This window comes from Oxyura jamaicensis, chromosome 28, assembly GCF_011077185.1.
Source record: "Oxyura jamaicensis isolate SHBP4307 breed ruddy duck chromosome 28, BPBGC_Ojam_1.0, whole genome shotgun sequence".
NCBI classification, from domain to species: domain Eukaryota; kingdom Metazoa; phylum Chordata; class Aves; order Anseriformes; family Anatidae; genus Oxyura; species Oxyura jamaicensis.
This window is the reverse complement of record NC_048920.1, coordinates 4,055,931-4,127,141: the sequence shown is the minus strand read 5'-3', so window position 1 is coordinate 4,127,141 and position 71,211 is coordinate 4,055,931. Positions and strand designations below refer to the sequence as shown.

Genomic DNA, 71,211 nt, shown 5'->3' with positions numbered 1-71,211 from the left:
AGTACAGTACTGTGGCCACAGCTCCTTTGGTGCTGAACCAGCAACACCAGAGGCAAGCACATCCACTGAGGCACCATTTCAATGCACCAGGTGTTCCTTCCATGGCATAAAATCAGGCTGCAGATTAGAGTAAAAAGGCTTGAGAACTGAACAAAGTTAACCAGCACCAAGAACAAACCTGGACAAGCTGAGAAAAGAGCACTGCTTCAGAAAAAGGGGAGCTGAGTACAAGATCTGGATAGAGAGGCTGCTCTACTGCATTTTGTATTGGAACATCATGCTCTTATTAAAATTCAAGGTAGCTGCTTCTGTAGATGAGAAGGACCTACTTAGCAATAAGTCTTCTGAAGTCCAGAAGTGAGAAGTGCTTCTTCAAGCAGCATGCAGTTAACCTACAAAATTTGCTGCCACAGGAGGTCAGAAAGCTAGGTGTGGAATCAGATAATTCAGCCAATAGTAACTTTGTATTTCAGCAAATACAACTAAATGTAATTACTTTCAACTGTCAAATATCACCGCTGAAGCCAAGACTAAACCCTCCCCTCACACCATGACCACCAAATGATTAAGCTAAAGTCTGTGTGACTTCAAGCTTGTCCTAAAGCTTCCAGTATCATTGCTGGAAGCAAGGCACCTGATGTGATGCCTCATTAAGGCTGAATGACTTATATTTTAAAATGCTTGATGTAAGAATCCCTGCTGTATTCTTTCCTAGGGGGTAAATTTTAAACATTACTTCCTGTACAGTCATTGTAATTTATTTTATTATTTCATATTTCATCAATATTAAGGGAAAATGTTTGTTGGAAAAGAAGGCTTCAGAACACACTCTCTCTTCACCTCCAATTTCCTGCATCAACTGCTTTCAAGTTTACTTTACAGATTTCTAGCAATCCTGACTTAAATCTGAAAAGCTGAGTGAAACTTCATTAAAAAATTAGGTATTTTTATCCATTTGTTTTCTGAAGAATTCAGTAGATTTGTAAAATATGGAAAAATTAAGTCAAAGATAAGCATCTAAAAAAAAAACAGATGCTCTTCTCTTAGACAAATTTGACACATACCATGCTTTGAGAAAACTGCATTTATCATCAAAATATTTACATTTTATCTGGAGACGAAAGCTTTTATCAGCACTAAAATAAATATGAGAAGAAGAAAATAAGGATTAGCAAAATTAAGCCAGTTTTTAGCACTTATTGCTTCCTCAACAAGATAATGTTACCCAACAATTTCAGATATGAATATACTGCTCACTATTTTAAGTTTCTAAATATATAAATATTTCCAGGAGCTCGAGGAATATGTTTTACAGGCTCACAAACAGTTTACCTATTCCACCCCCACCAAACAAAAAAGAAATCAATGATGAAGTCACCCATTGAAAAGGTGAAATACTGATTCTTGGTAGTTTCCTTTTGATTTCTCACATGCAACGCTGTAAAAATATCACTTTATCTAGCATAGTTTCAAGGAATTCATGAAGAGTGTTTATAGTCTACAGTTCATATCATCATGCTTTCTCAACAGCTAAACAAATATTAATTACGCATTCAAGCTACTTTGAATTTTGTCTGGAGACATAATTGCAAAGTAGCATGTTATGTTTTCTGCTTATAAAGACACAAAAGAGGGAAGTGAAAATAATTTCTCCAATTTCTTATTTTCTTTGTTTCAGATTGCATTAAAAATAACCTGTTTAGGAGAACTGAGCACCTGGTATGAAACAGGTATTTGAGCTAAAAGAGACAATTCATAGTAACCACTTAAGACTGAAGAAACTATTCTATTTCTCTCAATTGAGAGAGAGACTTCTCCAAAAAGAGCAGGAGGCTCATCTCCTCCTGCAGCTACAAGTAGTGGCCTCAGTTGTTTTTTGTTTGTTTAACTGTTGTATTTGAGAACCAATTCTAAATCTACCTATACTACAAGAATGTTAAAACCAAACATACATACAGAAGACACGACTGCTGGATTCCAGAAGCACTCACTTGGTGGGAAGTATGAATCGCTGGCAGGATGTTGCAGCTGAACAGGCAGGTGCTGGGTGGTAGTACTGCTTGCTCTCACAGTTGCTTGCAGATGTTTGTTGTTCATAACGGTAATTATAATGCATATGGAATTCCAACAGAGCAAAAAGATTAAGAAAACACTGTGGTAAAAAGTCATTAATAAATGACTGACTTGACAGACAGCAGACAATTCACATATTTGATTTCTTAATAGTAGATAATGAGGTTATTTATAGAAAAAAACATTTAAGGGCATTTTGGTGGTATTGGCAGGGAATGATGTGGGAGCAGGAAGCAGGCTAATTGTGCTTTCTCTAGGAGAGCTCAGCTGGAGGTGCAGGGGAAACAGCAGGAATCACTGACAGTAACTCACAACAAGAAAGCAGTTTTAATTCACTCCTTTGAGAGGTTTCATTCCAATTACACACGGTGCTCACTTTGAGTCACCCCAAGATTACGGTATGCTGCAAATTTCTAAAGCATGATACAAGACCTCATTAAAAAAATACAAAATCCCATGTTCTTGTGAGTATGACAGATACACATTCAAGCTGTATATTCATGCAATGGGGAAGAAAACAGTAAGATTTAATTACTTTGACACTCTAGAAATACCTAGAAAATTGATAAATAAGAAACATCTCTTACCATTCAAAAGGAGCAGATGACATGCTAAAGTCTAGAAGCATTTATCTGAAAATCACCAGAAAGTCAAAGCTGGTTCATTAATAGCAGATGTCCCTTGTTAAGGACTAGGACACGTTGTGTAGGGGAAAAAATCATGTCCCTCAAGAAATAAGTCTTAGGTCAGTACAATGTGCAATAACTTATTTAGTCATCCATTTACCCTGACAGATGCCTGGGGTCTGCAGGCTTCCCACCAGTGGCAGGTCAAAACAAAATCCCTGGTACTGTGACTGTCTGTTGGCCACCATCCAGAGGACATGCAAGCTATCAAGCCTCTGTTCTCACTGGTCAAAGAGAAACAGGCACCTTCAAAAGGTAACTCGTCACAGCTATTGCTTTCTGTTGCCTACAGAGGGAGTCTAGACCAGCTTACACAGAAGGCAGAACTTCTGCAAAATGAAGCCCATACAGAAAAGAAAATCATGCAAGTGATAAAGCAGCTGTGTTAAATCTATCAGAAAGGTACTATCTGGCAATAAGACCATTCAGCATTATATAGTGCATTATCCTGTCTCCAGTGGTGTCTACAAGCAAATGTCAAGGGAGAGGTAGTACAGAATACTCCCTGGCAACTCTTTCTGCTTCAATTATCAGCTCCATGAATATCCCAAGGCTGACATAACTTGTCCATTGGTTACTCTAAAAACACCTTTCAAATATTTGCTCAGTCTCCTTTTTTCCCGCCGTTATCTTTTTGCAGACACAACATCCTTGAGCAAGAACTTCCCCTGACCTAACATCCACTGCAAGAACCATCACCTCCTTTTGTTTGCTTTGAAGCTAACTCCTAACAGCTTCAGTTGTAAACCTGAGCTTGCATAGTACTGGAAGAGACAGTGAACAGTCAGCTCCTATCCAGCTGCTTCTTGCCACTTCAGATCCAGTAAACATCTAGTATCCGCTTTAAATCATCTCTCCCAGGCTGAGGAGTCCCAGCTCACTCAGTCATTCTTGCTATGGAAGCTATGCTATGCTTTAGATCACCTCTGTCACTAGCCTCAGGCCCTTTCCAAGTCCTACCATATCCTTTCCAAGACAATAGGAACGGAGAATTGCATACAAGCAGTATCCAAGCAAAGGGCAAAGCCACTGCCATTATTCGAAACAGGAGTATAAAGTTGTCTTCTGTTTGCTATTTTTGTTCTTACTCTTTAATATTTAATAAACTTCTGCTGAACACTATAAAACTCCAAATTTTTGCTCCTGAGTAGCCGTCACAGTCTACTACATTGTAGAAAGGCCAGAATAATTTACAAAAGTAAAAACTGAGGGAAAATTAGCTATTCAGTCATGCACTGGGGCTTCCTATAATTCCTCATTGTTCTGCCCCACCTAACTTAAATCCTACCCAACCTTTTGGGGTGCCTCAGGCCTGGCACTGCCAGCTGGGCAAGGGAAGGGATTGTCCTACACTGCTCTGCCTGCTGTGGCCTCGCCTCGAGCACCACGTCCAGGTTTGGCCACCACAGTATAAGAAGGATATAAAGCTATTAGAGAGCCTCTGAAGGAGGGCTATGAAGATGGTGAAGGGTTTGGAGGGCAAGATGTGTGGGGCAAGACGTATGAGGAGCGGATGAGGTCCCTTGGTGTGTTCAGCCCAGAACAGAGCAGGCCAAGGGGAGGCCTCATGGCGGCCTGCAGCTCCCTCACAGGGAGTGGAGGGGCAGGCGCTGAGCTCTGCTCTCTGGGAACAGTGACAGGACCCGAGGGAACAGCATGGAGCTGGGACAGAGGAGGGTCAGGCTGGTGATTAGGAAAAGGTTCTGCACCAAGTGCAGAACCCCTCGCTACAAGAAGGACATGGAGGTGCTTGAGTGAGTCCAGAGAAGGGCTACGAAGCTGGAGAACAAGTCTTACGAGGAGTGGCTGAGGGAGCTGGGCTTGTTCAGCGTGGAGAAAAGGAGGCTCAGGGGTGACCTTATCGCTCTCTACAGGTACCTCAAGGGAGGCTGTAGCGAAGTGGGGGTTGGTCTGTTCTCCCACGTGCCTGGTGACAGGATGAGGGGGAATGGGCTTAAGTTGCGCCAGGGGAGTTTTAGGTTGGATGTTAGGAAGAACTTCTTTACTGAAAGGGTTGTTAGACACTGGAACGGGCTGCCCAGGGAAGTGGTGGAGTCACCATCCCTGGAGGTCTTTAAAAGACGTTTAGATGTAGAGCTTAGGGATATGGTTTAGTGGGGACTGTTAGTGTTAGGTCAGAGGTTGGACTTGATGATCTTGAGGTCTCTTCCAACCTAGAAAATTCTGTGATTCTGTGAAGTGGGTGGTCGGGCACTGAACAGGCTCCCCAGAGCCTGCTGGAGTTCAGGAAGTGTTTGGACTATTCTCTCAGACACATGGTCTGATTTTTAGGTGGTTCTGTGTAAAGTCAGGAGATGGTCTCAAGGATCCTTGTGGATTCCTTCCAACTCTGGATATTCAATGCTTCTTTTTCAGGCAATTAATGACTATACTGACCCATGCTTCACTCTGCAAAGATTAAAGTACCAGTGTGATTATCACTGCACTATACGGCTAGTATCAAAGAATCACAGAATAATATAGTAGTATAGTAGCACTAGATCCCAGCACCTTCTATAGCCAGGAAATTGAAATTATTATCATACTTATTAACCGTGATACAGGTATTATGAGAAAAAAGATACATACAATTTTGTTTTCCTATTGGTCCATGGAAACTCTGGGAGTTCACAGCCTTCAGCACCAGAAGGGATTTCTTCCTGTATAAACCACGTGGTTTATTCCAAAAGCTAATCTGGAAACCGCCGTAATTCTCACTGTCATCTGTATGACAGCAGGGATATCCAACACTTCAAAAAATTTAGTCGCATCACTAATAATTTAAAAGTTGTTTGAGCATCTTGTTCTGAAGTAAAAGGAAAAAAAGGCAGTTGCTTCTTTCCTTCAGGTCACCAGGTCTTTAGACTTACTATTGCTGCTATTAAACATTGACCAGCAGAAGAGCTGCCACTGTAGGTAATGAAGGCTTGTAACTTAGAAATTGTTCAATAGTGGAGGTACACAGATGCCCTGTTCTATGCGCTCTGCAGAATGGCTGGCTCTTCTTTTACCATGCAGCAAGCATCTAGCAAGAATTATCAGTATTTTCCACCCAAGTACAAGTGTGTCTACACACAGCGCTACTCTGCAGTTCAGAGTCCTTTCACCTGTTATTTGCAGATTCTGTTCCTCCTTCAAACATCATATCCAACGCTTGGCAGTAGTTTGATACTTGCTGCTACAAATACATCCGTTGGGTCAGGAGAGATGCCTAAACTTAGTTTTCCTTTTATTCTACTTGTTATAACTCTGCTTTGCCTTCCTCACAGCAAGAGTTGAACTAGGTGATAAGTATTTCAAATGCTAATGATAGAATGGGTTGGAGATGTTAACACATGGTCTGCATTGATGCTCAGCCTAGGAAGTTTGCTATACTCTCAAAGCTTCAGAAGTTGACCTTTTTCTTCAAGATGCCCTGTCTACTACTCCATCAGAGCAACCAACCTGCATCCAGTGCAGGGAACTCTTTTTCAGGAGGAAAATAGAACCATTGACATATGTATGTAGATTAAAAGGTGCTGACGAATCTATTCTTCCTAGATGCCAAAGCAGTATACCTATAAAAATAAATCACCAAAACCTCCTGTGAGCTCCACTGTCTGCTGAAGTGTTCTCAGTATATAGATTAAAAAAATAAATCAAAGCAACCCTCTGGTTAAGCAAACTCTCAACCAGCCTACTAGTTCAAAGCCACCAGTCTGAACAAAAGATCTGTTTTTTTCTCAGAAAGCATTAGAGATATATGTCTATAACAAATCACATGAGATGTAAAGACAATGACTCACTTCATTATCTTTAAAGCATGAGAACAGAATACTCTAGTGAGACAAAAGTCCCTAGGAAATGCTGATATCAGCTGCACTTTGCTCTCTGGTAGCAGTCTCAGCAAGGTAGGAGCAATAAAAAGATTCTGACAAACTACTGCAGAAACCGTACTGCAGAGGAGATTATACGATTTCAGACTGAATTTCTATATTATACATGCTCACTTTATGGTTACAAAAAAGCTCCCTTTAAGAAGCAGGTCTGCAAATTCAGCCTAAGTCTCAAAATTAAATGCGGTACAGAGTCAAGGAACAAATATGCCAGTGAAACAAGTTCTGAGTGCCAAAAAGACAAAAGTAACCTCTTGGAATGTAGTAATAATTTCTGCTGATAAATCATAGCGGTTAGATTTCAATACATTCCAAAACTGACACTTTACTATGAGTAAGAAAAGAAGTTTTAAGATCTTAATATGTTGATGCTGTGCCAAACAGAAAATTCCTATTTTAGTTCCCCTGGAGCACTCACTGCCTACAGGCCACCTCAGAGATACGAGGGCACATCCCTTTTTTCCTGATTGCGAACAGGTACGTTTTATCTGCTCTATCTTGCCGACTGATAGCCACCGATGACTGCAACCAACCCCTCCCAAAAGGATCAAAAATCCTGACTTGAATCCAGGAAATAAATGTAGGTGATGAAAGCTCAGAAACACTTCCATAATTTGGTATGCACACACACCGTGCAGTCACTGCCCGAGATCCAGTGCTGCTGGCAAGACTTACTTGAGAATTATTTGCATGAGCATAGACCCGAAGCTCAGCTTTATTAGTCCTGATGCACTGCCTCGTACTACTTCCAGTTACCTGAGGAGGAATATTCAGAGGTAAAATTAGAGTTCCATTAAACTGCTGTGTGGCAGAGGATGCTCAAGAACTGGGTTTTCTTTTCATTACTCTGTTACCTGAAATCAATATTTAAGTGCTGAAACAAAGTGCGTGGGCATGAAGAAAACTGAAGGTAGTGACGACCAAGTCTTTTTGATTAGAGACTTGACACACGGAGGATAAAGAATCTTAAACATCACTGTCTGAACTGTGCAATTTCAATAAACAAATCCTGTGAATACAGGTTGCCAACTAAAAACTCCCAGGAATTAAACCATGGCCCCTTCCTGAAAGTTTGTGTTTTGACATGGTTGGGAAATGATTTTCTCCTAAGCACATCCTCAACTATAGTCCTGCCCTGACTGTGTCTGACAGAGTCCAGAGGCAAAGGCTGTAAGTGGCCTGACAGTCTGTGCTATGAGAGATGCCAATGCAGGACTTCGCGGCACGCTATAGCTCACTGCACTGGCCGCGTGTGATGAAAGCGTGGCTGGCTGTGCACTGTAAAACAACAAAACCCCAAAAGTTTTATTTAGCAGACCCAGCTTCCATGCACAGAATCGACTGATACCACATTTAAATACCACCCTGCAGGCCAGTCAGCTTATGAAGACTGAGTAATGTGGCACTTCAGGTCTGCGTTATAAAATTAAGGCCATGACTGATTAGAAACAGAGCGAAGATACATGAAAACCGTGAATATGCCAATCAGTAAACAAATAGCTGTTGACTTCATAGTAACTAAGGATTAATGTCACTCAAAACTGCCAAAGGGCTTCTGCTCAGTAAGACAAGCCCAACACTATTTTATTAGTTAACAAGTCAATGCGGAATTTCTGTAGGTATTCCCTGAATCACAATAAAGCTGCTCCTTTCCTTTGTCTATGTGGACAAAGCAGCAGTAGCTCAGGCCCCAGGAGTTACCACAGCGGATGCTGTTCTCTCATGAAAAATACAACTCTTCAACATCTACCTTGCAAGCTTTATTTTAAACTTGATTTCAAAAGTAATTATCTTTTTGTATGTCCTTTAGTGGGTTACCCTGTTTCTGTATTCATAAGCTTTAGTTTGCTACAAGATGTAGACTGAAGCATGAGCCACACCATGCAGCGTTGTGCATACAATTCTGTATGTTCGTTTATCGCAGCGGGGAAGCTTAGGCCATAGAGATATAAAAGTGAAGAGAGGAAGAAGTTCATTTGGCTCATTTGTCGTAACAGCTAACAGAACAAGTTACTTGAAGGGACACTGTTCAATTGCATGAGGAAACTGGACGTAAGAACTTGCTGTTAAAGCCTTTTCAGAACATACACTGTATCTCCTTGCCAAGGAAGGCAGAAAACTAAAAGCTCGTCTCTTCTCTTGCTGTACCTACGTTACACTGCAGGTGCACGTATTATTCTGAAGCCGTGGTTCACTTCAATATCCAAATAGAGATTTTATTTTTAGAAAGTCAAAAATTGCAAAGATTATGATTTATCATGCCAGTTGTTTCCATGCTTAGGTATTTAACTTCACAGGTGAAGTTAGGGTAACAAATTTATTTACTTTTTCTAACTCCATGAACTATGACAATGGAAAGTCATGGGTAAGGGTTTCCATTTAAACTGCAGACATTTTAAACTTGGATACTAGTCATTACTAGAATAATTACAAGCATTCGTCTCTGTTCAGCAAAAAGAGCTTTGAAGACAGAAACTAGAATCATCAGCCTTTGTAAAGAGACGTCAGGAGATACTGAATAACATGGGAGGGAAAGAGAAAAACAAAAGAATTCATATGCTTATTTCTGTAAACTCAAAGGCATCATGCCTAAGTCTTAAAAGCCTAACAGCTTCTCATCCTCACCAGAATTAGTATCTGTCATTAAAAAAAAAAGAGCTGGATCTACCTCATGGCCTTTATTTCAGTTTATTATCAGACTGAGCTCTTGAAACAAGCTAAAACATTGAAGTGGAGGCATCTTCTAGGCTACAGGTGAACACTTCAAAGTTAAAAAAAAAAAAATGAAGTAATGCATAGGTGAACATCTGGTAACTTTTATCAAACAAATTATTTAGTCACAGAGATTTTGCTATACAGCACTGTTCATAGGAGATATTTTAAAACATTACCTTAGAGGTAGTTAACTAGCAAATCTAAAAAGCACTGAATACACAATCTTAACCTGTAAAGTACGGAAAACATTTGTTACTGCGATCAGATCCTAAAACAGTATTTCACAGAAGAGAGGCCTTTCTGCGGGAGCTTACCGCTCACTCAGTTTAAACTGTAGTGTGGGAAAAGATCCAGTATCATACAGACAGTAGACGTGGCACCTACAGCTATTGCTGAACTTTGATTAAAACATGAGAGGTCGTGCTAGAACAGAGCAGACTGTAGCACAGGACAATTAACTTCTAACTCACAAAACAGCTTAAACATCTGCATGCTGCAGTGAACTCAGCAGGGTTGGCTAAGGAGGACAGGGCAGACACTTCAGCCTCCATTCTGGGCTGTAACGACGCTGTCTGATATGCCTGAGGCCGTTTTGAATTGTTTTTGGTCATACCTAAGTGCTCGTGCATGCCTGAACCGAAACCGCCTATGAATTTTCCGCAGGTCAGTTTTGACTCCAGTACTTTTCATCATCTTTAAGATGTTCTTGGGAGAAATTTTTGAAAGACAGGGCTTGGGTTGTTACTATGCTAACGATACATGTCATACCAGAAAACAAATAAACAACAACTGTCAGACACACACTGGATAGCCACACATCTGCTGGCACTTTGATCAGTTAACTGACCGACAGTCTCCACAGACAGTTATTTCACGTCACTGTACAAGGGATTAAGTGAAAGGATTATCTAAAGCACTTATCTCCTTTTGCATTTTCAAGATATGTTTGGGGATAAAAGCCGATCGAGACTACAGGTTGCTTTGCCAAGTATTTGTCACAAACTGGTATGCTTAGCTCAACAACTACATTGCTCTTCCTAACTAGGATTCTGATCTAATTTGTTGCTTAAGCTTCCTCCAAACTTGGTCCCTGTAGCAACTCATGTTACTACCACACCAGATCCCGCCAGGCTTTTATGTTTCAAACTTTCACTTACAAGAACGGGTAAGTGAAACGCCTTCCTCCATAAAACCCTGTCTCTTTACAGTCTCTCTGAGAATTTTGAAATATATCCTTGAAGTACAAAGACACTCAAAGTCTGATAACACAGTAATTCTGTAGTGCTTTATTGCTTCCATGGTGGTGATAAGAGACAGTGCCATAAATGTTCAAGCCAACCAATTACTTCAGGAAACCTGGGAGATGCCTTAGCCATTATGGTGTTCATATCACCACGTTTTCCATATTAAGACCATCAGGAATACATGCTCTGGAATTTATAAACTTCTGTCAGCGAAGGGAAACATCCATGTCAAACATTAAAAGCACAGCATGCTATGTTATTATTGTTGGTGCTAGTCCAAATAGTTTTAGTTTGGCAGCGGTATCAATGGGCTTTCCATTGCTGAGGTATGCAAACCAAACTTCGGGTTTCAGTAAGGCAGTTATATCACTGTACACATCTCAACGATGTAAGAACAGGCCAGTACATCTATTCCTATGTATGCGTTTTTGTGGCAACAAATACTGAATCTCAGGAATAAGAAGCTATTCTCAAACAGCCATTCTTAAAGCACCTATTGATCTCTTCATAACTCCCTACTACAAGTTCACACACGGCCACTTGAGCAGTATGGTTTGCCAAAAGCTCCAAAATACACTAAAAATGGGTGTTTTCCCCCAAGTCTTTGGGGAAACAAAACCAATGTAAACAGAATGTTTGCTGTGCATTTTATTATTGCTTAACGCCATCATGAAGTTTCAAGGACTGGAATTTAAGAAACGTAGTTAATATTGTCTTAATGACAAATTTAAAGTCTTTTTCACACCAGCTGAACTACAGAATTTGGTTGGTAAACTCAGCCTACCTTTCTAAGCTAAACAAGATTACAGGATGCAATGAGGTCAGGTACAGGCCATGGCTAGTAAGCAATATGTAGTAGTGATATATTCTACTGCAAAAACCATTTCATCCTATACACCAGAGATTGAGCACATGAAAGCATGCTACCAGCTTGCTATCAGCAAGTTACTGTGATTTACGAAGGGATCTGAAGTGCCAAAATTTAAACACATAAACAGATTTGTCAAAAACTATTCCACGTACTTCCCAGACACAAGCTTCTCTGTTTAGTCTGATACATGCAGCATGATTAATAAAAACTGTTATACTTTTAGATTTGAATTGCAATAGAAAATTAACAGATCATTACACAAACAGAACTATGCTACGAATAAGCACTGCATCAGCTTAAATAATTTCAGTAGATACTATTCACAACCAGTATGAAGCTATACGCAACCACAAGCTTCATAAATAATGAGCATGGAATAAAGATGATTACTGTCAGCCAGAAAGTTGACATTTAGCTTCCCTCCACTTTATTTCACTGTGGAAGGATCTTATTGTCTACTAAACTTTATAGGACAAGACTTCAAAAGATAGGCTAATAAATATTGTGACTACTGCTCAACAAATGGGGGGGGCTTACAAAGGCTATTCATGCATACATGAAAACTAAATTGGCAGAGAAAAATTAGCTTCATTAAGAGCTTATAACTGCATTCATTTTAAGTTATATTGTAACTTATCTAAATCTGTCCGTAAGTGATTAAAGCATGGTTTAATTGGAGAAGCCCAGCACATGGAAACGTGAACGAGTGCACCACGGCGTGCTGTTTGAAGCTCAGTGCAGCGCATTCGGTGCAGACCCAAGAAGGCCACCAAGTTCTCCCACAGCTCACTGAAAGCTTACAAGGGAGCAATCTTACAGCAGTGCAAGGCAGAGCCAAACGTACCCCAGGTGACATAACTCACAAGGCAACACAGGCAGAACAAAATGAGACATCACAATTAACAGCAACGAAGGTAACTGCTGTGGGAGCGAAACATTGGATACAACTCCATCCTTCTGCAGGCGACCAGCAAAAGGAGCTTCCGAAGAGGATGAAGCACTATGAACAACTGATGTAATTAGGCCAGATCCCTGGGGAGGAAATTCAAGAGCAAAGTTGAAAGCACGGAGTTCATCAGAGTCACAGCATACCAGAAACAGTGAGCACAGAGAAACTCCACAAACAAACAAACAAACAAACAAAAACAACAGAAAGTATTCCTGGGAGGGGTGCTGACAGCAGAGCAAACAGGAGCCCTCAAGCGTGGCTAATGAGATCACCACGATGGACCACAAATCAGGAGTGTAAAGCAGGGTATTAGGTAAGCAACACCTTGGGGCAATACCAGGACATTTGTTGGAAGGGGCAGTGGGGAGCCAGAGATAACACAAGGCTGGTGGCTGAGACCTGAGGAGAGAAAGCAACAGGAAAGAGCAAAGAAGGCAGTGTGAACAGCAAGCCGAAATCAGAAAGCAACGCGACACCCTACGGGAAGGGAAGAAACACGAAAAACGCAGACACAAGGAAGGAGCGCACCAAGACACCTTTCAGCTCGACACCACTTCACAAGGGAAGGGCAGAAACCCAGGGCAGCAGGAGCACCCCGGGCGGGCACAGCCCTGAGGCCGCAGCGCCGAGGCCAGAGGAGGAGCAGCAGCAGCAGCAGCAGCAGCAGCAGCAGCAGCAGCAGCAGCAGCAGCAGCAGCAGCAGCAGGAGGCACTCAGCCCCCTACGGGCCGCCCAGCCCCGGGCCGCGCCGCCGCCATTTTACCCACCCCGAGGGCCGGGCCGGGGGCGCCGCGGCCGGGCGGGGCCGGCCCCGGAGGCGGAGAGGGGAGGGCGGCAGCAGCGGCGCGGCGGGGCCCGGGCTCTGCCCGCAGCCCGTTACCTGGCGGCCGGCCCGAGGCGCGCCAGGCCGCCGGCGCTGCCGGCCGCCATTTTAGGCGAGGAGCCGGGGCTGCGGCGCTGGTGGCTCCTCGGAGCGAGCCCCGAGCCGGGCGGGCAGTCGGGGGTCACAGGCGGCGGATCCAGCCTGTGGCAGGGGCAGGAAACGAACCCTGTTGCAGTCAGGGAAAGGATAAGCCAGTTTTGTGAAAATCGCGTTTTTTCATGACACTGAAAACAAGATTAAAAAGGGGAGTTAAAGAGCTGCCTAAAAAGAATCTATAGAGGCTCACGGAGAAGCCTGTCAGAGCCTTTCACTGCTAACGGGTGGTCTGGAGCTACCCTCCAGGTCATAGAATCATAGAATGGTTTGGGGCCTCATGTCCCCCAGTCTGTACAAATCCCAGGATACAGAATCCGTAACTTGCCCTTTTTTAAATTTTATATTGTTGGTGATTGCCCAGCCCTCTGGTTTATCAAGATCTTTCTGTGAGGCCTCCCTACCGTTGCAGTCAACAGTGCCTCCTATTTTAGTATCACAGAACCATGGAGTTGTTTGGGTTGGAAGGGACCTCGAAGCCCACCCCGTCCCACCCATGGGCACGACCCCCCCACCAGCCCAGGCTGCCCCCAGCCCCATCCAGCCTGGCCTTGGGCACTGCCAGGGATGGGGCACCCACAGCTCCTGGGGGCAGCCTCAGCCAGGGCCTCACCGCCCTCAGGGGGAAAAACCTCTTCCTAACAGCTCATCTAATCCTACCCTCTTTTAGTTTAAATCCGTTACCCCTTGTCCTGTGACCATATCCCCTGACAAAGAGCCCCCCACCCAGCTTTCCTGCAGCCCCTTTAGGTACAGGCAGGCTGCTGTAAGTTCTCCCCAAAGCCTTCTCTTCTCCAGGCTGAACAACCCAAATTCCCTCAGCCTGTCCTCATAGCAGAGCTGCTCCAGCCCCTGAGCATCCCTGGGGCCTCCTCTGGACTCGCTCTAATATGTCCACATCCTTCTAGTGCTGGGGCCCCAGAGCTGGACACAGGGCTCCAGATGGGCTCTCATGAGCACAAGGTCACCATGTCTTGAAGTCCTTACAATGCTGGCAGCTGCTGCTTCTCAGACATCTCCCATGCATGGCTGCTAATCACTGGTTTTAAATTAGGAGAGCATACTTGAGTTCAGTTGCCCTGCTGCTCCGACCTGTTAAGCATTCTTACCTTCCATAATACATTCACATTGTCAGATGGCTCTGCAACAATCTTTCTCCTTCCATAACCTGAAGTTCCTATCAGGTTTTAATACGGCCAGTTAGAATAATTATTTGTCCTTTTGGCAGCCAATTCAGTAACTCACTTTGCACTGATCATTTTCCTGCCATAGGTAAGAAACGTATTGACAAATGACTTCCAGTATTACCGTTTGCCTTGAACTTTTTTCAAGTTTCATACATCAACAAGCAGCATGACTCAACATACCTGTGAAGAGCCTGCTGTCACTTATGTTGCATCATCATAAGATGATTTCACCAGGACACCTAGCTTCACATTTCTAAAATTCTAAATTAACATGAAACCTTCTGTTTCTGACTGATGTGTTTTCACGAGCTGAAACACTGTGGTGGAAATTAATATATTTCAGTAAAATGAGATAATTCCTTTAAAAATTGGCTTACAGTTTAGTGGGATAACACCTAATTGTCATCACGATTTTAATAACAAAGTGTTTATACTGATAAATTAAATGATGAGATTGAAATGTGCTGTTGTGAAATAGAGGCATCAAAGCTCTGCGCAGCAACGTCTTCTGCCCATGGCCTCTATTTTTTAGAGATCTGAGACCCATCTTAGGCCCAAGAATGGGTTTGCTTAACTAAAACCTGGGTGATAGAAGAAAAAATACAAAATTTGCAGTAACTGAAAGCTGCCGTTGATGTGAATGACAAAATTGTGATATTGTGGCTGGCATACATAGCAGCATGAGCAAATAACAGATGTACAAACATCTTTAATGTTTTATGGGGCCTTGAAGGATATTTCCAGACCTGTCAGGCTTGGAGTTTACATGTGAGGATTCCCCATCTGGCACTGAAAGCTACGAAAAAGAAAAAAAAGAAAATGGCAACGTCTCTAACATCTTTCTCAGTCGTTAACCTCCTTGATGGACTCTCGATGCTGAATGTTACCTCCTTGATGGACTCTTGATGCTGTTTGACACTGTGCTGTTCAGACTGTGGCAGAGGCTGGACCATTCCTGCTCATACTGCATGGGAGATTAGGAGCCTATATATGGTGGCCAATATAACAGGAGCACTTGAAACTGAAATCCAATCTGAAATGAATTTCTGGGCAGATAAAACAGACACCATCAGTGGAACAACGCTGGGACTTCGCTATAAGGGGCCTTGCAGAGGCCAAATCAAGGTAGGTGGAGGAAAGATGTTTGCATTTTCATTATGTGAATTTCCGTGTGTCCCAGTGTTAATCATTACCAGCTGTACAGTATTTCCATGCATATGCGTGCAATAAATGGCAAAGCACACATCTTCTCTGCATGGCTTTGCTGCTACATTGCAAGTTTCTGGCCTCCAGGTGAGATCTCGCTGCTCTTGCATTGTACGAAAAGGTTCGTTAACGTGATTTTTAGTTATACTACTCAACTAAGTAAAACTCAAATTATGAGTTGTCTATAAATGGCAAGTAACATCACATATTTTAATATAGCAAAGTTCTGATGTTACTTTTTGAAATTTTTGGCCAAAGCCAAGTATCTTGACATGTATACAGGATTTACTAAGTCTTGCAAGCTTAGAAGTGTGTCACACACAACATATACTGCTTTGTACTATGGATATTATTACACAATACTGCGTTACTGACAAGAGACATTTGTTTCCTGCAGAATGATCAAATTTTACATTTACAGACTCCTGTGCAGTAGAAAAGGGTAGATATAAAGGGATGCCCTTTCCTATCAGAAATATGCTGGCAGTGGATAGATGGAAAAATTTTGACAAGTGGGGCCCCTTAGGCCACTACAGGACTTAGAGCATAGGAAAGAGCTGACCATCAGAGCTCCTGCTGATCATCACTAGCATTTCACTTGCACAGGAACAGCTCACATCTTAACTGCTCACAAACACCCCTTTGTGCGAAGCTCTCCTATGTGACTGCGCTACAGCTGGCTCTCCACATTCGTGCGGCGGAAGCCTTCAGCTGACCACAAGCACCACAGAGCCTGGGGCTGTCCTGCTGGAGCTTCTACTCAAGCCCAAGAACTTGTGCTTCCCCCTGGACAAGGGCAGTGTGGAAGCACTCATCCCCAGGCCGCAACGGGGACAAGACCCCCTTGCTGCCCCTAGGCCCCTTTTCTGCCCCTATCTCCCCTCTCTGCCTGCAGAAGGCCCCAACCAAGCAGGCCGCGGCCCAGCTCCGCTCCCGGCCCTTTCTGGAGCCATCCCCACGGGGCCCCGCCGCCTTCCCGCGGCCCCACCGACCGGCCGCTCCCCTCGGGCGCCTGGCGGAGCGGGCCTAGCCCCCTGCCCACCACCCAAGGAGGCTGCCTGGAGCCCCCCAGCCTCGGAACCGGGACGAGGGGGAGCCCCCGGGTGCCCGCCGGGCCCCATCCCCCCCGCCGCAGCCGGCCGGGCCTCAGGCCCGCTCCCCGCCGCAGGCCGCCGGCGCCTCACGCGTAGCGCCCCCCCCCCCAATTGCCCGCCGCGAGCGGCCGCCCCCGGCCGAGCTGTTGACGGACAGCCCAGCGAGCCAATGAGGCGCGGGGCACGTGCGCGAGGCAGCCAACGGGGCTCGGCGGGCGGGACTTGGCGGCTCGGGGGGGGGGCGTGGCCGGCGGCGCTGCGAGCGGCTCTCGTTGTGCGCGCTGCGGAGCCGTTACCCCGCCGCTGCACGGCCCTGCCGAGCCCCGCAGGTGAGGCCGGGCCGGCCGCGGGGGAACGGCCGCGGGGTTCCCGGGGGAGGCCGGCAGAGCGGAGCGGGCCGGGCCGGGCCGGGCGGAGGACGCGGGGCGGCGGGGAGGAGAGGGCCGCGGCGGCGAGGCCTGGGCCTGGGCCTGCAGGGGGAGAGCTGGGGCCTGCGGGAGGCAGGGAGGGGCCCGGCCGCGGGGGGGCGCGGGGCTGCGGCCGGCGGGGGAGGAGCGGGAGGGCCCCGGGGCCGCCGCGGGGGGCGCGGGGGGAGCCGGCCCGGGGCCGCGGCTCGGCTGAGGCCCCCCCCCCCCCCCCCCCCACCACCCCCGCGGGGGGTTCGTCTCCCATCTCGGCCGCGAGCGGCGCGTCCCCGCCGAGCGGCGGTGGTTTGGGGGGGGGGATCCCGGGGGGGCTCCCCGCATCCCGGCAGTGCCGCTGGTTTTAGGCCACGGGGAGAGAGGCTCGGGAGCGCCGAGCGGGGAGCTCGGGGCCGGAAGAAGTCGGGGCTGGAGCAGCGGCCCGCTATTGTTAGCGTCGGGGGAGGCTGCCCCTCGCTGCGGTGCTGGGAAGAGGCAGGAGCGCGTCGGGGGAGGACGCGGGCGGGAGGAACGCGCGGGGCGGCCCGGGGGAAGGGGCGCGGGGCTCCGGGGGAGCGGCTGGGGGGGGAGCGGGTGCTGGCGGACGCGTTACGTATTGGGGGGGGGCACCGCCGGGTTCCAGGCAGGCGCCTTCGTCCGAGACGTGCTGAGAAAGGAAGCGTGTTTGATCGCGCCGAGTGCTGCCACTTGGCTCCCGTGGCCGGCATGATGGGGCATCTGTGGGAAAACAAAGGTGGGAAGAAGTGGGAAAGGTAGAGATTCGGCGCTGTTATGAATTCTGGTTGTTTCTGTTGGCATAACTGATTACTTCTTGGGCTCTCTGTATTTCTGTTCCTTTTTCCTTGTTTGCCGTGAATGTGGATGTTGACTGCTCGTATCGCTCTGCTCTTACCTTTTCAAGTTCAAGGACTGTTTCCCCGTACTCACGTTTTTAACCACTTGTCTTTCCAGGTCTGTGCAAACAGTTCACAGGCTCATATCTCTCTCTCTAAAACTGGGGTCCTGCATCTGTTCCAAAGGCTGTATCGAGCTCATCTGATCGATACGCTTTCTTAGATTTCCAGTGACTCCAGGGGCACATCTGTATTGCGTGATAAAGTCTGGGTTCCTGAGCTCGTGAGTCTGCAGCCATTGCTCTGTGACCGGCCTAGTTTTTGTTCTGAAGCAGTGTAACTGTATTTATTTGTACGATGATGTGGATGAGTCTGTGGTTTCGTGATTCGAAGTGTTCGATGCTCCTGACTTACAGAACTATGGCCTGCCCCTGCAGCAGGCTCACCGCTTGGTTTGGTTGGAATAAGAGCAGGAAATCTTCAGCTGATACTGGTGTTAAATATATTGCGTAGTGAGTTTACGGCCTTAACTTATTCAGCCCTGGTGCGAGTGGTTCTGCAGCCCCAGATAAAGGTGGCTATATGTGGCTTTCCTACGTAAGCTGTCTTAGGCAGTGCCACGTTTGTGGGAGCAGTGCTAGTACGGAGCAGCCTAAAGGGAAGTGTGAATGTTGTGCAGAGCATCTTCCTGAACTTTAATCACTTCTGTTGAATGCAGCCGGTGTTCAGTGCTGACATGAGCTCACCGTGAAAGGGGGTCTAAGCCCTTATTTCAAGTTCTTTTTCTCTTTGCTGGTTTGTGCACATTCTGAGAGTTTTTCCCCCTGGAAAACTCCTTGTCTTGACCCATCGGGGGCCTATTATGTTTTCTGAATCCATGTCTTTAAGCTGTTATGCCTGCCTGCTTTCTTTCCTGAAGCACTGGTCTCTGTCATGCTTCTTACTTGATACAAGCACTCTGTGAGCAGTAAAATGTTAAATTGTAAAAATAAAATAAAATAAAAAAAAACCCTATCAGTAAAATGAGGTTGCACTGAGTGTCTTGTGGATCTGCCACCTGTACGGATGGCAGACTTAGGTGCAGAAAACTCAAGCCTGCTGGATTTGCAGACTTGAAAAAGATGTTCAGAGGAGCCGCTCTTTTTGTGCTTCCAAGTGCTTTCTCTGGAGCCTGGAAGGCAGCTGTGGGAGATTCCCATCAATGTAAACGTTTAGGAAGAGAGATGTAGTCCCAGCATAGGAGAGGTGTTAAATTCTGCCTTCTGCTTAGAATGGGCAAGGGCACTTCAATTCTTGATGCGCGGCTCTGTGATCTAGGCACCTGCAGGCTTCAAACTGCTGGCCTAAATGATCCGTGTGATTATACAACGTTGTTTTATGTAGGTGATGTGTGCAAAAATAGATTTTAAGCTTCTTTTGGTTGTTTTTTTTTTGGGGCGTAGGGTGGAAATAAACTATGCTTAGAAGGCAGACATTCTTTGTGTACGTGATTTTTGCTTTTTTTGTTTGTTTTTCAGTGTTAGTAGCGGTGGCATAGTAAGTATAAATTACAATGTTCCTCTCGCCCACTGCTTCCATTGCTGCCTTGTAGGAGTGCAGCAGCGAGTTCTGGTGTCTCATCAAGCCTTCAGAGATGGATTTCCAGCTGCTTGTGTTGTGCTGGTGTGCCAGCAGGATGCCATCTCCTCCTCTTGGTACTTCATTTGCCATCCTATCCCATCAAAGTGAAAATACCAGCTGCTAATGCAAGGCTGGATCAGGGTGGGAGACAGCTGTTCTCCAAACGTGTCTGGAATCTGTAGTTGTTACGTCCTCCCCTCACCTATTGCAAATGTCCTGTGTGTAGGGAAGTTGTTGTTTGTGTTTTCCCTCCAGCACAGCTCTTGTCTCTAGATTGTTTTTGGACAGCCAAACAACCTGGCAACATCTGTCACAAGGAAGATGGTAGCGTGTCTTTATTTTTTCATATTTTTGTAGTAAAGCTGTCCGTTTGAAAGCACCCGTGCAGCAGCTAAGATCATCTCAGCTAGAAAAAGTTGTCCAGCCGAGTCTTCCCTGCTGAAGAACTCCGTTGCGTTGAGTGTCAGCATCTCAGTCCCGGTGACACAACAGCCGTGGAAGGTGTTGACGTGAAGCTCTGAGCAGAGCTCTGAGCCTGCTCTCTCTGGCAAGGCTTACCGTTAACCTTGAAAGACGGGGAAATCTCAGAGCTAGCTGCAGTTGGTTCGTATCTGGCCCTTGTTCATGCGTATCAAGCAGGGATGATGTTGGGAGGCCCCGGTCCTCCCTTTCATGTTAAAGCAGCAGAGAGTGGTAATTATGGCCAGTCCTTATCGGAGTTCTGACAGCCTCCTAACTATGATTAATCTTACTCCTGTGAATTGAGTTAGTTCATCAGATTGGTGGCAAAATGAGGTCACTCAGAAGAAGGCAGCTTATTTTTTGTCCTCAAATGCGTACGGCTCTGGATGTCACTGTAAGCACTGTAAAAACATTCACCAGTCAGTGGATGGACATGAATAACAAAGCTTACAAGCTTTTTTAGGCAAATCTGATTGTCAACGAATACGCAGAACTATTTTCTTAAAATATTAAATTATGATCGTTGGGATTTGTTAGCTAGTAATACACTTGAAAATAAGCTTATGTCCAAAGTTGCAAAAAAGAGCTTAAAATCTGTTGTACTAGAAACTGATAGAGCAAATGGAAATAACGGCTGTTGAAATGCAGTAATAGATTTTGGTGATAGCCACTTCGGCTTGTGTGGAGAGAATATTTGGTCAGAACCGAGAAAAATGTTGGATTTTAAACATAGTCAAGCTAAGGGGGGGAAAGGGAGGAAGTGTCTTCATTCCAAGATCTTGAAGGGGGTGAGAAATCAGTAAAGGAGATCTATTAACACTGAGAAATTTGAAGGACTGGCAAGCAGACGCAGTTCAGTTGCCAGATGAACAACAAGAGCTCACATGTTAGTGTGAAAGGAACAGAAGGAAGATACCCCTGCAAGTTCAGCGACTTCCATGACTTAACACTCGGAGTTTCGGTGTAAAAGAATCATCCTGCATAGGTTAAAAGGCAAACTTTCTTTAAAAAAAAAATGAGCTGCATTAGCACGTCTCAGTAGGCTGTGTGGGTTTTCTTCTTCTGGGGAGAAGAAAAATAAAGTACAAATGCTGAGTAATTCAAACCAAAAACAAAATTTAAATTTGTCCTGTTTGCCAGTTTGAAGTAGTAGCCGTGGGGGAGAGGAATTTGGAGGAGACAGCTACACCGGGGAGTACGGACCAGGGAGCACTGTGGGCACGAAGGAGAAACAGGGTAACGGTATGGTTTGTGGGAAGGACGGACGCCTCGCTTTCTGCTTTTGAGTTCTCGTGTTCTCAGACGCTGTGCCTTGAAGTTCAGGAAAATGGCAGTTCCAAGGAAGCGTAGGACTCGTGCTCAGGAAATGCAGCAGCTGCCAATCGGCCGGAGCACTGCAAGCAAGAAGGCGTGACCTGCGTGTTCCTCCTTACTGGTCGTGGACCTGTGCTTTGGTAACGGCATCGGGCATCTCAAATGTGGGTGCGCTACTCCATATCTAAATGTTATTTATAAGAAAACTCCTCACCTGTCTTTGTATACATTAAAATAATCTGATAAAAGACTTAAGAGAGATTTTGGAGCGTGACGTATTGTACATGCATGTGCTAGGGTAATCTTTTGTGTTTAGTAGGTTAAATTAAAGCTTTTCCTCCCATTTTCTTCTTGAATTGAAGAGAGAAGCCTGGGCCTTGGCTTCTGGTGTTGAGTCAAGGCTGAAGTCCTCAGCTGTTTGGAGTAAAAGTGTGTGAACACCGGGCAGGTGGAATGGCACTGGCCTGGTGCTGCGCTGCCCCTGACGTGCTCGGATGTCCGTGTGGGGTGCGGCGTGGAGAGCTGTTGGGGATAGGAGAGGAATTTGTGTAAAGAGTAGAAAGGGGTTTCCTGGAGATCATGGGTAAAGAATCTTCGGTATCCATAAAATCAAGGGATCTAGATCAAGAAATGGGGAGAGGTATTCTGGCTCTGGAGCACTGGAAAACTTTTTATTTTTCTGGAGGCATGTAGGCCTGGTGGAGTTTTTCTACTGGATTTGTTTGGCACTTTCCTTGACACAGTAGTGTCCTTTTTGTTCTGTTTCAGCTGTGATCTCCAAGGAAGACTGCTCGGTAGCTTCAAAATTGGTAGAGCAGTGTCTAGCCACATAGCTGAGTTTGTTGTCTGCCTCTGAGTCACCCGTGGCTTACGGGGGGGAGGCAAGTCAACAAATACCATCCATGAGCTGAAGAAACGAGGGGAAGTCTCTTTGCATAGCCCTAAAGTTCTCCTTGAAGCACCCCATCAAGATCCTTGAAGTCAACCAGTATATTGAAGAAGAAACCCTTGAGACTGAAGTCTGAGTTCTCAAGACCGCCGACCATCGGACCTCTGCCAGCACCTTTGGTCTGGGTGCAGGATCCCTGTTCAGGCACCAGTGTTAACCCCAGCAAGGGGACTGACTTCTCGGCCGCACTGTACCTGCTGGGCTGAGGTGTTGGGTCAGTGACCTGTGTCAGCACCCTCGGATCTGGGTGTCTTTCAGGTGTGTTTTGAGAACTGCTGTGCCTAATAGGGTCCGCTCCCAGTTACCCAGTGCCACGAACCCTGTGCCCCGGTACTGTACCGCATTCGCCTGGCTCTCTTTGGCCAGGTGTCAGATATTGGTGTAGCCTGACGAGGAGTACGTTCAAATAGCTCTGACCTTCTTGGGTTCTGCACCGCTAGTGTTAGCTCTCACCTGTGCACCTGCAGTGCTGCACAGCCTTCGCTTCCTGGAGAGCTACATTGTGGGAGTGAGAATAGCTCAGTTGCTGGAGTGATAAGGCTTGCTGCCTGGATTTAATGAAAGTGCCAGCTGCTGGCGTGAAGGAGCACAGAACTCGTTGCTCATGGGAGAATTTTCCTTCTCCCTAGGTTCTGCAGTAGCTAATTCATTCACGTTATCATCTGTGATCTATTTAGGTGTCTGCGTTCAAGTTTGTGAGCATGGTTGGTGCTCTAACGCCTTTGCAGACCCATAGACAAGGGGAGGGTACAGTGAGCCTCTCAACTGTGCATCTTCAGGATCAGGCATCCTGAGAATATTCCTACGTAGGCCTTCCTTGCAGGACTGCCTCCTTAGCAAACATCCTGCAGAGAAAGACTTAATAGCTCTGAATCACAGGATTTTTGATGCAGACACCGAGTTTCATTTGGAAAAAGCCGCTGTTGGTCTGTTGCCAGAGCTATTTGTGTCACTTTGCTTTTAAACCTTCTGGGATCTTCTGCACCTTTGAGAAGGTGATCTTCAGGGTCATTGCGATGTTTCTAGGAAAAAAAAAAAAAAAGAATATGCTGGAGAGCTTTTCAGTCTGATCGTGAGAAGGCAGACCTGGCTGTGGATGAATGAGCAATCTCTGAAGCAGATAATAAAGTGCTGGGCTCTGAGAATTTGAGCACATCCACAATTAAAGGAAGATTAAGGCATGGTGCATATGGTTCCTGTTGCAACCTTGACCTCCTGAATTTGAGGGAAAACAAGCATTTATAAGGCTTGGTTATTCTAAACAGATTTTAATTTTAGGAACTCCGTTACAGTGGAACTTAGTCTTACAATTCCCTCTTGGGGGGGACAGACATACATGGAATTGAAGGTGTTTTTTGGGAAGGCTGCTGGGTGCCTACCGTCGCAGGTAGCCTTCCCGAGGGGAACTGGTAAATCTTAAGGATCCTTCCTTAGGTAAGCCTTCTTTCCTCCTTTCCTTCCCCGTCCCACAACTGAGGGTGGAAGCGTGTTCACGCTTCTGGCTTGTGTCAGCAGGGGCTGACAACCATCAGTCAATGGTTACGGGCCGAGGTTGGGTTCTGGGCCTGGTTCTTGCATCTCTGTTGACATTACTTGGTTGTTCTTGCTTTGAATAAAAAAGATTGGGAGGTTGCCTATGTTTCTTCTCTCAGTGTATTTCAGTGGGAGTGGAATTAAAAACTTGATTTCTGCTGTAGCATTTCTCATTTCCTCCATGCCAACCATTTTATATGGCTGTTTGGGAATTCTTCTCAGTATGCAAAGGTAAATAATTCTTTAGGGGCTGTTTGGATTCGCACTGACGTGAGGTCTGTTCACCACCAGCGCAGGGAGCAATTTCCCACTGCCTTCCAGGGTGGCCAGGAGGTATTTGGTGAGAGGTTAGGAAGAAAGGAGCATCTTATCAGCACTCCGCTCCTTTTCCTCCTCTCTACTCTGCCGTTATCACTCCTGCATGTTTTGTTCCTGGTATCCCACAAAAACATTTGCCAGGCCTTTATGCAAGGGCTTCCTCTAAGTTTTTTTTTCTGATGTCTGAGGAGAGGCAGATGGAAGGCTTCCTTCACGGGTCTTACTGCTTCCAAAGCGACAGTGCCTGGGTACTCCGTGTTTGTCACAGGGCATACAGCTGGTAAGGACTGCAGAGAGATTAGAGGCCGTGGTAAAATGATGCAAAGTTGATAGCCAGTTGCCAAACTCCTGTGAGTTTTGCTTAGTGCCAGATGTGAGCCTGGTAGCTCGCCACCGTGGCGTGCTGGGGAGTTCTCCGTGCTCGTTAGCTGAGCGGGGCGCCTCCTGTTGTAGGCAGTGGGTGTACCTGGGAGGATAAGGAAGGGAGATTTCAGTTTCTGCTTTTGGAGATCATTAAAATACATAGCAACTTCGTAAACGTGTCGGGAGGAGAATCTTGGCAGCAGGAAGGATTTGTTGTATCTCAGGCAAATTTGGTGGGGTGTGAAGGAAACCTGAACCTTCGTATTCAAAAAGCTGGAAAAATCTCATCTATGCTTCTTCCTTTACTTATTAACTACTCTTAACTGTAGGGTTTTGCTTCCATATTCAGCCTGTTGGAGTGTTGTGTGCCTAGGGCTTGAATTTTGGGCAGGACGAAGGCAAACAAAGTTGCCTCCCATTACAACAATTTTGAGAACACTTAAGTCGTGTGGTTTCATAGCTCCTGTTCTGAGCAAAGAAGGTTCGGGGGTTTGAGTGTCATTTAGCAGAGTACGAAACTGGTTCTGGGGCTTGTGCTCAGGCAGTTCTGGCAGAGCTGGAAGGGAACCTGTATTTAACGATATAATTTCACAGTACAGCTGAGGCAACCTGACAGCTAGAAATCATCGGAAGGGGGGAGTCTTCCCCTGCTTCTAGCTTTACAGCTCTGCTCTTGCTCTCCTATCCTCTGGCATTAGCTCTGGTGCTTATCTTGTGAGGAAAGCAGATTAAAATGCTGACACAGCAAAACTGCTTCCCTCCTGGTGCAATTTTCCACCGCTTTTGTGTTACGGATTGGTTGTCCTGTGGGCAGAGGGGCTGCCCTTGTTGGCACAGACCTGGGGGCGGAAGGCTGATCAGCGGGGTGGGTGGCAAGGTTCAGGTTTCTTCAAACTGTACTGCAAAAAACAAAGGACTCAATTTCAGTGTATACTGTGCTAAATCTCACATTAACGTAACTTTAATAGCGGTTTATTCTAAAATCGGTGCACTCTGTTTTTCCCCACTAAAAAGCCTGACTTTCATAAGAAGAAAGCATGAAATAAATGCCAGACACGACTTACCAGCTATTCGAGAAGGGACTGGAAGTCCCTGCCTAAAGGCAGTATTCCCGATCCAGAGTTGGGATTTTTTGCCTCTTTCTGATTCTCCATGTAGCTGACAGCAGCAGCGCAGACGCTGGACGTGCTCGAACTTTAGCAGGCCACGATCCATGAAACAAAGCAGCGCACCGTGGCCGCTCAGGCCCTTGGCGAGCAGGGGCTGGAGCTTCACCGGAATGTGCGAGCCGGTAATAAATACACCGCTGCCTGGCAGCGTTAAGTCACCTTACCTGAGAAGCCTGTGTGGTCATATGAGCGCTTCTAGCCCAGCTTAATACCTAACTAAGTTGGCAAATGCGACCGGCACTGACGTGTGGTGCTGTGAGGCTTGCTGACTCACTGCGCTGGGACGGGCCAGGAGCTTTTGCATCCACTGAGCCGGTGCTTCACGGGTCGTGGGGGAGCAGCCATGTCATAAAACGTCCCTTTCAGGCGGGGTTGGCTGTTCCTTGGGTGAGGTGAGCACTGTGGAGGGGAGACCTGCCTCAGACGGCCTCGTCAGCTGGGTTCTCAAGGAAGTAGTATTTGCTTTTGTACAGCATCTTGTGTTGTTCTTCTGGCCAAATGAGTGCGTTGCAGCTCTGTTAAAGTCGATACAAAGCTCATCTTCGAGCCTGTGGTGATGTATTTTTCTGCAGTAGCACCGAGTTTTGGTGAGCGGCATATTTTGTGTTAAACTTGGAAAGAAGATTTGTGCTAATGCTTCAGGAGGGAGCTACAGTCGTGAGGCTGCTGTGGAGCTCCTGGTGCTTAGATTTGTCATCGGGCTGACTGTGCTCACTGTTTCTTTTGGGCATTAATGAACTGCTGTACTTAACGTTTGGACCTCTTGGTGCAGCATTCATTTACTTATATTCTGGAAATGCTGTGGTATAAATCTGAATTTACAGAGATGGAAAGGAGTATAGCGAGCAGAGGCTGTTAGCTAAGCAATTGCTGCTAATTCGGTGTTGGTATTTTGCTAACGGTGTTCCTGTAGTGAGCACTTGGACTAAACGCCTTTATTGTAAAATCCATATTGCCCTTATTAGCGGATCTGGACTGGAAACACGTTCATACTTCAGCGTTACGGCAACTCTGTGGCGTGGTTGACATCTGTATGCTGCTGGTGGGTCTCGGTGTTTGGATTCTGCGGCAAAACACAAATGGGGCTGACGTGAAAGAGGAGCCTCAGGAGGCCCTGAATTCACCACAGGTTTTGAGCAGTGCTAGAATTCCACATGCTTCACAGCTGTCTGTTCTTAAGAGCTGTTAACCAAAACTACATTGTTTTGGAGCAAGGGATGTGCAGTGCTCTCGAGCAGAGGGGTTGAACAATGGCTTCAGCCAACTTGAGAACCAGAGTCTAGAACCGTACGGCGACCGAGCTTTCTGGAGCCGATGGGTTCCGGCACAAACGTGCCTGTCCGGGCTTCCCCAATCTGCCAGGCCTCACCTTTTTCCTGTTGCAGGAATAGGGCTTAAGTATCCTGATTTTGAATATTTCAAAGCAGCTGCAAAAGCACTTTTAAATGTTTAGGATTTTGGCAGGCCATGAAGAACGAGCAGCTGGGCTCTGTTGGGAGTTGGAGCTGTAGATGGTCCGTGGGTCCGAAACGTCAGCCTTCAGCCCCTGCTGATGGCTGAGTAAGGCAGGGGCTGTCTTCATGGGATGGAATGTCAGGGTATTTTTCAAGGCTTTCTTTAAAAAGGTGCAAAAATAGAAACTCTATGAAATACGCAGCATGCACTGAAGTTAATGTTCCGGTACAGATTAGTCTGTTTCATGTGTGCAATTAAGTGCTCACCAAAAGACAACCGTTTAATAATAACAGTGTCTTAAAATGCGTGTAAAGGAGAAAACATCTAGAAGACAAATGGCCGCTGGCTGAAATGCTGAACTGCATCTAGTGGGTCTGGCTACTGCTCGTCTCCGTGTGAGAGTTCGGGGCAGAAGGCTGGAAGTAAGGTTGGCGGTTTTAATTCTGCTCTGAAATGGGGAACCCGAATTTTACCTGTTGTGAGTGCTTTGCTGTTTACAGGAATGCATACAAAATCTCTCGCGGTGCTTTCTATCTACATTAAAAAAAAGACTTGAGCTCTTTAACGGTACGTGGCTTTCTAAAATGCCATGCTTGCTAGCTTGAAAGAATGAATTGTTGTGGGATTTTCAACAGAAAATGTTTTGTTTTACAAGTGGAAAAAAAGATGTACAGTTGAAACAGTTGCTTGTTGTCAGTTTTCTAAAACATTCAAGTTTATTTCAGGTGGAGAAAGTTTGGCTTATTCAAACAAAGTTCTGGAACTTACTTGGGATTTTTCTCTTTGCAGATATATTATAAAATGTCTAATGGTTATGAAGATCACATGGCTGAAGATTGCAGGGATGATATTGGTAGAACAAATTTAATTGTGAACTACCTCCCTCAGAACATGACGCAAGATGAGTTGCGGAGTCTATTCAGCAGTATTGGCGAAGTCGAATCTGCAAAACTTATTCGGGACAAAGTTGCAGGTATAATATAAAAATAACGTTTTTTTTACTTTGTGGTAAAGTGCTCAACCAAACGCTTGCCTGAAAGCAATTTAATGTAGAGTATCTAATTTTTGTGAGTGTAACCACTGATGTGAAGATACATAACTAGTGAGTGCTATGCATAACATCACTCTATCTAGTCTTACAGGATACTTCAGGCTAAATCCATAGGTTTTTTGTAAAAGGTTACAGGTTACAATAAAATTCCTAAGTTTCAGCATCAGTATGCATATCTGAAGTCTGAATTTGGTCCCTAACTTACTTCCTTTTTCTACAGTCTGAGCTTTTTTGGCACTAACTTACTTCCTTGCATTTCAGGAAAAAGCTCTGAATATGCAAGTAAATCGATTCTATTTTGATCAGTAAAAAGACGTGTGGTATGTGTCTGAAACTGTTGTCGGCCTTATCATTCTTCAGGAATTTAACTCCTAAGTTCTTTAAATAGGATTGTTAGTAGTAGCTTTAGAAAAATTGAGGAATGAAATATTTAGTTTGTGAAATACAGTGTTTACTTGGAAACAGGCAAGTGCTGTCGGAGCAGCTGGTTTCATAAGCTGGATCTATTTACTTGCAGGAGCTTTTTATCTGCTCTGTCAGGATGTTTTAATCCTTGTCCTTTTCAAATATTCGTTTACAAATTCTGGTTATTCTCGCTCAGAATTCACGGAATCTTTGATTTAGTGGGAGATAACAATCGTTATTGCTGTAAATAAAAGTATTTGTGCTGCTCATTAGCTGTGCATGCTTGTTTGTTCTTGGCACGCAGATGACTGCCTTATGGAATTTTCTGCTGCACGTGCTCAATCTTGGATTTCAGATTCTAGCAATACTGATTTAAATCATTATTTAATCCATGCCAAACAAGCCTGAAACTACTTCACCGTAAAAACTGCAAGAAAGCTGATAAAATGCGTGAAAATTCTGGGTGTTATTCTAACTGATGTTATTTTATATGCTTCATAGTAGAAAAGAGAACTGAATAATGAGAACTTCAAAATGTACTTTTCAGCATGGCTTCTCCAATGTCTGTCCTCTCATCTGAAAGAAATCTCAAGACCTAGTTTCACATGATAGTGCCCTACCAAAATCTGGGCTTATGGACTGTATGAGTAAATTTGTCATGAAATAGTTCCACAAAATACTGATTTCTTTGAATACTGAGCTGTCCAAGTACTTAGCCTGGGTGTTACCGTACAGTTTGCGATGCTTAGATGTAGAGGCTTGCTTTGGAGGCTACTTTGGCAAGGAAATAAGACCATTTGTTTTAATGATAGCAAGTCATTCACTAAATGACATAGGTAATCCACACCGTAGGCTTTTGAATAAGTGCAAAATCTTCTGTATGGGTAGTGAGGATGTTTTAAATGGGAAGCAAAGCTTGTTAACTGAAGTCTCTGAGTTTATTTCAGACTGTTCCCTGTAGTATCATATACTCTGGTAAAGTCTTGCTAACTTTAACTTGGAACTTGACAGAGCTGGGTAATTTAAAGCCCAAAATAGGTGCTTGTATGCTTCAGGTTTTTCTTAACAACCCTCAAAGAATCAGAAGGAAAAGTCCTCGTAGTTTGCATGCAGTCCTTGAGTGCCTGCACACGAAACCTTCACTCTTTAAAGTGATTGAAAGTGTTTAAGTTTGCATGGCTTGTGTTAGGCCACTTTTTTGTTACCTCACTGATCTTTCATTCACGTGCAATGCTGTTAGGCACAATTCCGACTCATCTTCATGCTCGTTGATTGTTTCAGAATATCAGTGACTAAGAATCAGCTTCTTCAGGAACCTTCTAAAGATACCACTTCACTTTTTTTTTTTTTCCCCTTCATGTTTTCCTTACAATTTGTATATATCTGTGTTGTAAAACTCTACCAATCAGCCCCCGAAAAGAGCAGTCTTGCAGCAGAGTTCGGCTTTCCTCGTGCCAGCAATTGCATTTGTGTGGACCCCACTGAGACCCATGGTAGACAAGCAGGAAATCAGAACTGCAGAAAAATCTGCTTAGCTCCATGGCTCTGTTTTCTCTGAGGTCAGATAAATCGTAAGATTGGCACATAAGAGGCAGTAGAGCTGTGTGGCCGGGACAGGAGGGAGGTAACCTCTCTTCATGACAATCAAACTTTTAAATCGGTTTAGTTGCTTTATTGACTGTATTTGTAGAATTAAAATCAATGTTTGATAACACGTATTTTTTCATGTATGAGGTTGTGTTTATAAAATTTAGAGTAACTCTTTGAAATGGCTACAATTTTTACCCTTTACTTTGCTGTTGATAAACACCGAAGGAATTGGAAGTAGCAGTAAACTGTAATGTCAATTTACGTTCCTTACTATGAATTTCCTGCCCTGTGTACATGTGGCTTATAGGAGTTGGCAAAAGTATGACTGAACGCTTGCTTTGTTGTTCAAGCCATAACTTATTTTATTTCTGCAGTGGCGGTAAAGAGATGTTTGTGCACAGTAGATGAACGTTAGACAGGGTGCAAGGCTCCCATTGCAGTTTCAGCTCTTCCTGATCATGCTGGTGAGATAAGGTGCTGGTGTCCAGTTTGTGTATTGAATTCCTAAGCATTTCCAGACTTGGCTTTGCTTAAGTTGTGAAGAGCCAGTCAGTAATCAGCATCTCTACTCTCAGGTACTCTGAGCAAATCTTGGACTGTAGCTCTGTTGCTCACTGTACTTGTATTCACTGTGATCGTCGAGGATTTTCATACGAAGAAGTCTGTAGAACTCATGGTGGATATTGTTCTTTGTCAGGTTTCAAGACTAGCGCCAGCTCAGAGCCCCAGGGAAACATTAGAAGGTCACTTCTCAATATAGTACTGCACACTGTCAAGTCTGAGATTTTACTTTTCATCTTCGTTGTGCCTCCTGGCCTTTTTTTATTTATCGCTGAGGTTTGTGAGTAGCCATTGGCTCCATTTAGCTGAAGACCATCCTGTGTGTGGCTCTGGCTCATGAGGCTGTGAGCAAGGAAAAGTGCTGGGGTTTGTCTGATCTTTCTGCACTGGTGAGACTGTAGCCCTCCAGCCCTGACTTCAGCCATCCTGGTCCCAAACTTGTGCTCTTCCTGATCTCCTAGCCAGCACTGTGCAGATCCCTGTGGGATCTGTTTAGCACTTGTGGCACTCGTGACCCTCTGAGTATCTGGTGGTGATTTTGCTGCGTGCACCTCTCTGTCAGAGTTCTGTCTGATGGCAGTTGGGTTAGGAGAGGGAAGCTTCCAGCGTCTTGAGGCTTCTTATTCCATCCCTCACATCTCTTAAACTGCTTGAGGAGGAAATAAGATATCCCTGTGATACTCTTCACAAAATACTTGAATTCCTACTGGAGGAAATACACAACATGATCCTTAAGACTGTGCCAGAAGCTGTCTATACTGATCAGCTACCAAAATCTGGCCACCTCTGTGCAGGCACTGAAAGGAAACAGTGGGCTTCCTCATGGCAACCCGTTTGCCTCTGCAAGTTTGAGGTCTGCTGGAGCTCACTGATGCTGACCTCGATCAGCAGCAATAAGGGGTGAAGGTAGCACTCCATCACTGCTGAAAAACGTGGAGGAGGCATTGTGGGACATTTTGTGATGACTCGTCATGATTGTGTACAGAAATCCAGAGTCCCTCTCAGAATACTATCGTCATAGCTCACTTGTACTGCAAGTGCCCGTGACCTGTTTGTTGCTTATAGGATCAAAACAATCACTTCCTGATAGCTGGAATTATAGGAGCTGATGTGCACGCATCTTTTCACTGCCTTTTCCTTTTCATAAGATCTTATCTGGAAGACTCTCTCATAGAAATTACGCAACCTAAACCAGAAATAAATGGTGCCCCTAAGCTTTTAAAGGGGAGGAGGGCTTTATTCAACAGCCTTCGGATGCTGGAAGGTAAGTAGCTCTAGCTCACGTGATGGGGAGATTGCTCATTTCACTAGTGCGGTGGCTGCCAGTCTACTAACAGAACTCTTTAATTATTCTTGTCTTGTGGAAGTGTTCAAGTATTCTCTTTGGCTGAAATTGTTCTCTTTTGCATGGAAAACAACTACAGTATTGTGTAGTTCTTGCTGTTAACTGTGGAATTGAAATGCATCATGATCCTGGATTTTTTTTTCTAGCTTTTTAATCACATTTAGTGGTATGCGATTTCTTTAAATGCACATTCCAGAACACCTAGCAACAACGGTAAACTTAATGAAAAGTGCAAACAGTTGGCAGATAAATTGGCCAAATACTTAAGAAGTTAACACCCTTTTAGTCTTGCCAGCTTCACTTGATTTCCTTTATCACCAGGTTGGCCATATAAACTACCTCGGAGGTAATAACTCTACAAGGGTATGGGAATATCCCTACTAGAAACACTGCCTGACTTCACGTGTGTGCAGAGCACAGCAGAAGCAGCAGCGGGTGCAGCAGTTTCTGGGCTCTGCTTCTGAATGTTTGGGGAACTTGTGGGTTGTCAAAGGACTGGTGGGAACCCTGTGAGGAACTTGAAAGTGTGCAGCTGCCAGGGAAGGGCAGCTGGAGGAGACCTTGGCTTCCCGCAGCTCTGAGCTCTTGTCAGCTCGATCAGAGGTAAGGTTGGAGCTTTTGTTCCAGCTGACCCCTGGTTGGGTCCAGCCCGGAGCACAGCTCCCAGAGCACTGCAGGCAAACAAAGCAGCATGGATCGGGGTAAGATTGGTGACCTCTCTGAGGTCGGTGATCTTCAGCACAAAGTCCAGCTGAAGGCCAGGCACTAGTGAAGTACTTAGACATTCAGCGATGGTGCCAATCCTGTTAAAAATTTGATAGAGCCCACCCACAGCATGTCTGCGGGTGGTACAACGCTGGGAGGAGCGGCTGATACCGCAGGTGGTCGCGCTGCCGTTCGGAGGGACCTTGGTTATGTTTTCTGTAAGCATTAGGTCTGGGCGGGCATACTGGAGGATGACTTCTGCTGCCTGAGGGTTACAGGGATCCATGCCCTCTGGAGAAATTGAGGGGTGTAAATACATTCATGCTCAGTATCCCTCCTTGCCTTATGTAGGCACGTAAAATCACCAAGGCCAGCACAGTTGGACTCCCCCTTGTATGAATTACTCCGCTTCACAAAAGCAGACATCTTCCATTCTTTTGCCTTTCTTCTTTTCCCCCACCAAACCATAAAAAATAAGCCCTATTGCAAAATCTTTAATTGTACTCTCATGTTTCTTAATATGTTTTGATGTGGAGTTATTGTTCCACGTCATATTACAGCGCTTTAATTCTCCTCCAGCAGAGAAGCAGTATGTTTCTGCAGCATAATGATTTAGTTCATCTTAACCTACGATTGTATTGACTCTGAACACTTGCTGGGGTTTTGCGCTATAATGTTTACAGGAAAAAAAATGTCATTATTAGAAAAGTTTGTCTTTAAATGGATAAGGGGGACTTTTTTCAGGCCATGGCTTATCGAATCGTCAGGTTTTCATTCTAACCACTGACGAACTAAATCTGCCCTAAAGTTTTAAAGAAATCAGATTTTACGCTAAGTGGGCAAGGCATTTTTTTCCCCCTAAGACTTCCTCAGGAAATCAGCCTGTGGTGTTCATGCACGATTCTGGGCCTGGTATTTTCTGTGTTCACTTTACAAATCCTTTTCACTTCACAGCATCTTGGATGTGACTGCAGTTCATCTGGAAAAAGAGCCCTGGAGCAAATTAAATTAAATCTCAATAGAAAAATGTTCTGGAAATGAGAGAAAGGAGAAAATATAAAGAGAATATAAAGAGACGAATGTGTGGAAGGGCTTCATTAAAGTAACTTCTAATATTAAATCTTCTGTTTTCAGGATTTAAAGCTGGCACTGTTACTGCAAATGGTCAAAATTTTAAACGTTGTGGTGCTAGTGACATCCCTGGAAGCTGTCTCTTTGTCTCTTTGATCCAGGTTAAGACCAGACTTGTGTCAAGTTTGCTTTGTAGTTTTTGACTTTTTTTTGTTTGAAGCGTCTGTTTGTGTTGCTTGTAGACATCTTTGTTTCAAGGCAAATTCCATTTATTTTGCAAATGGAGGAGGGGCCACGTTGCTGTAATTCCAAACGTTATCCTGAGCCGCTTGCAGGTCAGGCTTTCTGAACCTGCTAAATACTGGTTTGCCCCTGGACTTCCATAAATGTGACGGTTCGTCTTCCAGCCACAGAACAGGCAGGAGCTTCGTGTCCTGCTTTGTGAATCCAGATGCAGCAGTGGGGGCACGTTTTGTACTTGAGAATTGTTACCAATAAAACTAGACATTATTTTGTTTCATTCCCAGCTCCTTTCTGTTGCAATCAAAAGCCTTTTCAGTAAGATGCACTGGTTTTCAGTCTGAAGTAGAAGCAGGAATTGGCTCAGATAGAAACTGTAATGAACCTGAGGTCGGTCACTGTGGAAGAAAACTTTATGGTGAAACTGGAGATGAAGCAGAAGAGTAAAAAGTAATTCAGAATGATTAATTGTAGCTTCAGGAAGTTACTCAGGTTAATAAAATACTTCCTTTTCAAAACTCTGAGTACAAGACTAGAATATTTTGTTGGGCAATGTGAACGTGACCTTTAGGAATAAGGTGCTGTTCTAGTACCTGTGCTGGGACTGCTGTACCTCTTAGTGCTGACATGAGCAGCATGTTTTCCAGTTCTCTGAGACTTAACGTGGTCACTGTGGTATAAATGGGACAGAACGGGTGCATTTCAAGCAACTTGGGAGAATCACTGATGAAGCCAGTTACAGGACCTTGCTGAAGGAAGGAAGATGAGTCCTGGGGGACTGGATCAGGCAAAGTTTGGGATCAGGCTGTGGGCTTCTAGCTTCAGATTGATTTTGGAGTGGCTCAGATGCATCATCTGTATCTTTGCTGAAGGTCTGGAGTGTTCGCTGTGTTCTCACGAGTACTGAGCTTGGTGTGAGGAGGTTTGGTCAGCATGGATTTGCAATGGAGAACAATTGCTTCTGCTGTTACTTTTGAAAGCTGGTGATTGAATACTTGAATAAAATGTTTGCTTGCTTCCAAAAAACGGGTTTTGACAGAAGTCCTTCAAGAAGCTGCTTCCCACTCCTCCGGTCTTTGTAAGGATGCCTCGTGGTACGGAAACAAAACCTGGCGAGGAGGCAGCCAGTGGCAACTGCTTGACTCCAAAGCCAAGCCAGGCGGTGTCTGCAAGGCTGGCACGTTCCCTACGGAGGCTGGGATCTGGAATGTTAAAATGAGGAAGGGGTTAAAAGCTGGTACAGTGTGGTGCAGAGGTAACTAGGGCTGAAGGACGTCAGGAGGAGTTGCGTAATCTCCTGAGGCCAGGGGACAAAAAAATGACAAAAAAAAAATAAAATAATAATAAAAACAAACAAAAAAAAAACGGTGGAAAACAGTGGGAACCTTCAGAAACGAACTGGGTATGAAGTGGGTGCTTCCAGAAATGTGTGACGAAATAACTAGTCTGCTGAAAATTGACAGGGTCAGAGTTCCTAGCCATGTAGTGGTCTTGGTAAGTCCAGGCCTTGGTTTCAGGACTGAACTAGAAATAAATTCAGAATTTGGAAGTGGTTCTGTGAAAGGGAGATGGTCTTGTGAGGGACAATACAGGTGGGGTTCCTTACCTTCTCTAGACCTTTTATAAATCCGTAGGTCTGTTACATCCCTACTTAGGTGAAGTATCTGGGCGCAGGAATAACTGTGAGCAGTATTATAAATGTTGTTTAGTGAGCGTTGAGTGAGGGGGGACGATCCTTTCCCCCCTTCCTTCATGCTGTCCTTCTGCTTAGCACAATGCAGGGTGCCCTTAACCTTCTGTGTCCTAGTGCACTGCTGGCTCATGCCCACCTTGCTCTGCACCGTGACTCCAGGTCCCTTTCCACAGAGCTGCTCTGCACCGCTTAGCGCCCGGTCTGTGGTGGTGTGAGGGGCTCTTCCTTCCCAGAGCAGGACTTTGCATTTGTCCCTGCTGGATTTCACAAGGCCCCTGTTGGCCCATCCCTCCCGGTGGCAGCCCTGCCCTCCAGTGTACCGCAGGTTCCTCCGTGTTGTCTCCGGTCTTGGAAGGAGTGCACCCCCATCGCCTCCGGGCTGTGGACAACCACAGCAACCAGCGCAGGTCTGAGCACGGACCCCTGCGGCGCTCTGCATCTTGCTGGATACAGGTAGTGTGACCTGCCGCCCTCTGATCCACAGCTTTTCTGATCTGGTTGACATTGATCCCGATTGTGACATCTTAACTTGGAGGCATGAATATTCTCGAGCACAGTATTAAAAGCTTGCTGAAGACGAAGGGAATGGCAGCCACTGCTCTTCCCTGGTCCACAAATCCAGTCCTTCTGTCCCAAGCCAGTCAGGCTGGGTAGGCATGGTTTGTCCCTGGGAAGTTCGTGCTGACCCAACCATGCTGTCTTCATCTTCTCAGAAACATGTCCCAGGAGGACGCACTCCGTGATTTTCCTGGAACCATAGTGAGGCCAACCAGCCTGCGGTGACCTGGGTTGTTCTTTGGGCTCTCTTGAAGGTGGACTTAGCTCTTGTCCATTTGCAGTTGCTGGGGACCTCGTCCAGTTCCCATGACCTTTCAAAGTTACTGTTCCCTCTGATTTTCTTTTTTTTTGTTGTTTGCTTTCCTTGTAAGTCTCAACCTCAGTTCAGTTTCGGCTTCCCTGAAACCAAGTGGACTGTTTCTAAATTTCTTTTCTTGCAGGCTGCCTCTTCTTCATCTCCTGCATGCTGCTTGTTTGCCTTGGAGCTCTGCCACGAGTTCCCTGCTTAGCCAGGCTGCTCTGCTGACACGTCTACTTGTTTCCCTGAGTTCTAGGTTGGTCTATTCTGGTGGGCTTGAACCCAACAGCATTCCCGGTCCTTAGCATCCAGTATCGTCTTCCAGACCCAGTGAGATTAATGAGATTTTGGTATGTGTTCAAACACTGGTTTCTGACTAAGCCTTCTCTAGTGCTAGGGCTTTGGCACCTTCCGTGGCAGCCAGGCAGCATTCCTGCTGGGAGTTTGCCAACCAGGAGGGAGAAATAGTGTTGGGTGATCAAAGGGGTGTAGATGGACTGATGAGGGCAACTCCTGCAACCTGAGCTATTTGTGTCCCCCACGTTTGCGTCAAGACATTATTTGCGCTTCAGCATCGTGTCCAAGCTGGGGAGTTTAAGAAATGTCTCTGTTGGGTTCCTCAAAGGAGTTCTTAGAAGTGCTGCGGAGCTACCAAATAATGCTTACAGGTAAGTGGGTGGCATCAAATTTGAGTAACGGGAAGACGTGGTGGTGAAAAAGATGCAGCAGTTTGTCTGTGCTCGTATATGGGAACATGTGGGGGCCTTGCTCTGAAGTAATTGTCAGCATATCCACCACCTATGGGCAGCTTTGCACTTCTGGTATGTGTTGAAGCTGCTGAGGGGTCAGGGATTCCTCCGACAAAAACCAGTAGCCCTTACTAGCAGCATCCCTGGCTAGTGAACACTGAAGTTGGAAGACAACGTTTCGCCCTTAGGGATCAGTACTTCTAAACTAAACACACTGGCTTTATTCACTGGCAGGTTATTTCAGGTCGTCTTGGCAGTCCTTTGCTTTGTTCTCTCTCTAGATCACAGCTTTTAGAATGAGTTGGATCAGGATGAAGCTGTGCGGTGTATGTTGCGCTGAGGCATGGTTCCATGGAGTAGGCAAATGGTGCGTGGTCAGCTCACACTGCTTGCTTAGGTTTGAATTCCTCTTTTAATTACGAGCTTTTCCATTCTTTAATTAACCAATTTAGTAAGCAGTTACCACAAACACTTGAGGAAATAAACTCGGTAATTACAGCAGTAATTCCTCCATGTAAAACTCTACGCGTGATTGGGAAGGAGGCTGGAAATGAGAACGAGCAAGGGAGCTTTGCTCTAATGTGAACTGCCGTGTGCCGTTGTTGCATGTTCTGATGTGGTTTCTCTTCCACTCAAACCATTCCATCAGTGGTGTTGCCAGAACTGCTGTTCAGGTAAGCCCCTGATTTTCTGGGCTGGAGAGTAACACGAAGGCCATGGCTGTTGTTACTCGCCGAGGTTGGCTGGTATGGACACTGCAGGAGTTTAATTAAAACTTCGCTGCATGCAGCCAGGTCTGGAGGCTGATGCTTTAACCCTGCCTCAATCGGACATCCAGTTGCTGCTGCAGTTACAGTAGCTTTTGACAGGTTATTGAGAGACTGGAAGCCGGTCTGGATCTTGCCCGTTAAATCAGTAGCTTGCTCCATTGGCACCTGAAATGTTTCTTTGCTTTTAATAAGATTTTTTTTCTAGGTATGCTGTAATAGACCGCGTTTGAAATACTAAGCATCTTTTAGACAAAAGTCCAAAACCACAGTTACTTCAAATTATCAGTGCTGTACTCTGGATTCAGTCTTCCTTCCTCTATTTCAACACCTGACAGGATACTCTCATCTCTGTTAATAGAAAGGATAAGAGACGGTAGTCCACCAACATTTTAATTATCTTTATTTTGCTGTGGATCAGCTTATTAGCACCTTCCATTCTTGAGCTTTGTTCCTGGTGAGCTTTGTTCTTGGCTTTCCAATGGAAGTGAGGTTTCTTCTGTAATGAAAGGGTTGGAAATTCCCAAAGCCTGTTTTATCTCCTTTTTAGCACAGGTGTACATAAAAGTGTCAAAACTTTGACAGCAGTCTGTTGTAACTTAACTGCGGAAACAGTGCCCTGACTCCAGGTTTAAATATTTCACCTCAACCCCGGGTAGGCTCTGGGAGTTGGCAGTCCCAAGTCCCGTGGCTTCAGGCAGTTCCTTGTCTCCGGCGCCGTTCCAGAAAGGAGGAGGTAAGGTGCTCGGGTGCAAAGCCCGCGAACTGTAGCGATACCCTGTGAAGTATAGGTACCCTGTGAAGTGCAGACCTCTTAGCGTCTGTCTTTTAAGTGAATCTTAACGGCAGAAGTCGGCCAAGTGAAAACAAGCACTGCCACACGAGGTTGTAGCATTTAAGAGCCGCTTCAGAGCCCGTTGCGTTGTGCCGGTGTCCAGCGGGTACCTTTTGAGTGCGAAGGACACAAAACCTGGGGAAGCAGCAGACAGAAGACACGTGTCATGTCTGATCCCTTTTATATTGAAACCCCTTCTAGTTTCTGTAGTGTTCTGAGAGAATCTGTTAGCTTTGAAGTGGCTTATTTTTAATTTTAGAAATGGAATTTCTAGAACTGAACACGTTTTTAGGTTGACCTAACAAAGCAGAGGGATGCACTGCTGCAGAGGAAAGCCCAGCTGCTATTTTCTGTCACAGGATTTATTGTTGCTCGCACGTGCTTTTTCACAGCAGGAGCTGGCACGCGTACCTAGTGCAGAGAGGTGCTATGTGCACGGCATTGCTTGTCCTGGGGGTTAGGATAACCTTGTGGTCACTTGCTCTGCCAACCCTACCTTGCTATACTTCTGCATTGGCAGCCCTTCTTTCCGAAGCTTGATGCAGCTGTGCTCACGCTTTTCTCTAGCTGACACGTGTGTGTAGCCGCCGTTACACAGCGGTGTAACTGTGCTGTGCAGCGCGCTTTTATCTGCCCTCATCCTCTGAAGCTGCAGAGCCACCGCTTACAGATGTGCGTTTCAGCCGGGGTGGTACTTGATGCGTTCCCGCGTGTTTCAGCTTACCGTTCACAGCAGGTTTTGCAGCAGCAAACAAAAAACCTGACTATTGCCAAGACACCCCCTTCTCCTCAGTGACATCCTGGGAGCATCTCTTCCCTCCTCCTGCGTTACTTTCCTGGCTTTTTATTTATTTATATGCTCTCACAAGCCTGCATTGGTTAGCAAGAGTTTCTCAGTTCAGAAGACAGATTCTGAACTGAAATGCCTTCGTGCCAAGGCGCTCTGGTGTAGTGGGGCCAAGTGAACATCTCGGCTTCCTTGAGGAGGGCAGGATGGGGAGAATCCGGGGCCGCCGCTTTCAGGGGCAGCCGCTCTGTAGCGGGGAGGAAGACAAGCACCAGCTCTGTTCTCACCCTGGGCTCCAGTGAACCCGGAGTTGTCAGCCCATAGCAGGAGGGGAATGAGAAACGACCGAGGGACTGAAGGCGTGTGTCTGAGGCAGCAGGGAGAGGAAGCGAGGACACGGACAGAAAACCAAGTGACGCGCAGAAAGAAAATGAGTGCCCTCTTTCATGAATGGGCTTCTTATCCTGGGGACAAAACTAGATTCTTTATGCTGAAGGAGTATGGCAGTTTGTTTAAAACTAGATTTCATGATCACTTTGTTAATTTATTCATCCAGATAAGGGCCTACTTGTTGTTTTGATTTTGGTCTCTTGAGTAGATTTACATCTTATGTATAAGCAAAGGGTTCACTTACTTATTTTTTTAAATTGCTATCCACTAAAAATAGATTGAGAAATGTTATGGAATTGCTTTCTTTTGCACAATAGGCTTTTGGCAGGCTGTTAATGTGGTGGTAAAGCAAATAATGTCTCCTTGCCTGAGACAAACACTTGACATAAATCATTACGCTGTGTAAATGCCAGTCCCTTATTTTTTCTGGCGTACCCTGAAGGAAGCTAGTTTGTGCTCTTCGGAGGTGGGAACGCATTGCACAGTGACGAAGCAGACGGTGTTCCTGAGCAGCGATGTGTTGAGATGTGGAACATGCCTCTCGAGATCTGGAACGTGCCTCTCGGCGACGGGACTGTCGTGGGTGAGATCCAGCCTGGTTACAGATCAAAAGCAAGCCCTGGATGGCAGGAGATGGCTGAGGCTGATAAGTTGGTGTCAGGTCTGTGTAGGGTAGCTTTTTTAACACTTAAGGACTGTAAAGTCACCTTCCACTGATGTCATTTAAAGGTGGTAAGTGTAGAGGGAGAGGGGAGGGTCAGTGTCCTAGTCCTTGTAGGCGAAGATAGGTAATAGGTGCTTTCTTATCTAGAGGCTAAGAAGTTAGTGAGACTGCAACCACTGGGGATGTGGGAAACTCTTACTGCTGTAATCCTGCCATCTGCCAGATGCCTCCTCAGACCCTGCTGTTTTATCTACGTTTTTTTCCTCTTAACCCCATTCCATCCCTGCCCTCTTTTCCCAGGGCATTCAGACTCTGATAGGAATAGCCACTGTGTAAATGAGTCACCTGCATAAAATGAGAAGTGGAAAAGAACAAGTTTGGCTCAGACAAAGACAGAAGGTCGAGGGGGTCGTGGTCCCTGTGTGCGTATTTTGGGAACCAGACACTTGGAAGGGTGAGCATGTGAAAGGACGGTACTTGTACAAGAACAAGTGGATCTAAGTGAGATGGGGATAAACTCAGGCCTCCTTTTAGAAAAGGAGAGCGTTGGAGGAGGGATTTCTAGATCGTGCTTTCAGTCAGAGTCCTCGGGACAAAAACCTAACTGCTTCTCACGTGAAGCTCCCTTTTTAGGGAAGGGGAATATGTACAGCGTGTGATTGCAAGGGCTTGACCCAGATCCTGTGGTCCCTTTCAGTTCTGCGCATCTACGAACACTTATGTACAGGATAAAACCAAAAGTAAGTAGCTTAATCTTCCTTGTCACTGATCTCAAATGGTGCATAAACATACAAGCTGTCTGAGGCTCTGCAAGAGGGCCTGCCTGCTCTGTTCTCTGGGGACCTACCCGGGAAAATGGGGAAGGACATTCACATGTGCTGGCCAGAGCACCCAGCCCCTGGGCTCTGTGACCCAGAGCACTAAGGACAGCTTAACAAATCCACGCTGAACATGCTCCTGCCTTTGTCCTGCCAGGAGAGGATGGCTGGGTCTGCTGTTTCCCTGATTTTTAAGGGCCTGTCTCCAAAACCATTACCAGGACCTCATTCTGTGCAGTAGTGTGATGTTGATGTGGCTTTTGGGACAAACTGAAAACACCTGCAAAGAAGGTGGTGCTCAGAGTAGTGGTGGTCTGCGGAGAAGCTGCTGGTTTGTTGTGCCTGTCAGGGGTGTTGGACCCTTCCCACTCCCTTAAGTGGGAAAAATTAATTGCCTGCCATCCGCATGGCGTGTATTTCCTCTGAGACTTATATTCGGTTTCTTAGATTAAGCCAGGTGATGAACATTTTTCTAATTGATAAATAATGCATCTTCTTGATTAGGGGGGAAAAAAATCTCACTAGTCAGCCTAACCACGCTTTATCTAAATGATTGACCATCTCGGGGGTTTCACAGCTGTATCTCTCTTTTCTACGTGCTTTTTTGTTGATTTCTTAATAATGTGCATCTTCTGTTCTATTAGCTACTGTCATCTGTAGCTCTTTAAGAGGTAAAGGTACAGAAGATGTTGTCTAAGATCTTTTATTCTATTTGTTTCCTGTGCAGAATTAAATTGTACTTGGCTATCAAAGATTAATTTGCTATTGTGATTGTACAGTGCCTGGTATTATAAAAGCTTGGTCTGTGCTAGTGGAGATGTTTTAACGCTTTGTCAAAGACCAGGATGTCGTTCCTCCATGAGGCATGAATGCGAAGTGGATCTGGCTTCTTTTAAGAGCTTTAGCAGCCTGCAGAAATTAACTGGGACTGTTTATACAACGAGCGTATTAAGAAACAGGCTGTGACGTTATTTGGGTTTAGATGAGTTAGTGGTATATTACATTTCACAACAAAGCAGGTGAACACGGGACGGGGCCAGGCGGTTGTGCTGTTACAGCTGCGGTCCCTCTGCCCCGTGTGCTGTTGGTCACGGCACACAGAGGGTTATTTGCAGCTTCCTTCCGTCCCTTGTTGCTTAGAGGCTGGTAGGTCTCAGTACCTACCAGGTACTGATGGGCTACCAGGATTTACCAGGAGTGCTCGGATGTCGCCACGACTCATCTTTGTGTATCTGGTGTTCTGAAATGTCTGGAGGGCGTAAGAAAACTGCCTTGGCAGCTACGACTGTTGCGGAGCCGTGCCACGTAATCAAAAAGAGCTGTATTTCAGAAGAGAATGCTTTACTCTAATGTTTAGCCACATCTTCTGGTGTTCTCAAGCCTAAGAGCGGAGTTTAATAATAAGATAGCAGAAAAATATTATTACAGTAAAGAAGCATGTTCTCCTATGCACACTTAGAGTTTTCTCTCGCGCGTTCTCTAGGTCTGACTAGGAGGAGTCTGAAAGACAGACAAGGAGGAGTCTGAAAAAGGAAGGGAGGTGCCAAGACAGTCTGAAAGGATTTTAGTTATTTTTAGACCTGCAGCGATAAGATAGCCTCTAACTGTTGGGAAAGTGCAACCTGAAGTGACTTTATGTACTGTTATAACTGATAGGAGCATTTGTGGGGGTTGAATATGCAGAAGCAGAACTAACAAATACCCAACTAAGTGGCCTTTGCGTTAAATGTTTTAAAGTTGTGCTATTATTTTTTTTTTGTAAGACTTAAGGTAGACTTAAAGTCCATGAAATGTCTGCATTTAAGATAATTTTTCACTTTTCAGCTTTATCCTGTGTTTGGGATACTTACTGCTTATTAGCTATGTGAACGTATGAAGAAATAAAAACCTCCTTCCTGTGGTCTCCAGGAGCGAAAGTTGAAATAGCTACACAAAAACGCGTAGCATGATGATTTCATACCCAGGGGTTCATCAGTTCACGTTTTTTGCTTTGTACACAAGAGTTTGTATTTATGAACTTGGCTTAAATTCATGTCTTTGTTATATCCCCATTAAGTTCATGAGACAGGAATCAGCACAGGAGTTCAGATTTGATGTTGATGGACGGTCTGCAGCCATCCGACATGAACAGTTCTTGAGGATGTTTGAAGTGGCCTTGAGTTGTTTCTCGAGGTTGGCGTGTATCATCTGAAAGTTCTGTGGCATATTAAGTGTTTACTGGATGGATTACGTTGAGTTCATTTTTCTTGCTTTCACTTCCTTTAATTTTGGTAGCGATAACCTTTTTGTGTAAGGCTTAATTTACAAACTGTTCTCCTGTGTAGGACACAGCTTAGGCTATGGCTTTGTGAACTACGTTACTGCAAAAGATGCTGAACGAGCAATAAACACGCTGAATGGCCTCAGACTTCAGTCAAAAACTATCAAGGTAGGATGTACAGACTTTTCAGTTTTCTGTGAAAATGATGTTACAATAAACTTGTAATCCCTTTAGAGTGCTTCTTCATCCTGGTGGTGAGTTCTGTGTGCTGTCCAGCTGCAAACAGACTGGCTGGGGGAGCAGAGTAGTGAAATGAGCTGTTAAGTCACTTGGGTTTTGTAATGGCTTGATATTTAAAGATTGCTTATGTTGTTTCTTGTTTTTTTTGGTTGTTGTTGTTCCCACTGTTATTATAGAAGTAGCTAAGATCAAAAGCCTAACAGTGACTTGGAATGAATTCTTATGTCTCAAAGTTGATCTGTTTTAAATTGTTAATGCACATGCAATCCTCCTTGGATATAACATTACTTTATGTCCAGGAAATCACACCTGCTTAAATCATTTTTGTAACTTTCTCTATTAGCAGAAATTAAGATAGAAAGCTGCACTGCAGCTGATAAATTTTCTGACTCAAAAAATAGACTGACCGCACAAGTTCTTGGTGTGAGCTGTGGTAACTGATAGGTCCACTATTGAATTCCGAGCTTTGGACAGGGATTCTTCAACATAACGGGTATGTTGGAAACACTGGTCTATTGCTGGCTTTTTATAGCAGTGCTGTTTTTTTGTTTATTTGTCGGATGAACCTAAGAGCCATAGAGTTGTACAGGAGCGTGATTTTTCTTTCCTTTCTGGTAATTTTCCTCTACCCGTTTACCTCTTCTGAACTACAATAAATGCCTGCACTGTTTAGTGAGGAATAAATACAAGTGACTTATGACAAAATAAGCTACTCTTTCAATTTAAACCCTGAACATATCCTCTTTTAATTATTAACCTTTTTTAAGGTTTCCTATGCTCGTCCAAGTTCTGAAGTGATCAAGGATGCTAATTTATATATTAGTGGACTACCGAGGTCAATGACACAGAAAGATGTAGAAGATATGTTTTCACGTTTTGGACGCATCATCAACTCACGTGTGCTTGTGGATCAAACCACAGGTGAGTTCTATTGCATTAGCTAGACAAACCTGTACTGTACGGCATGTTTTGTCTCTCTTCAGGGACTAGCAGCTCCTAAACTAATTTAACTATCACAAACTAACCATGGCACCACTGAAATAATTTCAATGGGCTGTCCTTTTCTAATGTGGGGTTGGTTTGTTTGTTTTATTCACACAGAATGACTCACATTGCTTCCTTTGCTAGGTTACAGTCTAAGCCTCATAATGTATTCCATGCTTTTATTGTCTGTTCTATCAGGCTAAACTGTTGATTTGCCAAATTTCCTCTTGCTCTGACACTTCATGTGAGTATAGTGTGCCTGGGCAATCTGCTTGTAATTTGAAGGTATAAAGTTAACTCTGCACAAATGCAGCTGCTACTCACAGGTGAATTCCTGGCCATAGTCAAATATTTAAAAAGAAAAATACCAGTGTGTTTTGTTTTTCATACCAACTTGGAATTCACTGATAAAATTTCTTGATATTTTAAAAACATTTGAGGTGTCTTATCCTCTGGTTACTGCTAACCAGAAGAATAAGCTTCATGCACAAATTAATACCTTCTTGAATTCTCTGAATGCATTATGCTTTCAGAGCATAAAAAAACCAAACTCTGAAGTAAAAACAAGTTGCTTTGTTAAGTACTCGCCTCAGGAGAAAACCAATGTTTTTTACAAAGGATTTCCTTTATAATGTTAATTCTGACTTGGTGTTACAATGTGTTTTGACAGTTTTAATTTCTTATGTAATTATTTGAAACAGCTATACTGTGTAGTATGACTTATCCTGCAACCTTAGGTGTTGTTTTTTTTTCCAGCAGCCCATTTTTCATATATGAATTTTGAATTATGAATTACGTATGAATTATGCATGTGCTATATTAGTGCAATGATGAATGTGGAATTACTAGAATTAGATTAACATTTATACACAGTAGCATGTACTTTCACGTACATGAGTTGAGCAGCAGCTTTCAAGCTGTGTGAGGAGCAGCAGCTTTGATACTCTGAAGAATCCACTGTAATTTAGAGTAGGTCATGAGCAACTTTTGGTGAGATTCATCTGACTAAATGTAAAAGTCTACAGTGTAAGTATCTCCATTGGAACCAGTTTCCTGTGTAGGCACCTACTTAGTGTTTTGATTTGATCAGGTGGATTGCCCTGTAAATGTGATTGCATGTAAAAGTCTGAGGCGACTAAAGGAGATCTGGGTACCAACATTGCAGGCACTTCAACACTGGATGAGGGAATCCGATCCTTCCTATTCTAGGCAGAGAAGAACTCATTTTGGGTAACTGGCATCCATATGGCTCTGTCTCTCTGAGCTAGTTACCTGGATCACAACTATAGGTAGAAGCAAGAACAAGGCTTTATGAACGCAGAAAACATATTCATAAAAGTGTCCAAAAGAGTCACCATTCTGTGGTTGCCAGTGGAGTCGAGATAGCTAGCATCTCTCTCTGACAGGGCTATAAGATGAGATGACAGAAGCCACACAATCAGAATGTTTCCAGGAATAATACAGTTTTTATTGAGTGTGCTGGGGCATGATGCTGTCTAATTCCCTCAGCTCGGAGGATACACAGCTTGCTTACAGAACCTTAATTATGTATTGTTTGAAGAATGTATTCTGTTTACACTGTGAAGCTCAATTATGCATGCATAGCCTAGGTTTCCTTTCCCTTCAAGAACGAAGCCATTCCTTTGGCTTTAAAAATCTGCGTTTCATATCTGGATCTGGGCCCAACTGGGACAAAGTTTCCTTTGTGCTTTCAGATATTCCTTCAGCAGAGGTTGTTCTCCAACTTTTGAGACTTAATACTATATTTTAAATGAAAACTCTGATAAATCAGGTGAGAAGTGCTAAGGTGAACAGCATGGAAGTGGAGAAGCAATCACATTGCCAGGCTTTGGGGTAGCCCTTGCTGCCATCCTGCGCCTCTGCAGCACGGGGCACAGAAAGACCTGTACTGGAGCACGTCATCTGACCGGCTCTGATTTGAGCTGGTCTGGGCCAGTCTCCTGTTTTGAAAGTAATCACCAAGAAATCCGGATCTGGTATAACTTACAGGTAGACTGCGTTCCAGGTGACATTAGGAATACCACTTGCATGGGTGGTGCTAGCCACAGGGTGGCTTCTGCAAACACATCTTCCACCATTGTTCTGCAGATGTTCTCTTCAGAAAGTGCAGTGACTTAGGAAGCAGGCTTTTTCTGTGTGTGTGACTGCATACCTGACGGCGTTCAGTAAATGAGACGAGTTGCTGTTTATGGAAGTTCTCCCAGTGCCCCAGAAGAAAGCACGCCCTTCCTATAGGCCCTTCGAGGGGCATTGTAGACGATGGGTTCCCTTCAGCTTGTTTGCCACATGACCAGGGTTTTGTCCTGCTGTATTTCCTTCTCTAAAATTGCAGGAAGTAATGCCCAGTTGCCTTGGAAACAACTTTGTAATTTATAATAAGTTGAAATAACTTTTGAAGCTTTCTTTGAAGACAGCCCTGTGTGAGTGTCTAGTAGAGGCAATACGAAAATACTTGATACAGCCCTTTCTGAAGTAGAGTTGTCAAAGTCCTGGGATTATTTTATCCACAAAATCATCTGCTTTGGAATGCAATTCAAACAGAATGTACCCTTTTCACTTCACTGTGGAAGGCAGTATTTCCAGATTAGTCACAGATGAGAAGGGGAAGTAGGGGGGAAGATCTGCTAGGGTGTGACTTTTACCTTGATCAAAAAGCTAACAAAATCCAATGGCCAGTGTTGGGAAATAGAAACAGGATGCAAGTGTAATTGCTTCAATATAATTACAGAAGGAATAGGTAATTCTTACTCACTCAGTATTTAATGAATGAAAAATAAGGTACGTGCTAGCTAGAAGTAGTAAGTATAATGTAGATGAAAATGTGCTCTTTTTGTTACAGAAGGTTAAACTACTTTATTAGTTACGCCTTCATGCCATAGTCTGTGAACTGGAGTGTGTGTTAGCCTTGGAAAGCTGAAAACATTTGGAAAATGTTGTGTTTGCAAATGCTTTTTAGTGATACGGTGATGAAAGCTAAGGGGTTTTGTGATTCATTTTCTTTCAGTGGGATTCTTCTTTGAGGGGGGTATTAATTTAAAATCTTTTGGGGGGATAATGGAAATGGCATTTGATACTGGTTTTCTTGGAATATTACCGTATTGGATTTTTTGTTTTAGTACATTATAAGTGTTAGTCACTCTAGTAGTTATAGTTGAAATGAATGTTTTCATTTGTCTTTTGTTTCTTAATTTTGTGCTTTATTCTCTAGCTACTGAAGAACCATTAGTAAATGTAGAGAACTTGAAAGCTGTGACCGTAGAAACTTTTAACCTTTTTGTTTTTACATTCAAAATTATTTTGAGTTTATCCTGAACTTCATTTTTTTTTTTATTGGTTTGGTTAAAAGGTTTGTCCAGAGGGGTCGCATTTATCCGGTTTGACAAAAGGTCAGAAGCAGAAGAGGCAATTACAAATTTCAATGGTCACAAACCCCCAGGTTCCTCCGAACCCATTACAGTGAAGTTTGCAGCCAATCCTAACCAGAACAAAAATGTGGCACTGTTATCGCAGCTGTGTCATTCACCAGCTAGACGGTTTGGAGGGCCAGTTCATCACCAGGCGCAAAGATTCAGGTAGGTTAGGAAGAATAATGCATTTAAGGCTGTACTGCTATTCCCATGTCCATCTGGGAAACTGTACTCTTGCAGCTGTGCAGTAATCTCTTCGTTGCAGCATGTGTGAATGAATCCATAGTGCACTATGTGTCCTGCAGTGTTATGTAAATAAATTGTTGAATTAAAAGATGTTTAAAGTAAAATCTTACTTGTAAAACTTGCATTAAAGCTAATTACGTAAAGGTACATACACTAAGGTGTGCATTTCTACAATTGAGTGTATAGTGAGATAATCAAGTAGCACGTTCCAGATGGGTGTTCATAGATGCCTGTCTCAACAGATCCCCATTCTGTAGTCCATCTATCTGAATGTAGATACGATTTGGCAACTTAATTAAAGCTCTGAACCATTGGTTCCAGCAGGGGGGTGTCATTCTAAGTTAAGAAAACGATCTGATTAAGATTCTGTGGGTTTTCTACCTCCATCTTGAGCTGTGTGGTGTTGTTTCCTTAAGTCCTAAGTTCAGGAAGATTATTGGGTAATGGCAGCATACTGTCCGCTTCCAGAGCTGTGGAAGATCCTGTGCATTTTGCCTTTGAGATTTGCCTTAGTTGCTTTGAATTTGACTTGCCTTAGTTGCCTAGAGGAGGATGTTGATAGCTGGACTGTGCTCTGGAATATGCGTTATATTTACTATCTTGCAAACAATTAATTGGCTTCCTTTAATGAGGTGTGTTCATGGGGAGTTTCTGAGAGTAGTCTTGCCCTATTGAGGATTTATTTTTTATTTTTTTTTGTCCTCAGAGATGCCTCGTTAGCTCAGCAAAATCTGGACTAAAATGCTCAAGAAATCCTCTGCAGTACTTCTGTGCCAGTATTGCTGTGACCACAGCAGAGCTGTGCATTCTAGGAACAGTTAGGCATAATGTGTCTCCAGTGAGAATAAGTACTTACAGTCAGCTGTTGTCTTAGGAAAAATAAGAAGAAAAAAAACCCTTTACTGTAAGGGTGATTGAACCCTGGAACAGGTTGCCTGGAGAGCCTGGAGTGCCATCCTTGGAGATGTTCAACACCTGTCCAGCACAACCTGCTGTGGGTGCCCCTTGCCTCCAGCAGGGGGGTTACCAGGGGACCTCCAGAGGTCCAGGCCCTCTTCAAGTGTTGTGAGATTCTCTTCTACTGTAGCACAAGCAAGTTGAATGCAGGCAGCTCCTCAAATAAGAGTGTTTTACTGAAGCACTCACCCAGATCTCTACACTCAAACCTCCAAAGCCGCACCAATTAATGAAATTCAGCATTATTGGCAGTTAGGTGAACTGTTCCAAAACTTGCACATCTATCTGCTGTGTTGGCTAGAGGCTTCATGGTCCTAGGAAAATCTTGAGGTTTGTCTCGTGTTTTCAATCCTTAATATAATTGGGATGTGTTCATCATCATCCTTCCCCTTAAGTTTTAAGGTGCATCAGGATAAGCAGTGCAGATGGTATCTTTATTTTGAACGTGAATACTAATAACTTTAATTCTGTCGTGTAATGGTAATTAGTAAAACTGGTTAATGTGTTTGTTTATAGTTCAGGTGAAACTAAATCACGATGCCTGAGTTGTTCATCATTCTTTGTTGTACCATTAAGAGCAGTATTAATGTTATTAGTGTGCTTTTGCTAAGTTTCCACAGGCAAGGTTTTTCATGAGTGTTTTTTTCACAAGAGTAAAGAAAACATGGTGTTCCTGTTCCATTGCCTCTTTGGTAGCTCAGACTGTTCCCAGGGCTCATCTGTCGACATGTTCTGGTCACCTTCTGCTCCCAGCTCTAAGCTTGCTGGTGGAGATTTTTCAGTACCGCAGGTTGGCAGAGGTAATAATAGAGCAATTCTGGGTTACGGAGTACATTAGGTAGGAATTACGTAGGAATATATTATGGAGACAAGGTTAAGCTTCAGTAGTTGACTTCAAGACAAGAACAGTCCGTTTCTCTTAATGTCTTGTCACAGACTTGCAAGAACTGAAATGTTTCCTCCCCTCAGTCACATGTGCATGCACAGACACGTGCCCAATGCACCCGCCATTCCACAGCCCTGTTTTTTTCTTCCCATCTTTGGTGCTAACTGCAAGTCTTTTCTAGTGAGTCTTCCTTAAAGGATGCTGAACTTACTGAGTTACAGCTCTTCATACTGTGGTAAAACATAGAAACCTTGCCTTGGGCCAGGTCTAGTTTGTTTTCTGGAGTGAACACAGTATGATGAAAGGATTAGCTGCTTGCAGAGAGCTCAGTCTGTATAAATTACACTTGTGTTCACTGCCACATAGAGGCTGAATACTTTAAACTGGCATTTTGATTGCGCTCCATCTTGTTCCATCATACCTCTGTAAATCCAGGATTAAGCCTTTTGTATCTCTAATTTGTAATTATTAATTTCCTACAGATATCACTCAGACCCTCTGCTTAATGGTATCTTAATCCTTTCTAGTTCCTGTGGTGTTTATGGCTTATGGCTCACATCAGGAACTGGTCTTAATGTCCCGTCCTGCTGACATGCTGAGTTGGCCTCCTAAGTCTGGTACGTGGTCCAAAAGCCTCTCTGTTTCCATCCAGAACAGATGATGCTGCAACATGGAACTGTGCTTGGAGGGCAGATGAAAACATCTGGGCCAAATGTTTGGGTCTAAGCTTTCCTTAATTAAGCAGAGCAGAGGATCTCTAGGTGTTGAACACTGCTGAAGTTAAGGGCTGAACTTTGAAATTCTTGACCAAGGTCCCTCGATGTCGTACGCTTTCACAGTTCACTGGGGTTTTATGCTAGGAGAAGGGAAAGAAAACAAACCGAACAACAAAAAAATCTTGAAAATATTCCCAGGTTAGTGGTTTTTACTTCTAGACTTGTTCAGAGTTGGAGCCACTTCCCTCTCCTTGAACAGGAATACTTCTGTTGATATCAAAGCCTGTGGATTAGCTCCAGGGTGCCTGAAGGGGAATTGGTATTCCTTGATAATCCTCTGATCAAGGGGAAATGTAGTAAGTCTACGTTGTTTAGCCCCATGTTGTTAGACAATATAGAGGATTTTGTAGGTGTAAGGACCTTAAACCACAGAGGTTGGAATGGTTAGGAGTTCTGGTTCTGATGGCTAGGTAGCATTTACATCCAGTTTACAAACTCCTTGAAAACCTGGCACCAATGCTTGGACGGCTCCCAGGCATCTATTTTGTTTCACTTCAGTGAAGTGATCTTCGCATTTTCAATGGTAACCCAATTTGTAGCTTGGATGCATCTTACATGGATTGAGGACCACACAGAAGAGGACTTTGTCCAGAGTAGTGTTTCATCAAAGCTCTAGAAGAATGTGATGCTGAAAGCCATTATTTCAATTGGTGTTGCTGTATGAAATTTGGCTGTTGGTTTAAATACGCTGTTAACCTCAGAATTAAAGTTCATATCAATGAATTATCAACAAGACCAGTTTCATGCACAGTAGATCTTCCTATCTGTAGTGGGATATAAAAAAAGTTATGGAAAAACAATGGATGTGACCAGTATCAGTTTGGTTTAACTCCTGTTATTTGTGGAATGATTCAAAAGGAAAAAAAAAAAGCCAAGCTTATTTTAAAGGGCAACATAGGCTAATATTAAAAATTTCATTCCTGCTAACTGCCGTTATACAAGCAGTGGGATTTCTCCCACCTGCGATGCTGTATATAGTTGTTCTCAGATTGCAGTGAGAAGAATTCAGCAAAAAGAATTTATAGGGACTTCCGTGGAACTAGAAATAGTTTTAGTTTAAGAATGTCACTTGAGATAATGTGCTCTAGCATGTTTAAAATGATTCCTGTATTAAATGAGTTAGTCTCTTTCATAAGAGTAGAGCAAAGGAGCATTCGTATAAATGAGAAGCCTACAAAGTAAAAGCTTACAAATAAAAAATATTAACACTGTGTTGATGCTTAATGTTACGAGTTGTTGGAGGTTTGACTTAAAAGAACCAGCCATAGATAACGTCTTTTACAGATGCTTGGGGAGGGTTGGAAAAGCAATATGAGGGAGATGATATAAAAATATAATAAAAATGAGGATACCAGCAAAAATTACAAGGCTGAGGTTATCCAAATAACAATATTAATGAAGTATTTTTATTTTTCTCTGAAGTGTCTCGCATCTGTGCGAACTTAAGTATTACCTATTTAAGTCAGACTTAGCCTTTTCAACATTCTTAATAAGATGACCCTTGGAAAGCTATACTTAAATGTGCTGTGTCAAAAAAACCTCTTCCTGTAGGGCAACGAGGTACTGCGTGTCCGCTGCTCTTTGCCAGGCTGGGTCCGGGCCGTTACCCCAGGCTGCTGCGAGATCTCCTGGCTCCCGTCTTGTGCAGGCTGTTAGTCCAGGGTAAGCAGAGACGTAGCAGGTCAGCTGAATCGCAGCAGGAGCTCTACTCCTTGCGTGAGTGTTGGCACCAATGACAGAGGGCTGTGACACTGGCCTCTGTGATGCTACTGGCTGGGTGCACGTCTAAATCTAGGCTTCTTCATAGGTCTAGTGCGGTAGCACGCTTCCTGACACTTCTGCAGGTTCTTTTGATAGTTGCCTTTTAACCAACCAGAAACTCCTGTGAAAGATTTTTATTTTTAAGTATATTTGCAAAGTATAGTTTCATTTTAGAGTCAAGTTAGATCTGGTTAAGAGGGATTGAGCTGTGGCATTTCCTATGGTGGTGGTGTTTGGTGTCTTTTTTTTTTTAAGTGCCTTTTCAAGTCTTTTAGGGGTGTCCCTACCCTCTTTTTTTAATAAACCTGAAACAGTTTTGCAAGTCAAAAGCTGAAAGAGGAGAATGTTTGAAAATTAATGAAAAATTAGTGTCCTCAAAGAAGAGAGGAACTTGCTATTTTAAATCATTTTGCATGTAGTAGGTATATTAGATTTATTGTCTGCCAGCTTTCTACCCCCAACACTTCTGCTGCAGTTGTCTTCAGTTCTTGATGACCTGTTGATCTGGGCTTGTGGGCAGAGCGTGAGGCTTCATAGTGGGCAGGTTCAGCCCTACACTGTCTGCTGGAACCAACATCACGCAGTTCTGAGCTTAGTGATTTTTCTGCTCCCTGTATACATGTGAACAAGAACCCAAGACTGGTGATCTGTTGAGATGAACGTTTTCCAGATAAGAATTAAGATAAATAGATCATTACTCAAATAAAGAAGTTACAGAGCTAAAGGTGTCTGGGGAAAAAAAAACAAGTGTGTGAAGCATGCAAACACAGGAACATCTTCATATAAAAGCAAAATGCATACTCGGTAGATAAGATGTCACAATCATCAAATCACATGGGGTTAGCACGTTGCATTCACATTCTGATACTCTTAACTGCTTTTTCAGTTTTACTATAGTACAAGGATTCCCAAACTTGGATTTGCTCGGGGCTGGCCAACAATGGCAGCAGCAGTGAGTATGTGCAGCATGAGCTCAGGTGTGTCCGCACTGTGCTCTAGAAACACCAGCACCAGGCAGGGAGCTGCGCTGCAGCCTGGCTGAGCCGCGGCAGCTCTCCTGGCCCCAGGCGGCCAGCAGAAGCTACAGTGCAAAGGAGGGGAAGGTGTCTGTACCAGCAGGCTCCCTCTGGGTACAGGAGGGTCTGTTCGCTCAGGTGTCCAAAGAAGTGAGCTCTCCTGGAGCACCAGGGAGCCTGGGCTGGGGGAGATGACCTAGTGGTTCTCTTGTATGGGTGCACCCACCTAAGCACCACACTGACTGTGAGCTGACTTCCCTGCCTCTATGTGTGTGCTGCTGCAGCTCTGCTCCCCTTCCTTCTCATTCACGTTGCCTTGAGCCCTCTCCTCTCTGTAAAGGCAAGAGCAGCTCCTGTCTTGATGCAGGGCAAGAAGAAGTCAGTGGGGAAGTGCTTGGCACTGAATGCGGTGTTCACTGCCCAGATATCCATTCCCTGTTTTCTCCAGGTCAGCAGAGAATCAGGAACTGCCACCGCCATGTTCTTGGCAGAGAGCAGCACGTGTACCGCATTTAAGTGGTTTGCATATCACCAGTGGTACACCACAGTTTGGGAACCCCTGGTATAGTATAATTATATTTCTACAATCATGTGACCTCACATTTTTAAATAATACACGAGCAAAAGGGATCCAACTGAGGTTTTCTACTTTAAATTTCACATTTCCTGACCCTTGAGTGCTTAGCTGTGCAACCATAATACTGCATTAAAATATTCTAAAGCTTTGAATTTCTAGGATGGAGACCAATGAAATGAGAATTAGATATGTGGGTTATAGGAGAAAAGAAAATAATGCAAAGCAAGACATAGAAAGGAAAATTATTTGCTTTTGGGTAATCAAAATTACTGCTGGGCTACTAAGCTGGGGGCTAGATTTAGGAAGAGGAGGTAGGTGATTTTAAAAAGTCCAATTCAGTAAAGTCAGATGAGTTTTCAGAGTATGAAGTTGGTGTCAAATGAATAAGAAGAAAACCAGAAATACTTGAATTTTAAAACTGTATACTTTAAAGTGATTCACTATTTTCATATTCGAAAGCTACTGCAGTTAGATTATCTGCATAACTGGTGTTAAGGAATCATAAACCAAAATTTAAATTCTGTAGCTAGAAATGTGGGGCATCCCAGCTACTGAGAGCTGACTGAGGAAGTGCTAATGTTTCCTTGGCTACCTAATAGCTGAGAGCGTGCATGCCTGTGGCTTCCTTGGTAGCCTGCTGGTATTGGGAATGTTTGCCTGCACCTGCTGCCTTATGGTGGAGAAGGGAGTAGAAGGGAGTTTTCTTCTGTTCCGCAGAAAGAAATTGAAATTAATACACACACAAACTCCTAAAAGAAACCCAAAGAAAACCCTTAACTTAGGAGTTCCCAATGTGCTATTGTAGAGGCAAGAAAAGAAGGCTTACTGGATGCAGCCCCCTTGAGCAAAATAAGTGGGAGAGGGTGGCTTGAAGCAAGCTGGGGCCTCTGGGGAGGTGTTGCCTGTTACTTCACATTTGAGCAATTCTGCATTGATGCCACGGAACACTCTTAACAGCCTAGATGAGTTTCAAAGATCAGTCTGGGTCCCCTGTGAAGGTGATTACATAACCTTGCAACTGTTCTGTGGCCTGCCTATTTCTAATTATAGTTCCCTGTTGATAAAGAAACGTACTTGGAATACTTAACTTTTTTTTTTTTTCCTGGCAGCTGTCAATTTGGTTTATTGTTAATTTGAATGGGTAAACATTTTTCTGGCAGTTTTGATGTCCATGTAGAAAATATTCATTCTCAGTTGCTTCCCATTCAAGTTAATTTGCTTAATTGAATTGAACTTTTTACATGAAATATTGTGCTTTTTATTTGCTAGGTTCTCTCCTATGGGTGTAGATCACATGAGTGGGCTTTCTGGTGTAAATGTTCCAGGAAACGCATCTTCTGGCTGGTGTATCTTCATCTACAACCTTGGTCAAGATGCTGATGAGGGAATCCTCTGGCAGATGTTTGGCCCCTTTGGTGCGGTTACCAATGTGAAAGTTATTCGAGATTTCAACACCAACAAGTGCAAAGGTTTTGGTTTTGTGACCATGACAAACTATGAAGAAGCTGCAATGGCCATAGCAAGTCTTAATGGCTACCGCCTGGGGGACAAAATCTTACAGGTTTCCTTCAAAACCAACAAGTCCCACAAATAACTTGCTCGTGCTTTTTGTATGGAATAGATAATTGAGTGACAGAAGTTGAAACATTTTTGTTAGTGTAAAACTCATTTTGCGCCAATTTTCACAAGTGTTTGTCTTAGTCTAAATGAGAAGTGAAAAAGGTTTTATATTCTGGGATGCAACTGACATGTTCAAATGTTTGAAATCCCACAATGTTAGACCAATTTTAAGTTACTTTAAGTTATTTCATTTAAAACATGTTAAAAAAAAATCCCCTGAAATCTTAAGTAGATTGCATTTAACTAGACCCTCTGGATGGTGGTAAAATTGAAGCATGCTTTCACTTATGAGACTAACATTTGTTCCATTGAATGTTGTCTGCAAAAACTGGAATCTTTTTAAACCTATCAGGCTGAATTAATTAATTTTTCTTGTTTTCATGTTGTTGTTTTTCCTACCCGTTCCCCTGACCTTCTTTACCCCAGACTCACTAGTATGGAAGAAAAGTTGAGAAATACTAATGTTTTAGTTGACAGTAAATTTGCTTTATCAATTAATATTCATTGCTACATATAGTTGAGGATTAGGCTTTCTAAAGTCAAGGTCTTGTAAGTAGTAGCATGCCAGCATAACTTTTAACACCATTGATGAGGTAAGTTGCACACTGAGCAGTGGCCAAGTTGTCAAATTCAAAGGTTTTAGAAACATTACTTTTAAAGCCCACTTTCTAATAGGAATGGACCAAAGAGTTTCAAAGAAACTCCGGGAAGATTTCAGAGTCAAAATGAAACTCCAAAAAAGTGTGAATATATGTTGCTACTTTATCAAACTGAATCTCTTCTGTCCAAATATTTAATGCATGGTGCACTACTTACTGGTACATTATAACGCAGCAAGATACTCATTTTCAAAGATCATTATAGTCTGAATTCCTTTGGTAGTTCTGTTTTGTAAAGAAAAAAACATTTATAAACATTTGAGCATTGTATTTCTCGCATCCCTTCTAATGAGTGCTAGATTTTTCTATTTTAATAGGATTTTGTTTTGACAACTAGCTTTACTTATTGAACACTCAGCAGAAAAGTACTTACGACTTGCAAGTTAGATATTAACAAAAAAAACCCTTTGATTTGTAGATTTAAAGATTAATCCCCCAAGTTTTCTGCAGACTGCCTTGAAACTTTGAGTTGTTCTGTTTCTGTTAATTTTCTTTTGCTTTTTTGTGTTTTTTGTTTGTTTTTACTTTTGCATTTAAGAACATTAAATTTGATTTTGTTTTGCTCAAATTTTGTTTTGTTTTTTATTTTCTGTTATTTTTTTGCTAAGTATTGCACAAAGTGTCCAGCTTTCAAAGAGTGTTGTTTTAAAAGAACTGTAGTTCTTCTTTAAGAGTCTTAAGTTACTCCTTTGACAGATGAGTAGAAGAAAAAGGGTTGTGAAACGAGAGCACTACAATAAACCTGTCACATAGAAGCTACGTGCCACAGGCTGATGTAACCCTACAGGTGTTCTTTGGTAGGAAGCCCGAGGAGGAGGATTACTCTATCAGGTAAAGGCTGTGTAAGGATACTGTGCATGACTAGAGACTTAGCTTGGGCAGCTCTCAGGGCTGTTAGTTATGTTCAGTTGCCAAAAAATAGGGCAAATGCGAAAATTGGGTCAGTTCTATTGCAGTGTCTCTTTTTTGTGTGAACCTCTGCCAGTCCCAGTGCTTGTTTTTGCATTCCTGAGGCTGATCCGTGCTGTCTGCTTGTATCGTTTCCATCCCTAGCTGACCTTGCCTTACAATGGCAATTGCTTCTCTTCCCGCAACAGGACCAGCGGGCTTCTGCAGCCCTAAGAAGTCTGCATCAGCATCTCTGCACACCCCAGCTGGAGAGCAGCTGAGTTAGCTGCCCAGCTCCGTTCATTACCTTTAGCACTGTCTAGGAACAGCTGCTGCTATGTTTCTAGAACTGTCTGTGGCACGCTCGAAGGAATATGGATAGGCTTTGGCATAGCAAGCAGCCTCCCACTGCTTTTGAGCTTGTGTGCAATGAATTTGTGTTGTTCTACCATTACCATACTCTGCCTTGCCACTCCTGCTAGTCCTGTTCGCTCTGTCATCTTCTGAGACACCCGGGCAGCCTGAGATTTGGTACGGTATGGCGGCGGTCTGTAACACGGTGGCTGTGACCCAATGACTCCTCACCCCAAGCATGCTGTCTGCCAGCCACTTCTGGGCTGTCTATTCATATGTTTCCACTGATTTATCATTATTTATCACTTCAACAAATCCTTCTTTTCTGGTGTACAAGAAGAGATTCAGAAGCATGGTTGGGATTTCTCCCAAGTTACAACTGCATAGTACAGAGCACTGTTACTGTGTCCCATCACCTCTTAACCTCAATACTCCGATGTTCCACTGGAGTGAGTCTGAAATGGCTTCCAATATCCTGTAATTCTCTCTGGCCTTATTTCATGTAAGATCATTTTTCTAACTAAATGGGAGCTGCTGCTTTATTAGAGGATTTAGATTGAGATCAAACTTCCAACAAATGACACCCTGAATATGACTTTGCATCTACATTTATTACAGGCATGTATCAGCAGTGCCCTACTGTGAGCTCACCAACTGTCACATTTACTTATTTTAACTTTTCTTAGAGGCTTTTAGTGTCATCTGACTGCTTCCCTATCTTTCCATCTCCTATTCACTTGCTAAATAAGAGGGAAATGTGGGATTCTGTCAGTAGAGGTATGGCAATTTCTCTTTTAGGAAGCATCTGATCCCAGACGCCTTTGGTAGTTGATCTGAAAACAGCTACCAGGCAATTCACCTGGGCAGAGTGCAGCTCCTTGGGTCAGTAAAAAGGGAAAGAAATATCCTACTTAAATATCCTACTTAAATATCAAGAGCTGATGGTGGAAGAAGTGCATGGTCTGTTCATTGCACCATTCTCACAGTCAAGAAATACTTGGCAAAAGTAGTAAAAATCAAGAAAAAAGTGAATGTATTTATGATGCTTTTGGACCCAAGCAATAACCTATATATTGGATTAGTAAAGACAAAAGGAAACTTCGGGAAGTGGAAACTAAACTCCAGTACCAAGTAATCTGTCAACAATTTTTCTAACAGAAAGGTAAGAATAATTGGGTTGTCTTATCACATCATCTGGCATACCATTCTTCCAAGCTAACACCTGATTTTACCCATTTCCAAAGTGATTTTGTCTCCATAATCCTCAGGGAGTTAAGGGTTGAAAGGATGAAAACTGCAAGTGTTTTTTTTTTACTTATTTTGAGATACAGAAGTTCCTTTCTGTTGCTACGTCTATCTCTGGGCTTACAAGATCTTTGTCAAACAACGGGCCAGTCTCAAGGCAGAGTTTTGTTTACCTTTCTCATGAGATGCAGTAGGCTCAACAACGTAGAGAATACTCAAAAGTCTTGATTACCGGATTAGTACATGATGATCAGATTTTAAAGAACTGAATTTGATGGTCCATGCTGGCGATGTGCTACAGGGCACAGCTGCTAGAGGAGTGCTCTGGGGGCTTTGAGAAGCATCGCACAGTTCCTTGCTTCAGCAGGTTCAGGTATCTGTGACAACTCACAGTTGTCTATGCTGCTATTGCAGTGTTTTGTGTGTAGCTGTTGAAGAGGATTGTGGTGTCTCCGAGGCTGGTGTTGTGTTCCTGGTGCCAGGATTTCTGAAGGGATTAATCTGGATTTCATACACCTGCATTTTGGATGACACCACTTCCTTTATACACTTTGATCGGGTTTGCAAATATGACGACAAAGTGAGGTTTATCCACATCTCTTCAGGATAAAAAAAGGAGGGAGGCCTGGGGGCTGGATTTCTTCATCAATGCCATAGTCAGGGTACCCTCAGCTTGAGGATCTGCTGGCTAGGGATACAAAGGGGAAGCTTAGTGATGTATTGCCATGCTTCAGCTGGGCTCTGTCTTCAAATGGACCTGTTTGCTTCGCACTCAAAACTCATTTGCTCTTGTAAAAAGAACTTGTTCTGCATGTGGATGCTTAGCACTTCAGCAAAAAACAGCCTCTGCTTCTGTAGCTTTTTCCATTTGTCCGGGCAATGAGTCCCGCCAGGGTTTCACTTCGCTGGACGGCAGCCATCTCGTTTGCACCGCAAATCTTCACCTTTGAGCCTCGGCTTGGCCTCTGCGGCAATGAAAAGGCTCACTGAGTGAGGGCAGGATTGTACGTCGGGACTTGATCAGGCTTCAGGACTTTGTTAAGGCAAGCATCTTCAGAACCTTCAGGAAATCTTACCAGCTGAATGGCTGGTATTGTTGCTTCGGCACCTTTAGCTTTAGAATCTCTCATTTCCCTTTTGAAAGGGATGCTCTGCTTCCCTTCCCTTTCTTTGCATCTATCTATTTCTCCACTTTTTTTCGAATGCTTGTATCTGGCCATGCAGGAACCAGGCCAGTGCATGGCTGCAGAACACACTTCTGCTGGGGCTGCCGCCAGAGCTGCACAGGAGCGGTCTGCATTCCTCGCAGGACTGTGGAGTTTCACTCTAAAATGAGACAATGTCTAGTTCAGAGCAGAACTGACCTGGTGGTGGTTCAGACCACCTCAAAACTCTGAAGTTGTTTGGGGCTTTAGTTGTGTTACGCAGAATAAAAACAAAATTAAAAAAAAAAAGCATGTAAATACATATATATATTAAAAAGTATCAAAATTAAAATTCTCTGAAGGCTTTATTCAGACTACTCTATTCCAGCCTGTTGATTTATTGATAAATTCTTATTCCTGCTCAGTAACTTACACTTGCTTCCCAGATTTCCACTATGAATGGAATTCAGCCCTGTGCAGAAAGCTAGCCACAAGCCTAATCACCGTTCAAACCTTGTTAACCATTTGCAAATAGGGAAATTTCACAGTAAATACAGAAAAGGAAACTCTGATGTTGCTGTGCAGCTTATGTAAGCTGGAAGAGACGAATACAGTTCCTTCAAAAGAGGGGATGGCAACACCAGAAAAGCTATTAAACACGAGCAGAATCAAAGCAGCAGAGAGTTTCTAGTTTTTCTTGTGATTCCATTCTAGCCGATGTCTGTACACTGAAGTGCTGAGCTTTTGTTCTTCGAGCCACGCCATCCTAAGTTTGGTTTACCTGAGTATCTGTGCTCCACTATTCTGCATAGAGGGAGGGGACCCGAGCCCCCGCAGCTGCTGCCTGCTCTGCCCATCCCTTCGCTTCTGCTCTAGGTCTGGGACTGAGAAGGCCCTAAGGGTCCGTCCTTTAGGGTGGGAGGAGAAGTTAGGAAACATCCCTGTCCAGAGCAGCGTCCCCCTAGCAGTGTGTCTGCACAGCCCTTTCCTTCCCTTTGGTTGGTTATGGTTTTTTTTCAGTACATCTGTATCATGATATGAAAAACACTGAATATTTGGAGGTACACAAGTCACTAAAATAGGATAAACTTCTCACTGCAGTCAGTTGGCCAGCTTATGGTCACTTGGGGTGGTCCAAAGGACTGAAGGGTATCAGTATGGAGAGGACACCAATTTTTGCAGAGGTGTTAAATTCTGTAGTAATGTCATTTATACAAAACAATTTGAAATCTTGCAATAAACTGGCATACCTACATCTACAGCAAGGATGTGCAGCAGTTGCAACTAAGATCAAATACGTTGAATGTTAAGTTTTGGAAATGAGTAGTCCTTAGAGTCCTTAAACAACCATTAAAATTTTACTTTGCTCTCTTGTTCTGGGTTAGGTCAATAAAATAGAGATTCTTCAAATGTTTCAGGAGAGATTTCTTTTTCAGTATATCCTAAACTGGAATAACTAAAGCTACTTCTTGGGTAGTTTGTAGTTGCATTTGTGCTTTTACAAAACACATTGAGAATATCCCCACATCAACTTTTCTAACGACGTAAACATGGTAAAAATAAAAGAAACTGCTCATTGAAACAAGGTCCTCTGGAAAAACAAAAATCTACCTGAAAAATGGAAGGACATGTGGGAGGTTTTTAACATACGGCTTTTTGCGAACTACTGACGGTGTTCCTCTGGTTCAGTCACAAAGCTCAAATACGGATCTGTTTGTCCTAGTGCTACCTCTCAGAAGGTTACCTACCATATTTTGACTTGCAAACGGAGGAGGTTTGTCCTCTGTAACACTGTCAGCGAAGCACCTTGTGAAAACGTTTCGCCTCTTAGGCTCTTAAGAATAGCTTTAGAGTGAAGGGACCAAATCCACATTTGGCATAAGAAAACACTGTTCCCTTTGGCTCTCTTAGTGGAGTTATGTTCATTTTTTATTTATTTTTTATTTTATTTTTTCTCAAAACACTGATTTTGTCACCCTAGGTGCTTTAATCTTTGTATTTGGAGGCAAAAGTTTGTCTTCTGTCCCTTAGGCAAATTCCTCTAATGTAGCTCTGCACTTCTGAGCTGGATACTAAGCATGATAAAATGATAAATATGAAAATCAAAAGGCTAGCATTGACTTTCTATGTTTATTATACCTTTTTAGTTTTCTACTTTAAAAAAAATGGTGGTCATGAAAGGGGACACAGTCTGACTTGGTAAGAGGTGGTGCCTCTGTAATGTGCAACTTCTCCATGACACAGCCAGCAGAACCGAAAATTATAATTAATTTCTGAAAGTACGTGCTCCCAGATTAATAAGGTACAGCACTGGTTTTGTGATTGCTTTTTTTGTGATAGTCTTAAGTAGCAAAATTAAACAAAACCATAGGTGTTGGTTTCTCCTTCTGCATGATTTAAAAACCAGCTGAAGCCTTTATGATCTCTAAACAAGACAACACACCCAGTGAGTAGATTTCACTTTAAATCATTTTTTGTTTTCTTCAGTCTTGCTGCAGTTATTTATTATATGTTACACTTAGTAAAAGGTTTCCAAGGTTTTAACTAGAAATATTTTTCTGTTGAGTGGAATTTTCAGCACTAAATTATTTTGTTGATGATGATGGAAAATCAGTAATAGTAGCACTGCCACCTGAAACCTTGAAAAATTGGTAGGGTTCACATTTTAGAACCTTTATTCTCATATTGTTCCTTATTTTTAAACATTTTTGAGCAACTTTTCAGTGGTACAGCTGAACTTTTTCACTTGGTCATTGAGAAGAAAATGACATGAGACATTTGAAACATAAGTTGGTATAAACCTTTTGACCAGTAACTTTGAATAATACTGTACTTCTAGTCTTTTTATTGATTTCATTTCCCTTAACTTATGTAATCTTTTGTTTATAAATTAATCTGTTTGTGGGACAGAAGGTTTTATCAATTGTTTTCCATACTGTACAGTATATGGTTAAACATTTTGTATATTTAGTGTGTTTTTAAGTTATTGATTTGTTTTATATCAAATAATTTATTTTTCAGGTACCATTTTCATTTAAACTTTGTTTTTACATGGGTTTATTTTAAATAAAGTATGACACTGCTTTCCAAATGTCTAAAATGAAGTTGAATCCCATTGTGTTATTTTGAGAGTATTTATGTAAATTATTTTAGAAATAATTGCAAAAATGTACCAACTTCATACCTTGGTTGTGCTTTAATTCAAGTGCTTGGAAATTCTCTGCAATGATTTTTAAGTAATTTGAAAAATTGGAATTTTCATATTGAAACGGTTCAAAGATTTGATGAATGAAGCAGCAGTTTTGTAGAATCCTGTGGATGGAATTACAAGTATTGTTTTCTTATAAGGTATTTTCAAAATTAAACAAAACAAAGCTTAGATATTTTATGCTAGTTTTAATATTTAAATGAAATTTTCTGTCAGTAGTGCAAAGGATTTTTGTTATTTTTTTGCTACATGTTCATTACTGTTTTTGTTAAATGCTTATTTAGAACATGTTCATGATATTTCTAAATGATCTATGGTGACAGTTGATGTATTTCAAAATAGTATTAGGCTTTTACTTAATCGTTCGTATTTTGGTTTTTTGTTTTTGTTTTCTGCAGGAATTGGATTATTGTGCAATTTGGAATTTGACATTTTTTTCAGAAGAATATGAACTGTGTTCATGACTTAGGCTCATCAAGCTTGCTTCACTAAAGATTTTGTTACTTGTAACCTTATTAGAAAGATGGAATTAAAAGAAGGCACATGATTTACTTTTTATTTTTCAGGAAACAAGTTGTTCTCTCCATCTTAGGATGTTTATCCTGACTGATTTAAAAATAATAATAATAAAATAAAAAAGCAACAACAACAAAAAACAGAACCCAGCTATACTATTACTCAGAAATTTGTTTTGCAACTTTTGAAGAGAGCCCTTGAGAACAAGGAATCCTGCAGTCTTGAGGTCAGGCAGCATATTCTGGTTCCTCTTGTCCAATTTCAGCTCTGATGCTTCGTGGCCTGCTAGGCCCTGTTCAGAAAAGCCCATGGAACTGTGTCACTGAAGTGTAGTATACTGCCCTTGTCTCTAAACAGGCTCTATTTAATAGTACCGTACCATAATACTCCCTTGTTTGCCAGCACAGAATCTTGTAAAGTTTTCATAAATTGAAATTGGCTCCTACTGAGTTAAAGCAGGTGCCTTGCTTTGTTCGTCAGCTGTGGAAATTCTCCTTCTGTCTGGAGGAGCTGGGGTAGTTACCATACCTTTGAGACATTGGCTCTGATTCTTAACTTTGTGACTTCCTCCAAAAAGGGATGTAAAATAAGAGGGGGGGCAGGGGGAAGTGTCCAGTGCATGGTAATGGTGAGGCCCTGGCTGAGGCTGCCCCCAGGAGCTGTGGGTGCCCCATCCCTGGCAGTGCCCAAGGCCAGGCTGGATGGGGCTGGGGGCAGCCTGGGCTGCTGGGGGGGTCGTGCTCATGGCAGGGGTGGAACAGAGTGGGCTTCAAGGTCCCTTCCAACCCAAACCATTCTGTGACTCCATGATAACGCAGAATGGATAGCAATGCCAAGTCAGCGCAGGCATCTTGATACTGTGGAAAACTACATTTCCAGTTATTCTTGCTATGGGAATTCCTCAGTCCAGCAATCTCACCAAGTTGAAATTATTCATTGTTCTGAATTGGTAAAGAGCAGAAATCAGCATGTTTATATAGTGAGTATACAGTATAACAGTATGCTACCACTAGTATGTGCAACATCCATCACCAACAGGAGTGCTTAATCAGCAGCGCAGAATTTTAGACCTTTCCTGCCACCTTCTTTGTGTGAAACCAGCGCAACTTTTGTGTAATTCTTCCCCATGCATGTTAGTCCGATGTGATTCACTCATGCAGGTTCATACTGATAACCATTTTATTTTCCAGTTTTAGAGTTTTCTTCAATGAAAAATTAAGGAAAACGTACTGACAACTAGAAAGCTTAGTAAGAAAACATACCCAAGTGCAGTGTGTGCCTCCTGTCAGAAATGGCTGTTTTTCTAAAAGCAGAAGGAAAAACAACAAAAAAAGATTAGACCTCTTAACCCTCAAGGGAGATTCCCTTTTTGCAGAATTCCCTGCGGCCTCCCTGGCTTTGGACTCTCTACCACTTGGTTTGTGGTGGGGGCTCTTGGGGTCCCTTACTGTTGAACTTCACCTCCTTTATTTCTGCAATAATACCCCCCAAAAAACAGAAAGGTATTAGAGAACGCTGATTTCCATCTCACTGGTACTTCAGGAAACAAGCTGGAACAAAGTTCATCTTGCCTTTATATTTGTTTCTGTATCTCCCATCTTTTACCAAAAAAAAAAAAAGCATAAAGATTATTAGAACAAGGATATTCCGCCCGTCATATTAATAGTGCATCTAGCTCAGGATTCTGACTCCAACAGCGGTGGTAGGAAAAGCTGTTCAAGGAAAGCACCAAGTCTGGTCCCTGTCCCTTTGTCATTCCCCTCATGCTTCCCTAGCATGCACACTGGATGTCAGAGGGGCCCTGCCTATTCCCTTATTTTGCTTCTTGATTTTGAAGCTTTTTTTTTTTTTTTTTTTTTAAGCTGCCTTCTGCTTTCATCACTTTCTGAAAGTAGGAGATTGAAAGGAAATACGGAATGTTTGGGACTGTATTTTTATATGTGTGTGTTGCAGTTGAATGAAGGTGAATAGCAGGTGCTTCTCTTTGTTCTGTGAAATACTTTTTTTTTTTTTTTTTTTTAAGTATTTACGTATAAAGGCAGGGAACATAGCAAAACGGGAATCTGAATCTAGTTTGTCAGAACATACTTCTACTAACATCGCATTGTTAAATAATTTCCTTTACAACAAAATTAATTCAAACTAAATTTGTCACAGTTAAAATACAATATTTTTTTTCATTTGAGTAGTAATATATAGTATAGTACATAATGCCATAAATGTTAATTTTTTCAGAATTGATTGATTTTTCTCTGCAGAGCTGCAGCTGGAGCACTTACTAAAGACCGTATTCTCAACTTAATCTAGAATTTATGGAGAACTTCACTGAGTTTAATAAAAATAGCTTTGGGACTTCCTGAATTCTTTGAGTAATCAGTGGACTTCTGAAACTTACTTTAACTGAAATTCTGTTTGAATGTGTTGGAACAGATTCTGACCCCAAGTCCAGCCCGTGCATGCTACAAAGAAAGATCAAAATGGAGAGCAAAGCAGAAATTGTTTGGCTTAGGAGCAGTGTTGAGTCAGTGTAAACAGTGCTGAGCTGCTTCCTTTGCATAGACTTCAGTAGTCTCCAGCTCAGGTATCACGGAAGGAGCGTGCACACGCGCTTTCAGGATTTCGAGGCTGTATTGCAGTTTGCATATGGCTATGGTAAGTAAGCCTGTGTGCTTCTCTAGAGTCATGGCACAAATGGTTTTTGGTCTCAGTCAAACCAGATTTGTAATTTGGGTGATCTGTTTTTGTGATCCTACCTTACCTCTTTGTCCCAGATTGTTTCTTCTGCCTTGCATCTTTCAAGAGATGCATATTTACATGTGTGTATATGCACACAGGCACATAATACATGTGTATGTGTGTATATATATTTATATATAAAGCATCTATCACCATACTGATAAATACTCTTTGGAACCACTCTGATGGTAGGGGTAAGAACAGGAGTGGGCCTGTTAGAACCTTGGTACTCTGTTTCCAACTAATTTAAATTTTTTTAAAAAAAGGCAAAAAAAAAAAAAAAAGCCACAAGACTTTCCTGCCAGCCTGGCTGGCTGGCTGGTGTTTAATACTACATTTTTTAAAATGTTTGTAGACTGTATTTATATATAGTTCATTTATAATGTGTTTTTATCTCTGTTAATTGTATGTATTAACATGTTGTGTATCCGCTTTATATGCACATATATTCTGTTCCATATACATACACAGTATAGAAGCAACACAAAGATATATGTCCTTAAAAATCTAAGCTTTTATAAAACTTTATAGTCCTAAGGTGTATTTAACAATAGTACAGTAATGTGATGAGCGAGAGAACAGGGTTTAAGAAAAATCATCTCCAGTTGGATAAGAATTTAACATCCAAATTTCTCTAATACTTCTGTTGAAATAACTTCAGGAAACAGTTGCATCTGTATATGGTGTCCTAGTATTTTTCTGCAGTGGTCCTGTAATGTACAGTATCACCCCTTTTCAGGGAGCACCTCCCATTCACTTCTCCATGGGATCAAAATGTTGTCACATCTTTGAGTGACGTAGGAAATGATTCTAATTTCTTTTTGGACCAGCTTTTCTATTTTCCCCTTCTGTTTTTACAATATTTCATGGGCCTTAATGTTTTAATCCTTTCTTACTGCAGGAATGGAGAAAGGAAGACAACTCAGCTTCAGGAACGACTGAATTTATTGAAATGGCAGTGAATGACCTCGTTTGCCATGTCACACAACACGATTGCACCATCCGACCCTACTACCCCTACCCCTGTCACTGGATTCCAGGATAGAAACCCAGGCTGCTTGTGCTAGCGTAGATAAAACATACTGAGCCTTGCCCACGTGTCTTAAGTGCTTCTTTTCTGAACAAGGCAAAGTTAAGGTTTGTAGCCAGGTGTTGAGGTAGGGTGTTCTCTGGTGTCCTTGTGCCTTGTCCTATCACTCAGAGAGCTTACAGGAACTTGAACCAGTGCCATTACTCCTGGGCAGTGGTGTCTTCAGTGCTCTTAGAGTTACTAAGGATTGTTCTGGCTGTCCTGATTCACATCTTACATTATTAAAACAGTAATTCTCAAAGGCAGCACAAGTGATGCCACAGCTTGTTTGAAGCCTTCCTTCCCGTCTCCTCGGAGTGCAGCTCTCTCGGCAGGGCAGGTTAGAGCCTCATGTGCTGTAGGGCTGCTGGCGGCCTTGAGGAAGGAATGTCTGGCCTGAAATTGGCCTCTCCGCATTCACGTTGCCAATACTGACCTTGGCAGAGGAATACTGACCCAGAGGAATACTGATTTCCCAGTTTGTCAATATGCATCCTGGCTTAGGGTGAAGGAATAATGTAAGCTGATTCTTTTAAGACCGCATCCAAGAAAGAATAAGAAGGGAAAAAGACAGGCTTTGCTGAATTGGTGACATTAAGGCCTGACATAATTTGCCTTCTGTGAAGAATAACTGGGTGATGGTCTCAGAGCTGCTGGGTGTTGCATGCAGCAAAAGGAAGGAGCCTTTGCCTAGGAGTCCTGGCAGCAGCACTGTTAGCAGCTCTGGGGTAGGGAGCTGACTGAATGGGAGGTCTATAATCCATTTTGCTCCCATCTTACGGAATCCAAAGGAGGAAGACACAGGTGATGTCCTATGAATAGGGATGAAATGTTTTTGCTCAGAAGTGTTTCAGTGTAGGTGCTAGAATTGGGATCATCTCACCTGCTGCTGGCCACTGCTGCTCTGGCAGCTCAAGCTGGCAGCCCAGGCCTGTGCATCGCCTGGTCCTTACGGAGCTAGCTGAATGAGACGTTCCCTGCAGCAGCTGCAGTTACCCGCTGTTGGCACTAATAGCTGTGTGAAAGCTTAATAAGTTATTCAAATGACATGTTGTCATACTGCCTTTTTTTTTTTTTTAAAAAAAAAAAAAAAGGAATTTTAGAAGCTAAGGCTCTAGGGGTGTGCTTCGTGTATGGTGCTGGTGTACCAGCCCTCCTCCCTCATCTTATTTGTGCTGATACAAGTTGATAGGGCTTGTTTGAATGAAAAATAAGCCCTGCTATTAGGGTTACTTTAAACCTGAATCAGTTGCTGGGTCTGTTTCCAGTGTTGTCCCACAGGGATGTACATACACGTGCTACTGAAGGGGCAGTTTAAGGGTGGGACCAAACAGCTGAGCTTGGGGCTGCTTATGGTGGCGTTGGCATCAAAAATGTACTCAAACATGCTTCGAGTGCATAGTGTCAGCTGGGTGGCTTGATTCAGCTAGAGGAACTGTTCAGAGAAACCACCAAGACTGGAAGGTGAGCTGTACAGATGTGAAATGCAGTTGGAGGTGCTTCTTGTCTGAAATTCCCAGCACTGTCGTCAGTCTATTCCTGGCAAAAGCAAAGCAAAATAACGCGCTGGAAAAAAAAGTCACAGCGAAACGTTAAAGGAGAGCTAGCACGTGATTGGAGGTGGGGGATGAGTGGTGAGCCACAAAAGATACATATGAAAAAATAGGAAATGAAGGGGGTTTATGGTGCTGTGAGGTGGAATAGAGACTTACTTTTCAGCCGCTGGGAGAATGTGGCGTGTTCAGCAAAAAGAAATATGGGTGATGAGAATAAGGGCAATTACATGGAGGTGACCACGGCAGTGGATGCAAAGCAGAGAAGAATAATGTGCTCCCAGGTGTAACTGCTTAATTAGAATTGGAGTTCTGGTAGGAAATACTCTAACTCATCAGTACGAGCGGAAAATAGCAATAATAGGCATATGTGTATTAGGGGAACGTGAGACCTGCAACTCTAACCCTGTTGATCTCATCTCCACCAAGTGTTTTGATAGGCAGGACATTTACACCTGCAGAATGCTGAGGTCAGGAGACGAAGGCTGAGGCAGCATCTTCCAAGGGGCTGGGCAGTGTGAAGAGCCATGACGGGCCTTCTGATTGACCCCTGCGAGGCATAGCCTGAAAGAACTGTTCTTCAAATGTTGAATAACAAATGTAACGATACGGAGGTAAATAGGAATGGCTTAAACACATTTTATAACAGATTGTCACAGATTTATCACAGGGTTTATCATGGGTAGTATCATCAGTTTGGTGGGTTTCTTTGATAAGAACAAACGCTTTATAAATACACGAATGCATGAAAGGCAAAAACATTCACCTGAGCTCTTCTAAAGCATTTGATGTGGTGTTGCATAACGCTAATAAACTTGGGTAATTCTTATAAATACAAGACATTACAACGTACTTTAAAGAAGGAGAACAACAGGGAAAGCTGAGCAGGAGATTCTCAACTGTGAGGACACTACAGTTCTCTTAGCTGCGTGGGCTGAAGCTTTCAAGAAGATAATAGCCCATTTACACTTACTATGCCTGCTGTCGGTCTGTATCCCTTGGCCAGGAGATTTATAAGACTGGGAAGTAGGAAATTATTTGTGTGAAGGATGGGATCTAGCAGTGTGCATCCTGCCTTGTCTCATGTACTTTTATGAGAATGCAGGGGAAGGCTGTTGATGGGAACTTGGAAATCTAGATGGATCTGAGTGATTTCATCCTCAGGGCTTTGTTGCACAGGCAGCAAGAAGGGTCGTTCAGTGATTTCTGTCTTCCTAACAGGCTGGAGTGAGCACTTGCAGAGAAG

The 71,211-nt window shown here is 43.5% G+C and overlaps 1 protein-coding gene and 1 long non-coding RNA gene across 4 annotated transcripts in view; one reads left to right on the top strand and one right to left on the bottom strand.

Moving 5' to 3' along the window:
* The window catches only part of LOC118179253, a 10,750-nt gene extending 8,097 nt beyond the window's left edge, over positions 1-2,653 (bottom strand). The window contains exon 1 of one of the 2 annotated variants that reach the window (XR_004756408.1): positions 1,957-2,653. This is a non-coding gene — a long non-coding RNA (uncharacterized LOC118179253). The remainder of the gene's footprint in view (positions 1-1,956) is intronic. The other variant, XR_004756409.1, reaches the window with a different exon arrangement.
* Positions 2,654-17,085: 14,432 nt separating this feature from the next.
* On the top strand, positions 17,086-61,175 carry ELAVL1 (ELAV like RNA binding protein 1). 2 transcript variants are annotated; one of them, XM_035348368.1, is made up of 7 exons: positions 17,086-17,205; positions 28,104-28,287; positions 44,166-44,269; positions 45,109-45,262; positions 48,693-48,918; positions 54,844-54,957; positions 56,242-61,175. In XM_035348368.1, exons 2-7 carry the CDS (start codon positions 28,116-28,118, stop codon positions 56,564-56,566), a joined length of 1,095 nt encoding a protein of 364 aa, XP_035204259.1. In that variant the 5' UTR covers positions 17,086-17,205; positions 28,104-28,115; the 3' UTR covers positions 56,567-61,175. The 2 variants fall into 2 exon arrangements, with proteins under 2 accessions (XP_035204259.1, XP_035204260.1); XM_035348369.1 differs by lacking the exon at positions 54,844-54,957.
* Positions 61,176-71,211: the final 10,036 nt, after the last annotated feature.

Bases quoted from the DNA above. Each gene is read 5' to 3' on its own strand.
- ELAVL1 (XM_035348368.1), top strand. From the start codon at position 28,116: ATGTCTAATGGTTATGAAGATCACATGGCTGAAGATTGCAGGGATGAT. The intron at 28,288-44,165 runs GTATAATATAAA...TCTCCTGTGTAG, and splicing joins TATTCGGGACAAAGTTGCAG to GACACAGCTTAGGCTATGGC. The intron at 45,263-48,692 runs GTGAGTTCTATT...TTTGGTTAAAAG, and splicing joins GCTTGTGGATCAAACCACAG to GTTTGTCCAGAGGGGTCGCA.